Below are 65,415 nucleotides of genomic sequence, written 5' to 3' on the forward strand. Positions count from 1 at the left end.
TTTATTACAATATATATATATATATATATATATATATATATATATATATATATATATATATATATATATATATATATATATATATATATATATATATATATATATATTACAAAAAAAAGCTCCCATTTTTATTTATTTTTTACTACATGGACCAAATTTTTTACTTTACAAAGGAAATAGTTAATCCCATGAAAAGGTTTTAAAAGATTCTATTACAAATGATTTACTAAGACTTATTGATTTTTTCAATAGTTGTTGTTTTTTAGGATATCGAGTCTATTTATTAAACAAAAGTCTTTGGGGTTTTTTAACTTTTTTTTTTTTTAATTTTCAATACTTTGGTTGGTGCTTCTTGTAACAAGAATTGATAAAATATCCGGTTTCCTGACTAACATTAAATATAGTTTTGGAATTTTAGAAAATATCGAAACTCCACTATATTTTAATTTACTCATTATATTAAAAAATATTCAGCTTTAAATTACAAGATAATTACTGTTGCGTGACATTACTCACGTAACTCGGGGAGAGATTGCGACACCCACCCTTTTTAAAATTGCCCATAAAAGTTGGTAAGCAGGTTTAAAAGTACGACTATATTTAGTTTACCTGGACTATCACTTATTTCTTTGTTTGAGTTTTTGTTGTTTGAAATATTAAATTTCCAGTAAACCATTTCTTTTTTTTATTATCTTATTGTTTTGATGGTGTTTTATTTTTGTCTTATGCATAGAACATTTCTGTATTTTTTTTTTTTTTGCAGCAGATTAAACACAAAAAACTATTTTTTGTTAAATCATTTTTAATAAGTATTGGTCTGAAATAATTAAAAAAAGTCTTTAAAATAAACGAGCAGTAGTGGCAATATATATATATATATATATATATATATATATATATATATATATATATATATATATATATATATATATATATACATATATATATATATATATATATATATATATATATATATATATATATATATATATATATATATATATATATACATATATATATATATATATATATATATATATATATATATATATATATATATATATATATATATATATATATATATATATATATATATTGTATACATATATATATAGAAACACTTATACATTGCTTCTAAGTTTTTACATGAGATAAGTTTTTTAAGTTTAATAAATTTTGTTATCAATAATTTTAAATTCAAACTTTGATTTGTTACCACTGATTTTGTATTTCTTGAAAATATTCAAGACTTTCATAAGCATTTTTTTTAAATAAGAATGTGTTAAAGTACTGAATATTTATAAAAAACAAAACCTATGCTCATTTAGTATGAAATCGAAATAGTTGCTTATTATGGAATATAATATATTTATTAATAAGAAATTTAATTAAATTTATATGTGCTTCATTCATCCTGTTCTGCATTCTGCTTCCAACTGTTAGAGTTGTGATTTCCAACAGTTACATTTGGTGCTTCCAACTGTTACATTTGCTACTTCCAACTGTTAAGTTTGCTACTTTCAACAATAGTATTAGGTCCAGACCTTTTTCTTATTGAAAAACTTTACAAGTTTTGTTTCTTTTGTTTTCTTTAAAAATTTTCATTCGCAATTTCATATATTTAAAGTGTTATTTTTAAAGTTTGCACAAATAACCTTTCAGATGTATCTGTAATTATTACAATTAATGACAATTAATTAACACCATTGATTGATTTGGGTAGACATCTTTATAAACAAACAAAAAATACTGTACAAATGCTGTAAGACAATAAAACATTTTCAGTTATTCCTGATTTAATTAAATTCTACCATAATAATGTTCAATTAGGTGTTTTACAAACTTTTGTAGTAATATCATGTGTGTATGTATATATATATATATATATATATATATATATATATATATATATATATATATATATATATATATATATATATATTTATATATATATATATATATATATAATTGTGATATCTTTAATAGTATGTGTAATATACTATTAAAGATATCACAATTATATATATATACTTTGGGGTTTTTTAATTTTTTTTTTTTTTAATTTTCAATACTTTGGTTGGTGCTTCTTGTAACAAGAATTGATAAAATATCCGGTTTCCTGACTAACATTAAATATAGTTTTGGAATTTTAGAAAATATCGAAACTCCACTATATTTTAATTTACTCATTATATTAAAAAATATTCAGCTTTAAATTACAAGATAATTACTGTTGCGTGACATTACTCACGTAACTCGGGGAGAGATTGCGACACCCACCCTTTTTAAAATTGCCCATAAAAGTTGGTAAGCAGGTTTAAAAGTACGACTATATTTAGTTTACCTGGACTATCACTTATTTCTTTGTTTGAGTTTTTGTTGTTTGAAATATTAAATTTCCAGTAAACCATTTCTTTTTTTTATTATCTTATTGTTTTGATGGTGTTTTATTTTTGTCTTATGCATAGAACATTTCTGTATTTTTTTTTTTTTTGCAGCAGATTAAACACAAAAAACTATTTTTTGTTAAATCATTTTTAATAAGTATTGGTCTGAAATTTCTTTTAACTGTAGAAACACTTTGACTAATACCATGCAAAATGTTTTGATATTACCTTTTCCAAAACAAACATTTTTTTGTTGATGCACTTTGTATATATTTTCGGTAACCCATTTGTTTACTTTGTTAGGTTTGTTTATGCTTATTTTAGTAACCCATTTAATTTGTTAGACTTATTCAAATGACGATCAGTTATCGTGTGCATTTCTTCAAAAATTTTTATTTTCTTGAATTCTGTCAACTACTTTCTCACTACTTTGTTATTCTCACTACCCAGTTAAATAGTAAACTTTTTCCTTATTGCGTATCAATTCATTCAAACTTACTTTTATTTACCAAACAAATGTTATTTCAGTTTTAATTGAATAGTTAACTATATTATTCTTATGTCTAATAATAATTTTTGGAGGTATCATTTCTAATTAAACGCTACAACACTCATGTTGTAGCGTTTAATTAAATATGAAGATTCGCATATAAAAGTTCTTCGCAAATATAAGCTTTGCAATTACTTTTTATTGAAAACACTGGGATAAATAAAGAATTACATTTATCCCAGTGTTTGCAAGTTCTTGCGGCGCCCTTATGTCATTTCATATTTGTGCATATTTACATTTACAAGTCTTATGAAGATCTTGTTTTTATGGCTGTTTGTACATCTAAAATTCGCTCTTAATCAACCCTCAGATGGTAGCATGTATTTTCTGATTAAAAGCAGTTTTATCTCTATTGCTTTCTTTAAAGATTAAAAAGTGTATGATTAAAATTTTGGACTACAAATCGCATCCCATTAGGTATACAGTAGGTTGGGGTAAAAAAATCTTGTTATGTGAAACTGATTTTTAATACAATTATATCTGGCAAACAAACCTTCAACAAATAAAACGTAGGTACCAAGTATAAGTGCCCTACTTTATTCAACCAAACATTTAAAAACTAGTTTCATTAAAATTTAATATACTATATAAATAATATGTAAGAAATGAAAATGCAGTTAATTTGCTCTTTATTTAGTTAATTGCAAAATATTTTTTTGTATTAAACGAAGGAATTATTGTTCTTAACATTATACTCGCCTCTTGTTTCTGATCAATACCATTATAGTAACCATCAACACAACGTTCAATACTCTGTGTGTGGTTTGGGTTAACTTTAATTGTAAAAGGTCCAACCATAACTGGTTGTTAAATGTGATATATATGTGGTAGTTCCGTGATTCGAACAATGTTTCTGTTAATTAGATAGTCCCAGTCATTTTATTAGCATCTCAGCCAACCTCTAATACTTAAAATTGTTTAATTATGGTTTGTCTTTGAGAGTTGGTTTCTTAAATAGCACACTTATTTTTGTCGAGGTCAACCGTCAGCATATTTTGAAACCCTATACAAACTCAGAATAGGCAGAAATATGCGCAATCTGATTCGCTGATTTTGAAAGAGAGGCTTTTGCGCATATGTTTAAATCAAAACTAATGTCAAAAAACGTATTGAATAATAAAAGTGAATTTGAGTAATTTCATAAAAAACCAAATAATAATAGCAAAAAAAATTATGATTTTTCTATCCAATTTTGTGCAATATAGTACAAATACTTATACAAACCCTCACAACTCAAACATCCGTGATTTTCAGAATTTTTTCTTAAAAATAAAGATTTAAAAAAATTAGTTTGTTTTTATAATTCTAAGATATAAAAAACACAACCATTGTAACAAACTATAAACCAGATGGTGAAACTTGACTATGCTGTGATTCTCATACGATAGATTTTTTTAAACAGTTTTCAAATTTACCTACTAATATCAATAGACTATTATTAACTTGGTATAATTTTTTTTCAAATTAAGTTCCCATTTATCCAATCATTTAAGAAGAAAAGTATTTTGAAAAAATAGCCTAATTTCTTTTTAGAACTTTACACTTATTACTCCCATATATAAATTATATACAACACTAAAAAAGTTTAAGAATATTGCTTATTGGTTGTTATAGCTAGCCCAGATAATTTGCAACACTCTTAAATTAAAAGCAATTGTAAGCAAGAGCAAATTTAGATATCCTTTGGTAATGTATAGTAATAAAAGATCACAAAGCATTGTAGCATAATAAGCTATTAGAAAAAATTTATAACCTGATGCCCACAAGTGTGTTTTGATATAATAAAATGATTACCAAAAGCAATAAATCTCAACTTAACACACCTTTATGAAAAACTAAGTGTAAAAAGGTAGAAACAAGAAAGATTGCAAACACGCAAGTTCATGTTGTTGTTTATTTCAATTTCAAAACTCAATACATGTTTGTTGATAAATAGCTTTTAACCTGAATAAAATACTCGTTATTGTATTCTATAATTAATATAAAATGTGTATCCTTTAATAGCAACTGATGGTAAATAATATTAAATCAAGCAGCAAACTTTGATAAATTTTATATATTTATAATGCTAATAATTTATTTTACATTATATACTCCAGAAGAAAAAGAAAATATGTCTGCTCTAAAAAAATTAGAAAAAAAATCTTATATAAAATGTACTTCATATTTACAAATTTATTCATAGTTTTATTATGTAATTTTTAATATAACCAATAAAAGCAAGTGTTCCTTTTTTTCTGTGAAATTTTTTAAATTTCTCTTGTTTATTAATATAAAAACAGAGATGCGTTATGTTTTATTTTGATGTAATATTAATAATTTTTTTGAAAACTCGCTTCTTCAAATGTAAAAGCTAATTTTGATAAAGTTATTATTATTACAAAAATTGCCATAATTCAACTTTATTTAGTTAAATTTTTTGACTTTAATACTCAGTAAAGTTTTAATGTTCAGTGAAAAAACAAATATCACTTTTTTTGTTAAATTTTCCAATAGATTATTATCCAATTTATTATTCAAATTATTTCCATTAGATTAATATCCAATTTTCATCCTATATAATATATATAAAGAAAAATATTGATGTAGGCCTTATCAGCCTTCTCAAAATTTAGGTTGAACAGTAACTTCTTCAGGGTTCGTAGATTTATATAGAACATGTAAGCTAGTTTTGCAATTAGTACAAACCTTTTTTTTTTTTAAACTTTAATTTTCAACTCTTTATAATAAACATGTAAATCAGTTTATAAATAAAGTTCTTCACCAGTAGTCACGTAAAACTGCATAAAAACTTTGTATGCTAAAGTGCTTCACTAGTAGTCTCGTACAACATACTTATATAAACTTTGTATTTGAGAATGCTTTAAGGCCAAGGGCATATTTTAAGAGAAACACATTTGTAGATTTTTTCAAATTTACTTTAACACTTTTTTTTTTTTTTTTTCGTTTCTTAAAATTAACAATAGATAAAATCTTCGTCACTAAGAGAAACTTTATTGAAATTTTTACGAGTGAAAATTCTCTTGTACAAATAGATTTTGATACATTTTAAATACTCTGAAGAGTACTAAAATAAAATGAATTTCCTGTGTTAATAGTAACACATGACTTGTATTGATAAACTTAGTATATCATTACTTTGAAATTTATTTCAAAAATCTGTTTGTTTTGATTTTAATTAAATTTTTCAACAAAATCGCACTTGCCTCTCTTTCAAAATCAGCGAATCAGATTGCTCATTTTTCTGCCTATTCTGAGCCTGTATAGGGTTTCAAAATATGCCAACCGTCATCGATAAAACATTTACAAGATGAAAAAAGTTCACATCTAGTTTAATTTAGGGTTTAATAACATCGGCAACCAATTAAGGTAAATATTTCAACCAGTCTAAGAACAAAAACGCATGTTTTGGTCCATTAGAGCAGAGTAAGCTCGGACGCATTTTGAATTCGATTCGAAAAAATTCGACTGAAAAATTTGAATTCGGAATTTGGGGTCAAATTCGCATTAAAATTTTTTTAAATTTGAGATCTGAATTTGAATTCGATTTTTAATTTCGAACTCTGATTAATTGGATCAAAATTTGAAAACGTTTGAAATTCAAATTTGAGTTTCGAATTTGATCAAATTTGGAATTAAATTTATAATTAAGCCAAATGACACTTTTTTAAGCAGTTATAAAATAGTTCCAAGCACTGCAACAAAATTAAGCTTTATAATAAAATTCTAAAACATTACAATTAAATTTTTGCGCGCTAAACTATGCTTTTACTTTTTGGTGTTAAAAAATTGAACATTTTCAAACGAATCAAATAATAGAATGTAATAATTAAAAAATCGGAATTTAATGAAAAAATTGCGTGAATTCAAAGCGCATTCAAAACAATTTCTTTTGCGCGTAAATAATGTCCAAGGGAATTGTAATGTTTTAATCATTATTACATCTCCAAATAGCAAATCGTATAATTTAATGAAAAAATTGCATGAATTCAAAGCGCATTCAAAACAATTTCTTTTGCGCGTAAATAATGTCCAAGGGAATTGTAATGTTTCAATCATTATTACATCTCCAAATAGCAAATCGTATACAAATGTCCATAGGGAACTGTATATCGTCAGTGAAACTGCAAAACCTCGTAATTGACGTTTTGAAAAATGTTCAGGAGAGAGTTAAAACTAAATAGATTAAAAAGTTTATTCTTACATATAATAATCTTTTGCTATTAATTGTTATATCGTGTCTCTAACTGATATCAAATATTTTGAAAAAAATATAATCACTAGGGGTTGGGGTAAAGCAGTTACGTGTTTTTGTAATTCATGTATTGACAGCTTTTGGTAGATACAAGGTTTTTCCACTAAAAGGTAACTAAGTTGTATAGACTATATTTTGCACGTTTCATTAATTTAATTTCCTCAGCCTGCTAAATAATTTAGTGTTGGGGCTCTAATTTTATTTAAATGATACTTGTTCTGATACTAGTTGTAAGAAACCTAAATATTCAATTAAAAATTTAATATTCCATGTGACATTTTACGATAACAAAAACATTTATGACTGTTGACACAATAATTATCAATCTCATCAAAAAACATCTCGCTCAAATTTCTCATCAAAAAATATCTCGACAATAATTATCAATCTCATCAAAAAATATTCTAATACAGTTGATCAATCTTCATTAATAAAAGTAATCTCAACTAATATTATAAGTCGTAATACTCAATTAATCATGCGGAAGATTGTCATAAAACTCCCAACAATATGAGGGCAGAACTTGTTTGAGTTCCTGGAGATGATTAAATTTCATCTTTGAAAGTTTACGTGGCTGTGAGTAAAGTCTAGTTGGAAGGAAAGGACCACGTGCTGGTCTCTTAGGCAGTGATTGCTATTCATCTGAATACAATAACTTGTATTTCATAATTCCTTCTGGTGTGTACATAATACACCTAATGTCTGTTACTACTGGATCACCAGTTTTAAACCCGGGTCTAATTGATTTATAGTACGAAACCGGTGCGTAGGATTTAAAGAAGTCGTGGGTTAGATATTTCACCGAGTATGGATTTTTAACGCACGCTTCGCGACATGCGCCAACATAGTCAGTCAGCAAATAAATTTCTTTATTCCTCAAACGGTGTTCGATTGTACTACGAACTGAATCTACTTCCATTTGGGTGTGACCTTTTTCCAAGTAGTGCTGTTCTATCGTGACCTTATGTTCAATTGCTAGGGCTAATAAGGCATTCGAGACAACTGCGTTTCGGTTTTGATAACAGCAACCATCGCTGTACAGAATCAACCTTGTACATGTAGGGTTTGAGTTGATAAAGGCTGTCACATGGTCCGATATCATACTCGCGGACACGTCTCCGTCTAAACCTCCTTCGCTTACATTCCATAAGTAGCATGTGACGTTACCATTAGCCTCATTGTAAATTGTAAAATTATGAACGCATAATTTTGTTTTGTAGTTGAATGCATTGGCTTTAAGAAATGGAGCCATTTTGACAGCTTGGACGTCCATAGTGAACAATGCGATCTTATCTGGATGTGCAATGGAGTCAGCTTTATCTGCGGCTTTTTGACTTCGACCTTCTTCTTTACGTTGCTGATGAACATTGTATACTTCATCTGAAATACGACCTAATTTATGTGACGTGCATGTGTCACATTGATCTTTTTTGGGACGGTAAATTGCTAAGTTAAGAGCTTCAAATTCAGCCGCTACAATTGTTCTCGAGTGTGGCTTCAGTTGGGGAGAATTTGCTTTAAATGACTGTTCGTATAAACGATACAACCATCGCGGACATTATTGGTCGTTCAAGATAGAGTTTATTATTCGTAGCTCTACAGTAGTTAGATGAAATAGTGGGAAGATTTTTCAAAAAAGTCAGTAGAAATGTTTTTCTCTCATTATCAGCTGGAGTATTACAACGATTTCTCTTTGTTAAAGAGAAATCGTTGTAATACTCCACGAACCTACCACTCGCGCATTCCTAATGTGGCAAGAAACATCTTTTTGCAAACTTGAAATCGTCTATTGTCTTTTTTTAAAAAATACTTGAGAGTTGAATTACGGCGCGTTGTCTCGGGTGTCTTTCGCTTTGGCTCAATCGATTCTACGAGAGTCACAATATACGTTTGCCTCATTCCCCAGTCCATTTTACCCCAAAAATGTGAAAAAAATTTTCCTCGATCTCCCTCATCCAAGCTTTGACAAAAACGATTCTTTGCTTTTTCATAGCGACTAGATTGACACGCAGGACCTATACTGCGTGGTGCTTTTACTTTTGATTGTACAAAATTACCATTACGGTTTTTTTTTCAGACCTCTGTACTCTTCTCCTTTCATTCGCTTTAGAGCATTACGTTTTCTTTCCCAGTTATTTGGTTCAGCTTGCCCTCGTTTGTATCTTGTTTTCTTTGTTGTTGACTGTTGTATATCAAAGTTTGGGGGATGTTCTTGATCATTTGAACTCACATGAACTGATGAACGGGTCACGCGATTATTCGAAGAAGTGCCGGGTTGAGGAGACCTGTGACTGGTTGCCGATATTTGTGAATCAACACATACGCGGGCAGCACCAGAAGAGAGCGGTGAATTTTCTACATCTGATTCATCATTGTCGGAGGATTCTGAGGACTCGTGTTTATCGGAATAGTTTGAATCAGAATCTTGAAGATCGCTGGAATCACTAGATTCATTTTCTGCACCGGTATCATTTACCGTAACAATTTCAGAATTGGACAAGTGTTGTGTTAAGAGCTCACTATGATCCTGGTTTTCGGTTGAGCCAAAAACTTCATCAATTGACTCAAAGTTGATTAAATCAGACATGTTAGCTGTGTCTATATCCCCAAATGTCAAATTCATTAACGACGAATTTAGAGTAATGTTGTCGTTGACAGCATCCATATCATAATCTACACTAGCACTTGTTTCACGACCCACACAAGAGTCTAATGTTGGATCCTTTTTATTTCCAGAGTCAGTTTCACTGACGGCTGGTGTCGGTTAATGGACTTTTTTCGAATTCGCCAACAAAATCATTTTGTAACCACGTGAATGCTCCTATAATAACAATACATAAAAGACTACAAGAAAATAAATTTACAGTATCGAAATATTTACACTAACATCAAGTGATTATCAGATTTTTTTCAATAATAAATTAGATATAATATGATTTTACTTTTAAGCATGTCTTTTTACAAAATAATAGTAAACAAATAAAAAAAAATATAGAGCTTACAATTAATTATATTTTTTAGAAAATTATATTTTACTATCTAACTAACTCCATTAATCTTATTAATTTCATCGAGCCATGTGGCGATTCTAAATTTGTGGTTTAACTGCAAAATCAAGTATCAGCAATATATAGAAGTGCAAAATCACGTATCAGCGCTGCACATTATAACTCGTCATAATCACTCTAATTATTCAGAAATATCTAATTATTAAATAATTTAAATTATACTCACTTGTTAGTACGTTTCTTGTAGTCGTTTAAAAATAAAAATTTGTCACGATTTACGTTGATAAAGGAAATTATCTTTGAACGATTTTTCGCACACTACTATAACCACCAAAAGTACTGTCAGAAATACTTTGATATTGATGATACGTGGTTTTGCTTTCACATTTTGGGCTAATGTAATTACGTGGTTATGTCACGTGATAAATTCTGTGTAATTCTTTGGTTGGACTGTTAAGAACTTTTGCAGTTACATGGATACCACTTTATAGAAACGTTTTAAATAATAAAATATAAAAGCCCAAAAGTTGCTGTTACGAGGTTTTGCAGTTTCACTGACGATATGTAGCAATCATTACAATATAAATAAAAATGCTTATAATTTTACTTCTTCTTGAAAAAACTAGTTCATTTTTAAACCAAAATTAAGCTTAAATCAATTCAACATGGTTAAAAAAACTTACCAATTGTGGTCTTTAAAAAGTCCAACCTCTTAACGAAAAGGACAAAAGTAATCTCAAGGTAACTTGTCAGATTAAAGTGCCCGCAGGAACAGGACCAATTTGTGGAAAGGTTCTGTCTACACCTAACCCAAATACAAGCTTCCTGAGAACTCATATTAGATCTTTACATCCGGAACAGGCCAGAGCAGTTATTACATTTGAGGTAGCATGGAATCAAAAAAGGTTGGATGATACTAAGAAGCTTAATAAGTTATACAACCAAGTTGAGAAGAAAACTTTTAACAAGTCAGACCGATCTGACCTTTCAGATTCAACTCTCTCTGATTCCGGAATTGATGTTGATGCTTCACAAAGTAAGATAAAATTTTATTTTGACTAAATTCGATTTTAAAGTAAAATAGCAATTTTTATCAAATTTTATAATTTAAAATGAAATTATTTTGATTTTTCATTGTTAATATAAATCGTTATCAAATTTAATTATTTAATATACCCATTTTGTATCATTTAATTAGGTCTCGTTCACCCCAAAATAGGCAAACCAGAAAGAAACTTTTTCTGAAGTCTCCATTTCGTGGTACGTGGTTCGTGGTTTCATTTGGCACAACCACACCAACATACTTTCAGAGGGTTGTCAAACACAATGTGAGGTCACCTATCCAGCTGAAATTTGATTTGGCTGTGATGAAGTATTTAACAGGCAGTCATCTTGCCTTCAACCATGTTAATGAGACAGCATTTCAAAACTTGTTAAATACTTGGATCCAAAGTTCCATGTGAAGTCCGCCAGAACTATGGTTAGAGCAAAACTTCCTCTTGGTTGAACCGATTAGTCAAGGAGGCAGTGACAAACAAGATTGTAACAGATCTAAAAGACAATACCGTTGGAGTGGCTTTCACAACTGATTTGTGGTCATCAAAGTAAGTCATTTGAAAAAAATTATTTATCTATTAAAAACAGAATTTTGTTAAATTTTTACCGGGGAGGGAATAACATCGGATGGCCAGGGTTGAATTTACACTAAGATGTCCTAGGTTAAATCAATTTTTGGCGCCTTAAAAAAGGTTTTGCAAAATGTTTTCGTCAAAATCAAAAAGTAAATTAAATTTATTAATTTTCAGGAATTTTATGGGCTCCATAGAATCTAAATTTTTGCAATATTCTTCTTCATTATATTGTTTTTGTTCGTCCGACGTGAATTTTAACATTTTTTTAACTTAAATTAATTATTTACTCTTTAATTTATTTAGAAATGTTTCAATTTACTAAATATATAATAGCAATGAAAATGATTTTATATAAATATATAATAGAAATGATTTTGCACATAAAACGATAAATGACAACTTTTGGCCGCGGTCTAGTCATACTATAGGTAAATACCGGCCTTTTGATTAACATAGAATGATCTGTTAGTAATAAAATTTGATATAAAAGAAAATTTATCTTCTTGTTTAGAAACTTTGATCCATTCCTTGGTTTGAGACTTCACTATATCTCAAAGAACTGGACCCTAGAGAAGCTTCTGGTGTATTGTGGAAGTGCAGAGGGTAGACATACAGCTCAAAACATTGCTGAACTTCTTGACAAAACAATTAGTGAGATTGTAGGCCTTCCATAAAATGTCCACAAGGCCTGCACAAATGATAATGCAGCTAATTTAAGAGCAGCCATCCCAAAACTAATAAAGGAAATTCAGGAAGGCCTTGGGTGTGTTGACCATATACTTAACCTTGTGGTGACTGAGCGTCTCAACATGACCGAAGTGAAGAGTGCTGTTGATGCATTCAGGAAACTGTCATCTAGAACTCACAAAAGCAGCATTGATCAACAGAGGATCAGCAAAGAGTGTGTCAGGATAAACAATCAATGTTAGGATGATTCAAACATTGAAACTGGTAATTAATTTCTTTAAACTTTTCAATTTTCAATTGAAAAAGTTTTCAATTTTAAGTTTGGATTATACATTCATTATATGTATATATTTTATATTATACGAAGCTATTTCTAAAAAAGTCTATAAAAAAAAGCTCCGCTATAAAGGTTTTAGTCCCAAAATGTGCGGGGCTCGGAGCTTTATACCCCTAGCCCCTCTATCCCCCATAATCCATCGTTAATATTATTGTATATTGTATAGTATAAGACAATTAATTTCACGGTTTGAATGAAGTTGCGTTTGGTATAACCTAGTTTAAATAGTTTTAAACCAAATTTTTAACAATATTTCTTTTAGTTGAATTTGCCAAGATCATTGTTGAAACCCGCTGGAATTCCAGCTTGATGATGATGCTATCCATTTTAAAGTTAAGACCAGCTCTTGAGAGGATCAGAGAGGATTTTAGCAAGACAACTGATCCCAAGTTGAGAGAAAAAATCCCTACATCAGAGAAATTAGAACAGGTGAATGAGATTTTCTTCCGAATTATTAAAATTTGTTATTCCCAATAATTCCGAATATTTCTTAAATTAGTTTTCTTTTTTCAGTTTTTCTAAAATTATTTAGTTATTGAATATCAGGTCCTACTTCACGGGGTAAGGAAGACTTTCTGGCCCAGGTTTGCATTAAAAGGGAACAAAATGTTTATCCTTTTAATTCGGGCCTGGTTCGTATAAATTAGTTGAACAATAATTATCAATAATTGCAATAATTTTATTCAGATTGTTGCCATCATTGGTCCACTCACCAAGATCGAAGAGATGTCTTTATCATTTTCTTCTGACAAAAAACCAACCATCCTCTATGCGGTATCAAAAATTTTTAATATCGATGCTTATCTAAATTCTCAACTCAATAAACCAACAATCAACGAGGAGACCAAAGTATTCTGCAAAACCTTACAGTCAAAGTTGCAAAAGAGATTTCCGGTTTGTGGGACCAAAGACAAGCTCTATGCTAATGGAGCCATACTCCACCCATTTTACAAAGGACTTACACTTGCCAAAAATAAAAGTCCAAATTACAGGAAAATGATTGAGCTGATGATCAAGGAGAATGAAGTTGAGCTAGTACATGACTTGAATCACGGATTTTTTGAGGAAGTTGATGAAGAAGACTACAGCATTGAAGCTAAGATTAGGTAATTGAAATTCAAATTTTAAATTCGAATAATTTTAGGTTTAAAAAAAGAAATTATATATATATTTTTTTACTATAGTCATTATTGTTTTTAGGGCTAAAATGAGATCTTCTCAGTCTAGCCTGCCCATTCGGTTACTTTTTGAGGCAGCCATTAGCCCCACGCAGTTGGAAATGAACAGGTAACTTAACAGATCCTCCTCCAGCCGGTGTCGATGTACTACAATGGTGGAGAACAGACATCATTCGGAGAAAGACATCATTCGGAGTATCCTTTTATTGCCAAGAATGCCAGAAAATACTTTTGTATTTAGGTAAAAAAAACTATTTGGAGATATTTTTTTTATAAAACTTTGTTTTGAAATAGCTTTTTAGTAGGGACTCGCCAATTTCCAAAATTTGTAAAACCAAATTTTTGAACCTTCATCACTCAAATTTAAATTTGAATTTTAGTCGTTTGAAGTTTTTCCCAGTCTACTTTAACTTAATTTGTTTAAAAATCTGACACAATGTTAAATTCATTTTACTTTTCAGACATCGTCTGCTAGCTCCGAACGAGTGTTCTCATCAGGAGGTGCAGTTGTGACCTACAGAAGGACAAAGCTTGATATCAAAAATGTCCACATGCTAGTTTACCGTAAGGAAAACTTGCCAAAGGTAAGGATCTCCGCAAATTTTTTTGATGATGAAGCAGAGGAGAATGCTGAAGAGGAACTTCTTCAGGAAGAAACAAGTGAAGTCTTGGTTTAAGGTTCAGCCAAAATTCATTTTGTTAAGGAAGGGGGTAAAAGAAATAAAAGAAAGTTAGATGTCAGTCTTCAATCCAAGACTGGGTCTTCTTCAACCAGCTAAACTACAATATTTTCAAGCATAAGAGCTGAAACCTCTTCAAACAACAGAGATGAAAATTCACCAACTAATAGCATGCAATGCATTGAAAGTGATTGATTTATCTAAAAATGTAGAAAATGTTCCTATTTGTTCCTTTTGTCAAATGTATATGTAAAAATATTGTTAAAAATCAGGAATAACGTCCAGTGATCCCATATAAATATTATTTCTCACTCATTATTTCATAAATGCTTGAACTCAAAAATTTGTTGTTTAAAGAGATAGTTGCGATAGAATGACGACCGATAATAAATAGTGGAGAAATGCCCTTAAATTATATTTGCGCTTGTAAATATATTAAACATATAAAAGAAATTTTTGCAGTCTACGAAACCTATTCTACATCCACCCCCGTTCAGTATTTCAATTTTAAAGGAAGTTTAACACTTATTTCAGTCTTTGAAAATTCTTTCGGCGCACTTATGCCATTTCACACTTATGCCAATTTGTCTGTTTTCGCAATTGACTCCCACTTAAGCCAGTGTTTCCAAATTCCTTTGCACATTCCAGTGTTTGCAAGTGTTTTGCCCTTACTTAGATTCGCAGGTATAGAATTTGCACTTATTCAGTCGCCTCTCAGTTAGCTCTCCCCTACCCCCACCTTTGATGAGTCATAAAGCCCATAAAGGTAGTTTACCTAAAAAAAAAAAATTGGAGGATTTCAATATTAAATTTGAAAAAATAAAATTTGAACTTGACAAAATTTGAGTAATTTGAATTTGAATTTCGAATTTGACTAAAAATCGAATTTGACAAATTTTGACCATTTCGAATTTGAGAATTCAAATTCGAAAATTCGAAATTGGGACAAGTTCGAATGAATTCGACCGAGTTTAGAGCAGATTGATATAAACTTAATAACTAACAAATTTAGTCTGGTTTAATTATGGATACGTAAAGTCTGCAAAATCTATTAGCGAAAGTTAACCACCTGCGACTCATAGGTCCTGGTTTTATCTTAGCTAGATCTTCGGTTACATTTCTTACTCATATTGCATATCGGTTACATTTCTTACTCATAGGGCTAAATAATATAATTTAGCGACCGTGGCGCATTGGTTAGAGCGCTTGCTTAATAGGCAGAAGATCCAGGTTCGAAACGAGCTGTGGATAAATTTTCGCGTCACGGTAAGGAAGGAGGCGTGAGCTGGTTAAATGTACTTCCGCAGTGCTCTGTGACAAGACCGTTAGGACTTTTGGGGCACCTAAAATAAAAATTAAAAAAAAAAATAATAATAATAATATTGCACCTAAACTGTTAACCTTCACAATGATCAAGATGTGCTTTTTTTAATGATGTAGCTAAATCTTTTCAGGGTATCTAAGAAGGGGAGGGGCAAAAGAAGTATAAGTGCCCTGGGTACCAAAATATTAGGAGGCTCAGAAGACGATAAAAACTTATTAAAGCGCTACCATATATTGAAATTTTTTTTAAAGTTAACGAGAATATTGCCGTAAAATCATTTTACGGCAATATTATCATAAAATGCATTTTGGAAAAAATACGGCTTATACAACATAAACCAAAATATACGACTATACAGCATAAATCAAAGAGATATAATCAATGATATATTATATAACTAGATGTTTAACTTCGATCCGAAAAGTGAAGCCGCTTTTTGGCCCTTTTTACAAATGGCGGATTAAATTTGTAAACAAATATTTTTAACTTTTCTTTTCTTAAATGAAATAAATATATTTATTTCATTTAAGAAAATCTTTACAACCTGTTTAAACCTTATTTTTGCTTGCTTTTTAAGCTCTAGCTTTATTACATTCTTTAAGAATGTTCTTTTGGCCAAGCACTGATAAAATCCCTCCAGACTTTTGTTTTGTGTCGGAGTATTTTTGTTGGATTTAAAAACAAATCGCTATATTCTAAATATAGAGGTATAAAATACCTTTTTGTAACTTCGGCAAAAATATTACCAATTCTTATCTAGACATTTATTAATTCAATTCTAATCTAGAAATTTATTATTAGTCATTCAAAAGCACAACATAAAAAAATAACAATAAACTAACTTTAAGTATTGTTTACGCACTTTTTAAACTTCTATGTTTTATTTGCAATACTGCTTATGATGTTTTAAAATAATATCATTAAATAATTTTTGTTAAAAGTGGAATGTGGTTGGTTAACTTTAAATTATGATAACTATGCTGTGTTTAATAAAAAATTATGTTACAACTAAGACTGTTTCTTGAGAAATGACGTATTTTAAATTCATTCTACATCCAGCTATTATATCTCTTTGCATAAACTAAGTGGGATTTTTAGACATTTTCTTTGGAAGTTAAAATATTAAAAAACCCGCCTATTTAAAACATTCTCTTCTCGTCATATGATAGATTTTTAGCCAATTCATTTTTAACTAATAACATCATGTGATCCGAAAGGCGTTCTTGTCCCGTAGCGGCCTAACAATAGTTATTGATTAATTTTAACTTTTTGAAGCAACAATACATATTCTTATTTGCATACATTTTAAATTTAAATTTTTTTAAAAATCTAGCATGCTCAAGAAGCGTCTACTTGAGACTATACCCTGGGCGTCACGAAAGCTCAAGGGGCTCTGATCCGTTTTATCTATAATACGATGAAATTTACAACAGTCAATTTTTCACAAATTTGAACGGCTTTACCAATTCGACCGTAAACGAACTTTTGACGGACGTTGGACCATCAAGTTGTTTAAACATATGTCTTAATGGAAATTTATGAGTGTGCAGAAGTTAAATAAACTATTAAGCAGAAGTGCTTTATCTAACTTCTGTATTAATCCTCCTATATAACCTTTATTTAAATTGGTACTATCACAACAAATAACTTGAATATCAGAAGATGCATTCATTTTGTTTATTTCTGATAAAATTCAAGATGTAATAAATATTAATTTTCAAATTCTGCTACTAATTTGTCCGCCTCACCCAGCCGTAAACTTGCGTATAACTGAACTTGTTGTCGTATTGTTAATCATTCTCAGTTCCGTAATCACAAGATGATTTTATGTATTTGTCTGATCTGCCTGCTTTTGTTATGTCAACTTTTCTCTGCTTTTTAGCAACTCCTCTATTAATTAAAGGAAGTTTTTTTTAATCCAATTCACTTTTAATGCAAGAACTTTTCTGAGATCTATTTTTAACATCAACTTTCCTGACGCATTTTTTACGTATAGTTTTTTTTTGTCATATAAGAACTTTTATTCTTTTTGCGGAACTTTATTTTCTCCTGGGTATTTACAATCAGTAAATACCCAGGAGAAAATAAAGTTACAAAGTTATGTTTATCTTGAACAATATATGTATTGAAAAATAATAGCACACTTATTTTTAATAAAAATACACTAAATAGATATTTTAACATAGCAAAGTTTAAAAAAAAATGTATATAAATATGTACTAAAAGAATACTATGATATGTCAAAGGTGAAAAAGTATGGAACAAAGTTATAAAAGTTCCAAGCACTTTAAAATTAGGCGTATGGTTTTGCTTAAAGATAGAGTGCGTATATATGGCAGCTTCTGTCTTGCTTCGTTTTTTTGGGTAAGTCTCTATTTACAACAAATCTTGCTCCGATAATGTTGCATTGTGCGAGAACACTATTGTCACTGACAGAGAAGCTGTAGTTTGCGTACTATGACGAGAGTTTTAAAAAATGTTGTATCCAACCACGACTGCACTATGTGAGTAAGTGAATGTTGGTTTTACTTAAAACCTTATAAATCGTGTCCAACTCCAATGTTTTTTTTTTTTTTAGTTTGCATTTATTTGCATTTATTGTCGTAGTTAATAAATTACTTTCACAAACACAAACAAGGTTTCTGAAAGAAGATCGTACTGATCTTATCATCAGAACCTTTTACAAGCATGTGTATATAAACAACATCAAAACATAATCAACAAAATAAAACGTAATTAACAATAAAAGTTATAAAGAAAATATAAAATTACAATTAAAAAAACCTGACTACATCATCCATTAAGATAATTAAATACTTTAGTTTATATTTGAAATAGGGAAAAGTGAAATGCATGTCGAAATTGGACAAAACAATTTTATTTCAAAGATAGGGTGCACAATATGCTATACAAAACTGATTAAACTTGGTTCGACAAAAAGGCTCATGTATAAAATTTTTGTTTCTAAGTGTATATTTATTTATTGGTTTCAAACAATAGAAATCTTTAAAAACGGGTAAAGATATGTCATTTTTCCACATATACATAAAGCACAAAACATTAAAAACATTAAGCTCATAAATATTGAGAACTTTCATTTCAATAAAAAGTGGTTTGGAATGAGTATAACATGAGTATATACAACTCCAATGTTCACAGATGCTGCATATTTGTAAGATAATAACCTCACCAAATAACCTCACTCCAGCTAATTTTATTTATAAGTTTGAAAAAAGTATAAATAAAAAGTATTTCCTATGAAATATCAATCAAATTGCTTTAAAAGCAGTTCGAGGACCTAAGATATAGAATTATTTTCAAAAAAAAATGTTAAAAAAGATCTGGTAAACTTATTCAAAAAAATACATTTTTAATTCTGAATAATAATAACTCCGATGAGTTTTTTCTAAGTAGTCTAAGTACTAAGTAGTTATAAGTACTTTTAATTCTTTAAAGGAAGTAATTGTACACTTATTCTTTTAGTTATTTATGTATTAAATTATATATTTTAAATCTTTAAGTATTTAAATTGGAAATTTTAGGGGAAAGATAGGGGGGGGGGAGCGAAAGGGGCAGTTTGTCCTGGGTGGCGATATCCGAGGGGCGCCAAATGATAAGAAGGTTCCAAAAAAAAAAAAATAAGGTTCTTCATCTATAATATAGGGAAATTTTGATAAATAAGGATGCCAATCAGGGTTGTTGTCCTAGGCGGCGTAACAGCTCTCGGCGGCCCTGATTGCATCACCCATATCTTTTTTGAGTCCCGGTCTGTTTTTTAAATTGTTTTTTGCTTCGTTTTTTACGTGAAACTCTAATGTAACTTATTTTATTAAACAGCATAATATATACTATTAAAAAAAATTTACCTACACGGTAAAATAGTGATTGGATACTCTCGATCAAAGGATTGCGTTATCAATTGTAAATCGTGACTTTTTTGTATAAATCTTTACTAGTACTAATTTGAATATATACTCATCATAAAAGGTTATTTCTTTATGGTTGTTAAGGTGCTCTAAGAATTCTTTACGGTCTTATCACAGAGCACAGCGGAAAAGCATTAAACTAGAAAGTTTACGCCTCCTTGCTTGCCAAAATCGGGATTGGATCTCGGACGTCTTGGTTTTGAACCAGAACTCAAATCACTGTGCCACGGCTGCTTTTAATATTTATGTCATTAACTAATTTACTTTTGACTTATTTTTCAAATTTTTTTTTTTTTTTTTTTTTTTACATCTTCGCTTCCAACCAGGCTGCAAGCAACCACTATAAGAGTTGGAAGTTACTGGAAGAGAAAAGACAAAGTTTATAGAAAAAGATAACGATTGACAGATGACTTTGAAGATTGCAAATTATTATATGAATCAGAAAAGCAAGATGAAAGAAGCGAATTCCAAAGAACTGATGTTCGACAAAAAAAACTAGACGAATAAGAGTTTGTGGAGCACTTAAGAATAGACACAGAAAAAGGATGAAAATTAATTGAATGACAAGTAACATGAGAATGAATTTTAGTACATAAGAGATGCTAGCTCTTAAGAGCAGTACCTGTTATAATATTTGTAGAAAAGATTAAGAGAAGCAACATTATGACGATGTGATAATGGTTGGAGATTGGCTGCAAGAGCAGATCCAACTATATTCATAATGCCTTTTTAAACCATATCTAAAAGAGAAAGGGCATCATTGGAAGATCTGCCTTAGATATGGCAACAGTATTCCATACAAGGAAGGATTTGAGATTTACAGAGATAAAAAAAATAGAATCCGGAAAAAGATGCAACCTTAGCAGATGTTAATTTTGCAACAGATTTGATAAAAGGTTTCCAAGAAAGATCGGAATTAAGAGTTAATCCTAAAAGATGAAGGGTAGATGACTCATTGAGTACATTACCGTTCATAAATATAGAAAGATCTAAATTATTGTGATAATGATTGGCTGAAAAAAATTGAGTTTTATCTGAATTAAAGTTCACCAGCCCCATGCTATAGCAGAAGTGAGATCCTTTTCAAGCTCAAATGCCCCCTCCAAGCAATCAGAGAGTGTTGGCTTCTTATAAAGGCAAGAATAAATGGTAGTGTCATCAGCGAACAATGCCACCTTAAATGTAAGAACATCTGAAAGATAGTTAATGTAAATTAAAAACAGTATAGAGCCAAACTTTATCAAAAGCTTTAGAAATGTCAAGAGCGATAGCTTTAACATCTCCACCTCCATCTAATGTACGATAAACCCTATCAGTTATTACTGTTAGCAAATCAGCTGTGAAACGAAAAGATCGAAATCCAAATTGATGATTAGAAAGTAAGTTATTTGATTCAAGATGAGAGATTAAGTTTTTCTAAATTAAAGATTCAAAAACTTATGATAGATAGAAGACTAATAGAAAGAAGACTAATGGGTAGTTAGACGAGTCAGATCGCTCTTCAGAGTTTTTGAAAATAGGGATAACAGATGCGGCTTTCCAGCATGCTGGAAAACAAGACTGTGATAAATACTTGTTAAATAGTTTTGAAAGTATGGATGACAGCTCCGGAGAATACTTCTGCAAGACTACAACAGCTATGTTATGGACCATGAGCTTTAGAAGAGTCTAAGCAGGAAATCACTTTTGATACAAAAGCTAGAGTGATACGAATAACAAGCAATGGATCAACCTGTTTGGCGGCTATGTCAGGTAGAACATACAAGAGAGGTGGATTAACAGATTTGCCCTTATTATTGATACTGTCACGAGAGCCTAATTTTTATTATGAAATATGCAATTTTGTGACCTGAGAATAGCAAGCTTTGGCGTTAGACAAAACCTTTTTAAAATTGTTGTAATAAACAAATGTCTGTTTTCTGGAGAATTGTTTTGCTGGTAGATATGAAAGTAGCGGTTTCGATTGGAAATTACACCAGCACAATGTGAGGAAAACCATGGAGAAAAGTAAGGCTTGACCTGGAATCGTCGAGAGGGAATAAAAAATTCCATACCAGCCTGAATCCACAAAGTTATGTAAGAAGCACATTTTTCGGCAGGAAGACGAAAGATTTCTACCCAAGGGCCATCACGAAAGGGCCATCAAGAAAATCGCGGATAGAGTCCCAGTCATTTTTAAGGTAGTTGTAAGAGGTATGATGATAGGGGGATTCTGATGGTGAAGAAGAATGAGATAGTAGTTTTAGAGAGATCAAACCGTAATCAGAAGCACCTAAGGGTGAATGTGAAGAAACTGAACACTGACTAGGATCAGAAACAAGACATAAGTCGAGTAGAGAAAGTAAATGGTTCAGGTTGTCTGGAAAGCGAGTTGGCAAGTTGACTATTTGAGTTAGAGATTAAGAAAGGCAAAAGTTGAGGGACTTAACGCCAACAGAGTCACTGACACTAGAATCAAGCCATTCAGAATGATGGGCATTAAAGTCACCAACAACAACAATATTGGCTGATGGATAAAGAGAGAGGGCTCGATCAATTTGATCAGAAATAACATAGAAAAGAGTGCAGTCTTGAGATGAAGGAGAGCAATATAGAACAAAGAGAAAGGCGATAGAGAAAAAGTGGTGCAAAACGAAAGCACATAAAAGAATAGTTGGTGGATTCAAACCTAGTTTCCTGACAAATGAGTGAAACCTTACGAATGTAAATGCCCAGGCCAAGCATGTGACTATTGGAGTCTTTACAAATTAAAGGAAGATAACCATCAACATTAGTATCACAGGACGACACAGCTGAACTCAAATTAGTCTCACAAAGAGCATGTAGGTCTGGTGAACTTTGCAAAGATAAGACTCAATAGAAGAAAAGTTATTTTGAAGGCCAAAAATATTAATGAATGATAGGTTTAGAGAATTTAGTGATGATGATGGTTTTTTGTGTTTTATAGTTTTAGGTACTTTAGTAATTTTTGAATTTGTTAAAGAACTTGAATAAAAGTATAGATAGTACTCAGTACACTATTTATTAGCCCAAGCAATTACCTCATTACTATTAATAAACCCTAAGCCGTAACAAACGGCTTCAATTGTGGTTTCGACTATGCACACCAAAAGTACGAACAGGGACACCATCCATGCGCAACATGGCACTGTTAATACTTTGATATTTTTGAGCCGTTGATGGAATCAGCCTTTCTGAGAGCTACCACAGAGTTCGGGAAACCTGACTACCAGCCGGCCTCAGAACCATAAAACTAAGTTTTAGAGCTGTACCCTCATTAGGAGATAATAGAATGAGTTGCCTAATCATAAAAACAGAGACACGGGCAGAACCCATGCATTGAGTCAAGAAGATCAAGCATTCACCATCCTAAACTGGAAACAATGTATTAAAAATACTTCTATGCCAGCCTAATAGATGAAGAAGGGGTGCGAGGCTGGTCAACAGATAGAATCTATTTACCCCTTATAATTATTATTATTACTTACTTGTCTTTTTCTTTGTTATTATTTTAAAATTTAAAAAATGAGTCAAAAAACAATTTGTTTAAAAGTTGCGTAATAGTTATTGTATTTACATCTTTGTAAAGATTTTGTGTCATGTATCAAAAGTTGGTGTAATGTGTGACTCAAAATTTGGCATATAGTTAAATATAACAAGATGTTGTTGAGAAGCAATAATCATTAATCTTAGAAATCGATAAAAGTACTCTTAATCTTTAAACGAGCTCCAATTTTAAATTAAATAATTTCCTTATGGAAGAATTTCGTGTTATTTAAAATGTTGTTTATTAGTAAAAAATCAAACTCTATTTCTAGAAAAGAAACTTTAAGGAGTTTTTCCATTGATATATACATATTAATATAAGAGTGTAATAATACATAAAAATACAAGTGTTAAGGCGCTATCCCCCCTTAAAATTTCAATATTTTCAACAAAAAAAAATCGTTTTTAACTACTTTTACCTGTGTATGATTATAAATTTTTTTTTAAAGTATCAAATTAACCTATAACTATCTTAATTTGTCTATTTAAATAAACTGCCTTAACGTGATATCCCTAGCAACGCCATATCAACGCACTTGTTTAACTGTATACATCCTACATTTTGCCTTTATTCAACCCTAATGTGTGTTATAACTGTTATGTACAAGCTTGAACAGCTTCTTTATGAATTTTTCTAGAATTTTTGTAAAGGCTGCTACATCAAGTACGACAGTTTAAATCAGTTATAGTGTTTTTTTATCAGCTTAGTTTTATTAGTGAAAATGGGAAAAGATTGTCGAGTGAAGCAACGTACACAAACTCACCGTAAAAGGAAAGGATTTATTGGAAATCTTAATAAATCTGTGATCATTGATAGTGTTTCTGATAATGTTAGTATTGAGTTGCCAACAATTAATTTAAATGCTGCTAACAGCACTTGTGTTTTGGAACAAAATAATGAAAACTCACTTAATTTGTCAGCTTCGTCTCGAAAAGTTGTAGACTTAGAAGATACACCTGTTTTGAAACCTTGTATATCTGGTTATCGTATCATTGATGTTGCTGTTTTGGTTTCTGTTTTTAGTTCTTTTCTGTGTCCAGAATGTGGTAGTCCCACACTCTCATTAGGTGAGAGATATAATAAACGACATGGTTTATCTTCCTTGTTATATCTTAAGTGTCAAAAAAAAGATTGCAACTATTTTCTTCAGTTCTACACCTCTATCAATGATAATAATAAAAAAGGATTTGGTATTAATAAGCGAATAATTTATTGCATGCGACTATTGGGCCATGGATATGCAGGCATAAAAAAGTTTTGCACTTTTATGAATTTACCTAAGCTTATGACCAAAAACAACTTTCAAAAACTACTGAAAATAATTGCAACAGCTGTTAAAACTGTAGCAGAACAAACAATGATAAATGCTGCTAATCTTGCGATGGTACATGGCACAAACGAGGATATTCATCGCTGAATGGAGTCTTTTCTGTTATCTCTACTGTTAGTGGCAAAGTGTTAGATGTTGAAGTCATGTCTAGATATTGTAAAGGTTGTAGTATTAATCAAGACCTTCAAAAGTCTAATCCAAATGCTTATGCACAATGGAGAAATTCCTATGTTTGTCAGTATAATTACCAAGGTTCTGCTGATGGTATGGAGCCAGAAGGAGCAAAACGTGTTTTTCAGCATTCTATTGATAATCGCCAGTTAAGATATATTCAATATTTAGGTGATGGCGACAGTAAAAGTTACATGAATGTTAAAAATACATACCCTGATATAGAAGTTGAAAAGCTGGAATGCGTTGGACATTATCAAAAGAGAGTTAGAACACGGCTGCGGAATTTAAAGAAAAGAAAAAAAGGCCTTGGTGGTAAAGGGCGTCTTACAGATGCCACAATCGATCGCTTACAAAATTTTGTTGGAGTTGCAATCAGACAAAATGTAGGTAACCTAAAGGAAATGAAGGCAGGAGTGTTAGCATCGCTATTTCATGTGGCTTCATCGAAAAAAAATAGTTTACATTTTCCACACTGCCCTACTGGTTCAGACAGCTGGTGCAAATACAATGCTAATAAAATAAATAAAACAACAACATATAAGCCAGGACCGGGTTTACCAATGGACGTTATTATGAAAGTGAGATATATATTTGAAGAGTTAAGTAAAGACAGTGAGTTACAAAAATGTTTGCACGGCAAAACACAAAATGCTAATGAATCGTTTAATAAGGATGATTTGGGATCGTATACCAAAACAAACATTTATCTCGCTTACCCAATTAGAAATTGGTGTATATGATGCTGTTGCTTACTTTAATATTGGAGCAATAGCATCATTTGATATTTTTAAAGAACTGAACATGGAACCAGGCTTTCATATGATTGCAGGATGCAAAGTATTAAATAATGAAAGAAAAAGAAATGCTGAATATCGAATAAACCCTGATAATAAGTCAAGACGGCAATTTCTACGTGCCAAAAAGTTGGAAAAAAATGACAAAATAATTGAAAAAGATGGTGACTTGTATGTTCCTGGTGGATTTTGATAATTTGTATTATTTTTTTTACCTATTTTATGAATAAAATATTACTGTATTTAATGTTTTTACTTTAATCGAGTTTTTCTCAGAATAGCAATTTGTGGACGCCGGCCAATATATTTGGAGAACGGTATGATATTTTTTAATGAAATTTTCATGAAGTTTTGTCCATATTATACTCTATGATATGAATGGATTTTATTTAAATTTAAAAAAAAAAGTTTTGGGTCAATAAAATGATAAAAAATTTGACCTTAAACTTCGGTCGTCCTGTTGTGGTGATGAAAAAAAGTTATGAAAAATCTGTTCCACTCATATCATAGACCTGCCTTATAACAACACTATGGTATGGAAAGGTGGAAATGACTCAATTTCTTTGTATTTTGGCCGGCGTAAAGTCATTTTTTGGTCATTTTATGGGTATTTTGTGGTTACCATGGCAACAATATGGATTTTCAAAAAAAAAGTTGGTCCATTATTCTTAATTTAATATAAGCATGTTACCAATAATCATTTTTTGTAAAAATGCTTAGATTTAAAATCAGAGGGGGGTACCCCCTTAATATATATTTTTGGCAAACTTTATTTATAAGTACTAAGAATGTTTTTATTGCTTCTAAATACTTCCTCCCCCTTACCCTTCTTCCTTTCCCCTCAAAAAAAAAAAAAGAAAAAGAAAAAAGAAAAGATATTCATTGTCCCTTTCCATTTTGTAAAAATGTTGATTTTTTTTTAAATTATTGGGACCACCCAGCGGGCACAAGACGTAACGTTAAACGTTTTAAACGTTTGAAAAACGTGTTAATACGTTTTGTTACGTGTTTTAGACGTCTAAAACACGTCTTGTTTCCGCTAGGCAGTTACCTAAGAAAATAACTACGCAATAATTATATAAAAATCTTTGACCAACCTTGTACACAGATTCCAAAATAAATTCACACTTCCATGAATATATCCTTATTTTACAACACAAAACAATAATATACAAAAAATACAAAAGCATAAATGTCAAGTAAAGTTGCTAATGTAACATCCTCTACATATGATAAACTTTAGTTGAATCAAGTTTACTGATTTTACGATCGATACATTTTCATGGGAAAATTGGAGAAAAATTTTCAATGGAAAAATACAAAGTTTGCTTATTTACCCATTTCTGTAATCTACGCATTGTTGAAGTAAAGCATACGCATGATCTAATTGAGATAAACCTTTAACCAAAACACTCCTGAAATACACATATATAATAAACATATAGTATAATGGTTAACCAAAACACTCCTGAAATACACATATATAAGAAACATATAATGGCTGATATTCTTATAAAAAATTTAACTAAAATTTTTTTGCAAACATTAAAAAAAGCACCTTGTACTAGATTCTTTGCAAAATTTAAGAAGGTCTTCAGGCGTCAAAGAACATTTTTTTTTCATAACCTGTAAAAGATGTTTTACTTTTGTGTTCAAATAAAATACAAAAAGATTATTAGGCAGGGGAAAAACTGATAATGATAAAAAAATACCTTTATCATAAAGTTGCTTAAGGATTGCTGTAGATTGGAAATAACTGTATCAGAAGTTGTGCAATCAGTATTCACCAACAAAATGCTAAAAAAAAAAAAACCAAACATTGTAAATTTGACAATCACTTGAATGTAAAAGATTGTGATATGTAATGTAAAAAATTCAAATTAAATAATGAATTAATTCAAAAAATACAAAATGATTTAGAAAATACTTTGTAATTTTATTTAGCAAAAAATCATAAAATTTAAAAAAATAACTTTTTCTAAAACTAATTTATTAAAAAAAAAAAAAATTAATACATAGTGTTTTTCTCTCAAATAAAACATAGATTAAATCAATTTGAGAGAAAAAAAGTTTGAGAAAAAAAAATACAGCAAATAAATAGAGCATCCATTTATAGACTAAAGTTTGTATACAGCGAAATGTTTTAAAGCATTATTAAGAACGTAATATTAATATTAATGACATAATTATGATTCGAATTATCGAATTTTGTAAAAAAAGGACTGCGTCAATTGATTTTTAAAAAATCCGTTTTTTTAAATCATTTTTACTTTAGTATGCACTCTACAAAGTGTTAAAAATAAGTCTCAAAAAAGGACTGTATTGTAGTTTATTTTCAATTAAGCGTTAAAAAAGACTTACTTTCAATTAAGTGTTAAAAAAGGAATATATTGTTATGAATATATTGTAAAAATGTATTGTTATGAATATATTGTTATGAATATATTGTAAAAATGGAATATATTGTTAACGATAAAAATAACATTCCAAAAAATTATTGTATTATTATGATTGCAATTAATCTCATCAATAGAACTTCATGTAATATGGAACTATTTGTAAACAGCCTTCAAATATAAAACCTTTGTTTCAGAAATGCTTTTATCGATCGTAAAAATAATCTACAATTTAAAGTCATTATTTTTAATTTATTTTAACAGAATTATTTTATATTTATTATTTTAATTTTTAATGATTGATTGATATATAGGTCTGTGGTATGAATATAAAACATGTCTTAGGCATATTTTTACCAGTAAAAATATATTTGAATGTGCTAACTTTTAACAGTTCAAGTTTTTTGCACGTAACGCTGATTGCGTAATAAATAGCAAAATTTTTAATTTGATAAAAAAAAAAAAATCAACGTGGAAACATTTCGTAAAAAACAAGTTATTTTTTACGAAATATAAACATTTTTTGGTTAAAAATGTAGAATGCAAATTTCATTATAATAAATAAAATAACAAAAAATAACAATACAATTTTTAATTGATATTTGATATATAATTTTAATTAAAAATTGTATTGATAATATATTTATATATTTTGTAATGTTATTGTTAACGGGAGTTCTTTTTATAATTGACCATGCTAAATTGAGTGTTTACAGTTTTTCTTCTGTATTCCATAGATATTTTGTTTAGAGCATTTATCAAAAAAAAAAATTATTTGGAAAATATTTTTTTTTTTTGTTGATAAATGCTTGTTGTGAACCCATCTAATATTACACCCGCTCTATGTTGAATGTATTTGCCTGATTTAAAAGCAAAACAAAATACAGAATATATATATATATATAACAGAACAAATATGAATAACAAAACTCTCTATTTATAGACACAAAATATAGAACAAGAGCAAAATGATGCAGATAATGCTACATTCCAGTGTACAAAATTAATCGAAAAAATTATTAAAAGTAAAAAGAAGAACACAATAACCAGATTGACATTTTTGTATTAACCAAAATTTTATTTTGTTTCAACTAAAATTGTTCAAAAGGCAACAACAGCATAAAAAATTATTTATCATTGTGTGTCATCAGAATATGACAAAACGGAACTAGTAAAAAAAAAAGTACTCAAATTTTTCTTGTGCCAGAAGAACAGTTTATTGCCTTTTATACCTTTTTTTTTTTAATTTTTTGCTAAAATAAAAGCATTTACACAAAAGTTTTCTAAATTCTTCCACATTTTCACTACATCTGCTTTTATGCAATTCTCTTTTTGTGCTTTATCAAGTGCTAAAGTTTCTAGGTGAGAAAGCAGATCTTTTACAAATTACTTTATGAATTTTTAAACTTATTGACAATATAAAATAATCTCTTCCCCTACTAAAACTTCTGATTAAAAAGTTATACCAAAGCATGTGATATTTGATAAAGTAAATAAAACTTAATGATAACAAAAATAAGTACTTATGAATTGCCATAACAAGACGTAATAAGCATGGAGTGAGAGTGTTTAAACATTCAAGAGCTTCTTTTTGTGAAGGTTTTGGTTCATTTGAATCTAGTTCTTTTAAATATGGACTCGGATAATCTAGACTGTAGAAGATCAATGCACTAAAGATAAAAAAAATTTTAAGATATATATATTTAAAAAAATCATATACATATTGCATAAATAAGCAGGTTGTAATTGTGTACCTAAATCTTTTAACTGTTAACCAAATAGTCTCAAATATTTGCATTACTGTAAGATTTGACGAGAAAAGCAGTTCTTTGCACCTTACAGACCCTTCTTTACACTTGACTGCTAAAAGACCCTAAAAACCAGAACATATATAAAAATATGTATATATATATACATATATATATACACACATATATATACATACATACATATACATATATATATACACACATATATATACATACATATATATACATAAATATATATACATATATATATATATATATATATATATATATATATATATATATATATATATATATATATATATATATATATATATATATATATATATATATATACATATATACATATATACATATATACATATATACATATATACATATATATATATATATATATACACATATATATATATACACATATATATATATACACATATATATATATACACATATATATATATATACATACATACATATACAGCGGTGGCCAAAAATTAAAGACCACTCTTTTTTTTTTCAAAACTTATTTTTAACCTTAGTATAATTTTATTTTGGAATAAGGTATCAAAAAAAGAAAACATTTTTAGAAAGAATTTTTATTGTATTTTATATTTATTATAAAAGAATTTATAATTTTTTTACAAAATAATGTTAAAAAATTAAAAAACTGACTAGTAAAAAATATAAATGGGAAGAAAAATTGGACAAAATTTTAAGACCAGTTTCAAAAATATTTCAAAAAGCAATAAAAAAATAATTTAGAAATGTGTTGTTCCTCCATTTGTTTTCAAGCACTCTTGTACTTGTTCTGGCATTGAATTCATTAAAGTTTTGATTACTTCATCAGGCACATTTTTCAAATGATGAGAGATAGAAGATTTCAAATCTTCCAAATTGTAAAGTTGTTCTTTACCAAGCTTGTGATCAAGCCACGACCATAAATTGTCTATTGAATTCAAGTCTGGACTATTGGCAGGCCATGGAAGCACTTGAATTTTATTAGAATTGAACCAATCGCTAACAACATGCGCTTTATGACACGGCGCATTATCTTGCTGGAAAATAAATCCATCTTGCTACTGCCATAAATCAATGCTTGGAATAAGCGAGTTTTCCAAAATTTCGATGTACCTTTCTTTGTTGAGTCTACCATCGAATAAATGAAAAACGCCAACTCCACAGGCACTCATACAGGCCCAAATGCCTATTGAACCACTGCCTTGTTTTGTTTGTTTCAAAATGCACGATTCATCGAACCGTTCGCTTGGAAGTCTACGCAACATTACGCAACCTTTTCTGTTGTCTACCTCAACGTTCATTTCATCACTAAAGACCACACGGCTCCACTGATCTGTTGACCAATTTTTATGTAGTTTGCACCACTCTTTCCTGGCAAATTTTTGTTTTTTATTTAAGCGTGGTTTTTTTGCAGCAGCACGCCATAAATAATTTAAATTGTGGAGGTCCCTTCGCACAGTTCTAGGGCTTGCTTTCAGACCATTTGACAGTGTCCATTTCGTAGACAAGTCTGTAGATGATGCTTGTCTGTTTTCTTTCATTAATCTCACTAACGAGCGAACATCACGGTCATTTAAAATTTTATTGCGTCCAGTCCTATGACGATCATTAATTGACCGGGTCTCTTTGTATCGTTGATGTTGATTATGTTGATTATGTTAATGCAAGAGTGAGACCTTCCGAGCTTTTCTGCTCTTTGTCTGATGCTATAGCCTTCTTCTTTTAATACAAGAGCCGCGTATCTGTCTTTTTCTTCGATCTTTGCACGCATTTTTGCAATATTTTTATATCCTTATTGCAATTCAAAAAATAAATGTTTATTTGATACCGAAACTCAGGTTTCAACATTTTATTTTATAGCCAACGTAATAAGCAATTAAGACAGTTAAAAAAAATAATGGATTATTATTTTTAGTAAGTGCAAATTAAAGATTTGAAAGTGGTCATTAAATTTTGTCCAATTTATTTAAAGAAGATTTATAAGTACTCATCAGTTTTTTAATGAGTTAAACGCTATTTAATTAGATTAAAAAAATTATACCACTTTAATCCTTATGTTTTAATTAACAAGATATTAAAAAAAAAAAATTTAATATGTCAATTAGAATCTTCTTAATTTTAATTTAAAGATTAAGAAACCAACTAAAAAATGAGTGGTCTTTAATTTTTGGCCACCGCTGTATATATATACATATATATATATATATACATATATATATATACATACATATATATATATTATATATATATACGCATATATATACATACATACATATATATACATACATACATATGTATATATATATATATATATATATATATATATATATATATATATATATATATATATATATATACATATATATACATATATATATATATATACATATATATATATATATACATATATATATATACATACATATATATATATATATATATATATATATATATATATATATATATATATATATATATATATATATATATATATATATATATTAGTGATGAACCTATGAAAAAGGCCGATTGTAGCTAATAATAGAGTTTAATGTATGTATATAAAAATAATATATTAGGTAATTAATTTCCATATTAGGTATGTAATTTGCATATATAAGTTGCGTCTATGCACCAGTAGTGGTTTGGCCAATTAGCTAATGTCTATGCCTCAACAAATGCTAATTAATCTGTATAAATCTGTATAACAATCGACCAATTGATCAGCCATTTATCAGTCAATAGTTAAGCTGATTAATTGGCATTGGCCAATAATTTTTCAAATTAATAATTTTTAAAAAATTGACTGAAAAAATGACTAGAAAAAAAAAAAAGGTCCTTAAAACTATTTCAGGGCCCTTTGATCCAGCACTGCCCCCCAATATAATTTTTGTTCCTACGGGCCTGTATATACATATATTAAACCTTATTAGCCACCATCAACCATTTTCATTGGTACATCACAAACACACACACACACACACACACACACACACACACACACACACACACACACACACACACACACATATATATATTATACGTATTATGTATATTGTGTGTGTGTGTGTGTGTATATAAATATATATATATATATATATATATATATATATATATATATATATATATATATATATATATATATATATATATATATATATATATATATATATATATATATATATATATATATATATACACACAATATACATAATACATATAATATACAATATACATAATACATATAATATACAATATACATAATACATAAGATAACCATTTTACAACAGTTGACATTTAAAATATTTTTGACAAAATAATACTTCAAAGTTTTGACAAAATAATACTACAAAGCATTTTTGACAAAATAATACTTCTTTCATATTTCCATCAGAAATTTCACCCAAACTCTGGATTTCACCATTATGAAAAGGAGAATAAAGTGGTGTGACAGGGTATTCATGTTTGATAATATCATTATATTTCCCAAAAAGCACATGTACAGCAGATAAAGCATTTATGAGCATTTCATCATAACTGAGTAAAAAAAAAAAAACTATAAGAAAACAATATAGCAGGAAACACACACAAAACTTATTATATTACTTTTAGCATTGTTTAGAATTTATAATGATAATGACAATTCATAATGATATGTATATAATTTTTAAGTTTATCTATGAGTTTACTTTAGCCTATGCAAAAATATTATATTAAATATACTTCAGCATTAAAGCTTGAAGATAAATACAAATAGTATATGCAAATAGTGCTTTAAATCAAATGTTTTTATTATTGTTTTACAGCTAAAAAGAAAAAAAAAACTTAATTTAGTTGACCCATCTTGAAGGAAGAGGGTTGTGGTGAAAACTATACCACTATTTAGCTATACACTACTGCATTATTATACTTTTTAAATAAACACACATACTATATTTCTTTATCTTATATGTATTTGAATAAATAACCTAAACATATTTAAATTATCCAAAAGATAATCCAAATAAAAAAAGAAAAATGTCATACTCAGAATGATTTAATAATTCCTCAAATATAAGTAGGCTTTCATTTAGGAGAACTTTTATGGATTCTAAATCCTGAGCTTTTCCTGAAACAAAACAAAAATTAACTTAAATATTGACACAAAAAGAAAACCTTCAGACACATTCACATATATGAACACAGTAGTGTACAATGAAGCTGAACACAGTAGTGTACAATGAAGCGTTACAACCAATAAGCTTGTAAGGAAAACTATTGAGGAAAAAAAATTTAAAAATTATAATACTAACTAAATTAAGAAGATTTAGAAAATAATAATAAACATTAATAAAAAAGATTATCAAGTTTTATATATAAAACACACACATGTGTGTGTGTGAATGCAGCTACACTGACTAAGGGTTTGGGGCAGCAACTTTTTTTTATTATTGTTTGTTTACTATTTTTTAATTAATTGCCAGAAGGATGACTGAAAGTAATCACTTAAGAAGGATGACTGAAAGTAATCACTTAAGAAGGATGACTGAAAGTAATCACTTAAGAAGGATGACTGAAAGTAATCACTTAGCTAATGTTGGTCACCAACTTTTATAAAACTTTTTGCATTCATTTTTTAGATAGTTTAGTTATTTTTCCACATGTAATAATGGTAAACTACAAAAAGTTTTCACTAACCAAAAAAACTATTGTGAACTAATAAAAACATTGACTAATGTAATTAGTGTTCTTTTTTACATGATATTTTCAAATAATTGTTTATTGACTTTTATTTATCATAGGATTAAAATTTTTTTTGTGCACAATTGCCACAAGTAATTTGTTTACAGTGTAATCAACTAAATCTTTTATGGAAACTAGTATTTAGTTTGTAAAAAATGCAAAATTATTTATTATGAACAAAAGCCTAATAAAATCTAAAGTATTTCATTTATTTTCAAGCTTATTTCTAAATTATTTTCAAGTTGTATTTCATTTCTTATAGTTTCTGTATATGACATTTCTACTTTCAAATTAGAATTTTGACACCAATTATAAAACAAAAAATTCATTATTATTGGAATAACAGAAACTAAACTGAAAAATGATTTACCACCACCAAAAATTCCAACTTATCTTAATGGTTATAACATACTCTAAATTAAATTTCCATTAGAGGGGCTTTATTTCACACATTTGATAAACTAATATATAAATTAAGAAACAATATGTAAAAACCCCACAATTTAGATCCAGTGTTTGCGGAAATGATTTTTCTTAAAATATTGAATATCATAGTAAGCTAAGGAGTTACCAATTTTTTTGTGGTTTTTGACCAATTTGGGTCAAAAACCACAAAAAAATTGGCAAGCTAGAGCTAACTCTAGTAAGAACCTATCTGCAACAATTGCCACAAGGCTACTTGTCCTGCATTATAGCATGCCCATACATACAGGAGTGGGTAGCCAACAAGCAAAAATCATCAACCTACCAGCTCCTACACCAAATCTAAAATATTATCTCTAGCAATACACCCGATAACAAACCTCTGATATATGTAACTGGTAATTTAAACAGTGCCAACACTAAAAATTTAACCAACGCACATAGTCTTCACCAATTGAATAACCAACCAACTAGACAAAATCATGTTTTAGATAATAATAACTATGAACACTCCAAATACAGTATACAAATGCATAAATCTTCCAATGCTTGGGAAGTCAGATCACAATATAGTCCACGCTTTGCCATCAAATTCATTCTATTGCAAGTCTAAACCAGCACCATATTAGCAACATATGGGTCCAGTAACATTGCAGAAACTGCAGAAGCTCTGAGACAAACAAATTGGAAAAAAATGATCCCAAGTCCATTATTAAACTTTTCCCAAGACAATGGACAGATAGCATTTGACTTATTCTACTAACACTTGACTTATTCAACCAATGTTTGACTTATTCTACCAACACATTATTCAGATAAAAAATTATCACCAACCACTAAAAACAACAAAAATTGTCAATGATAAACCATGGATGACAGCTGATATTAGGAAACTAATCCGAATGTGACAAAAACAGTACCACAGTAGCGATCTTGAGAAATGGAAAACAACATGCAAAATTATAAACTCAAAAATATGGTCCCACAAAAAAAAATTCTTTAGTGGCCTCACTAACAGAACCAGCACCTGGTGGAACAAAATAAATAAAATCAAAAAAGCTTCAAAAACCCAATCCATTGATACAGATTTAGAAAAGCAATTAAACAAAGGTTTTTACAGTGTCTGGAATGGTTCAAAGCAACCGGATATATCTCGCTCTATAACTAAATCAAACCACCAAAATGTACCCTTACTTTTACTACAGACATCATTTCAAATCTTTTAAAAAACTTAAAGCAAGGATCACCTGAACCCAACCAGATCTTCCTAAAACTACTTAAATGCATTTGTCTTGAAATCTCTGATATTCTAAGTCTTCTGTTTAACCAGTGTTTGTTTCACTCATTAACGCCTTATCAATGGAAACTTGCAAACATAATACCTATTGCCAAATTACAAACCCAAGAAACTGGTCAGACTTCAGTCTGATCTCTCTCACATCCCATCTCTGCAAGACATTAGAAAGAGTTGTCGCCAAATATAAATTTGGCGGTGGATAATAATATCCACCGCCAAATTTATGTATGGTGGATAATAATATCCACCATACTCACACCATTTTAGAAAACAACAAACAATATGGATTCCTACCAGGTAAAAGCACCATGGATGCAATCAGATGTGTCATAGAAGACTGGAAACTTGCTAAAGACAAAAAGAAAAATTTAATTGCAATATTCCTTGACTTTGCTAAAGCCTTTGACATAGTTGATCACCAGCTTCTTCTTACCAAATTATCAATATACCTCCCTAAATGTACCTACAGACCAGATATCAGCAAATTTATACTGATGACATAGCAACAGAATGGCGACCTGTGGAAGCTGGAGTCATCCAAGGCAGTGCACACGGAACTGTTCTCTTTATACTCTTCACACTTGATATAAACGATATATTTGACTGCAATACTGAACTATACAAATTTGCTGATGACATCCTTGCATACATTGTTGGAGACCTAGCCCACTCAACCCTACCACAAGAAATTTGGGACAAAGTTAACAACTCGTGCATCAAAAACAAAATGTTATTAAACATAACAAAATCATGAGCATACCTAGTCACAAACCTGACACATGCCCACGATTAATTGTTTCCAAAACTCCCAATCTCTCAAATATGTAACATCATATAAATACCTAGGATTGGATTTAAATATAAAAACAAACACCAACCAACAATGGCAGCGCACCAAGCCCAAATTTTGCCTCAGATTAGTACCTAATTAGAAGTCTAAAAAAAGTAGGCTTTCATAGCGAAATACTAGTAACAATATACCGAAACATTAACTTAGTCAATTGATCTATAGTGCACTGTTACTGTGTACAAGCAGTATAAAAAAAAAGCACGAAATACAGCAAATACATCTAAAAACGCTAAAATCTATAAGCATTAGTCTAGAAATTGTGAGAACAAAATATAACATCAAAAACACTGATACATACATTGACAATATATGTATAAAAATCCTAAAACAAATTCTACGAAACCCAAATCATGTGCTACATGTAAAGACAAAAAATAATTCTAAAATAACAAGAAGACAAAATATGAACTTCGGATTCAAGATAGCCACTGCAAATACGACAAACAAAAATAGTTTTACCCAATGAACATTGCGTCCTATAAGAGATGGGAAGCATAACTTGTACACTAGTTAATCAAAGCAACTACAAACTTAACTACCATAATATGTGTGTGTGTATATATATATGTGTATATATATATATATATATATATATATATATATATATATATATATATATATATATATATATATATATATATATATATATATATATATATATATATATATATATATATATATATGTATGTATGTATGTAAAAATTCTGTAATTTCTAAATTTTTAGACTATTGAATTTAAATAAAGATCTATATAATAAAAAAAGCTGTGAATTCACCACTAAATATTGATATTTATGAATCAATTCACATTTATATTATTTTTCAAAAGCTTCCTGCTATAAAGAATAAATCTTTTCAATGGAAATTAGGGCTGGGATTATATAAAAGCAAACTTAACTTGATCTCGGTTTAAATGTCATTGCTTCAAATAACACTCTTTAAACTTTATCTATAAATATTTAAATGTCACTGCTTCAAATTATATTCTTATTGTTAAATTTGATGAAAGTATTTAATCAATGAAAGATGATTTTTTAAATTTTTTATTTTGTTAAGGATGATTTATTTGGTTAAGTTGGGAACGGTTTAGTTGTTTGTATTTTATTTGTATGTTGTATTTTTAATTAAATAATATAAGCAAGTAATATAAGATATGCAAATAACAAACTAAAAAAGAACTAGAAACTCCATAAGCAATTAAGAAAACATAAACATTTTAAATTTAAAAATACTACATAATAAACCTTCTAAAGTTTGAAACATTTCCTTAAGATTAGTTACGCTTTTTTCTAATGATCGTTTGAGTATCATACCAAAAACAGCAATCCAATGTCTACAAAACCAAAAAACCAGGTTTAAAATCCTAATCAAATTAAAAATACACTGCAAAATTTATGTTACCTTTCCAAAAGTATAAATAAGTCATTTAATGTCCAAGGAGGCTGAATTTTGACAATTTTCAACCTAATAAAACCAAAATTCATAAAAATCATAATTCTATTGACTAAATGACAAAATAATGTATGAATGATAGAAAATACAATCAATACCTTAACAAGAATCTAAATACTGCAAATAACAAGCCACAAATGGTGCTTTGTTTTAAAAACTAAACACTAGTTAAATCTAATGAAAAAAAGTGATAAATGAATCTATTTACCACAAATCGTCACCATATGCTGCTTTCATTTCAGTTTCAACAACTCTTGCAAGTGCTTCACGTAAAATGCACTGAAGTTCACATGATATTTCATCGGCCTTGAAATTAATTACAAAATATAAAAATATAATCAAGCAAAAAAAAAAAAAAAGTAATTCTGTTAAAAAAAAATAGTTAAGATTTAAAATTGTGCAAAATTTTTACCTTAGATATATAGTACAAATTTAATTATTTAAAAAATTGTGTGAATTAAAAATAAAAATATTTATTTAACAATTAAAGAGGTAAAATTACCTGTTTTTTTTTTCTGGTCACTATTTCTTGTATTTTACGTTGTTCATAAAACTCTGAAACAATATGTTGATTTTTTTTGAAGAAAATGAAAGACAAAATATCTCAAAATATAAATTAGAAATCAGCATTTAATATTAGAGGATTGTTTTTTGTATTTAAAAAAGTAAATAAAAAACACCTTTATAATTCTCTTTTTTTACAACTATTGTACCGAATAAACTTCTAAGACCAGGCATTATGCTCTATTAAAAAAGACTATTATTATTATTATTTTTATTACTATTACTATTATCTAAAAATACCTTAACAGAATATTTTATCAGTTATAATCCAAGTCATTGATAATCAGGTCTTATATATAAATTGAATGTTAAAATAAAACTAATAAAAATGATTGTTTTCAAAAGTTATTAGGAATTTTTGTCTTAAGTTGGCTTGTTTTGCTTAGTTTCGCTTTAAGTTGTAGTAAAAACTAGTAAAAAGTAAAAAACTATTTCATACTGATTCCAGTTTGATTTGATTCAAAAATACTTATACCTGCTGGGAAAATGATTTGATGCCCATTGTCATTGCCTTGTTACACAAGTTTCTGTCATTAGAAAGCATAACTGTATGACTTTGATTAGCTGGAAAAAAAGTTGAGCTTAATTTATTTCAATTTTTATATATAAATTTGTATTTTAAATTACAAATCCAATATAAAATAAATATATTTTTATATACATACAAATCTTTTATAACTATTTAAATTTCCATTTTAAAAAATTACTCATTAGAATGTGGCAAATATACACTTGCGTCTCAGAGACATTCTGTAACTGCTCTTGTGAAGAAAGCTTATCATCTGTATTTTGGCTGCAAAATTGGTGACCAAGACAAGGAATGGGCGCCTCACGTTTATCCATCAGTACCTGTTGCAGGCCTTGTTAAGAAGCGTTACGCAGCTCGCATTTTGCTTGTGAAAAGGCGATTTGCCTACGCGTTCAGCAGTTTTGCGCTACGCAAAAATTTATATCTTTTAGAATATTTAAATTATCTTTTAATTGTCGTTAACATGACGTAACGTAACGTTTATTCAGAAAAAATAAAGTAGTAAGTAAAAGCATTTAACTGCAATTGTAAACTAATAGATTTTTTGTTAAAGAGTTTGTTTCATAATTTTTTGTTGTTGTTGTTAAAAATTAGTTAAAAAAAGTAAAGTGTTTTTAAGTTTTATCTTAAGGAATTAAATATATAAATTCCTTTTTAAATATAAAAACAAACAAACATTATTTTACGTTTCATGAAAAAAATATTTTTTTTTAAAATAAAATTCAGTTCATATTTAAAAAAAAATAATAAAAATGATTTTTTAAATAAGAACTTAGATTTTATTTGTAACTTTTGTTGTAGTGAGAAAAAAACAAACTGTTTGAATGATTTTTAACGCGTTAATAAAATAACTTTAATTACAAGATTTCGCTGCGTAGCGTTTTCGCTAGGCCTGCTGTTGGCTACGCGGTACAGATGAAAGAAACATATGAGAATATGGAACTGTTGCTCAAGCACTTCAAGTATAGCAGTTACAACTGGAATATCTGTGGAGATCTGAAAGTTGTTGCTCTGTTACTGGGACTGCAGCTTACAACTGGAATATCTGTGGAGATCTGAAAGTCGTTGCTCTGTTACTAAGACTGCAGCTTGGAATATCTGTGGAGATATTCCAGTTGTAACTGCTATACTTGATGTGTCGAGCCAGCAAAGATATGTTTGCCTCCTCTACACATAAAACTTGGATTCATGAATGATTTTGTGAAAGCACTGAACAAGGAAGGTGAAGATTTTCGCTATTTAAGACAGATGTTTCCAAGAATAAGTGATGTGAAGATCAAAGAAGGCATTTTTGTTAGTCCCCAGATCAGACATGTTGTGACAAGCGGTTTGAAGAGCTGTTAGTTGGCCAGGAAAAAAATGCCTGGAAAGCCTTTAAAGAAGTTGTTGACAATTTCCTGGGCAATTACAGAGCGCCAAACTACGTTGAAGTCGTAGACAAACTTATCCGCGCATACCAGAAAATGAAGTGCAACATGTCACTCAAGGTTCATTTCCTTCACTCGCACTTGGACTTCTTCCCCATGAATCTCGGTGCTGTCAGTGACAAACACGGTGAGCGGTTTTACCAGGACATTGCTACAATGGAGAAACGATACCAGGACAACTGGAATCCGTCAATGCTTGCTGACTACTGTTGGACACTGCAACGTGATGCCCCAGAAGTTGAATACAAAAGAAAATCAGGAGCAAAACATTTTTAATTCTGTTGAACTAATGGCTCATGCGGAAAATAAACGTGATTAAATAGGTAAACATATAAATGTTTATTTCTTAGAGTTCTTACGTGATGCAGTAAAACAAAAACTATATTTGTGCATGCCCTATAGGTACCTGTCACAATCAACTAAAACTTTTCAGGAAGCAAGATTTTTTTAAAAATTTGTTGTGCAGTGTAATTAGAATATAACAGGAAGTTAAAATTAAATTTATGGAACTTTTTTTTTGGAATGTATTAATCTACTTCATAAAAACATTATGTTCTAAAAACATTTGAACTGTGGATATTAACGTTTTGTTATAAAAAATATTTTAACACAATGTGTTAATAGAAAAATAACTTTATTAAAAATACTTTTTAGGGCCACTTATTCATCCCATTATCTTTTTAAGTAATCATTGGCTTCCAAAAGCCCTAAAAATCATAGATTACTTGAATATTAAGTTTAAAAAAAAATTTAAAAAAAGGAATAAAAGCATCACCTCTATTCAAATAGTATCAGATAAGATAAGGAATTATTTATAACAAAACATTTTTTTTTTACTTTTACTAAACACCTTGTTTCTTTAAAGCAAGAGCACAGTGAATGATACTGTCATCATTGGTCAATTCAGTAAAACCTTCAATGGCCAAACCAGCCTAAGAATAATGTTGTTAAATTAAATTAATATAAACTAATGTTGTTAGGACTAGATAAATTAATATAAATTAATGTTGATGGGATTATAATTTTCAGTTAAAAATGGTCTACATCTATTATTAAATAAAAAATGTTCTATATGATATATTATTCTCAAAAACTAAAAGCATACCTCTATAACAGATTCACCTTTCACGCGAGGGTGTTCTCCTTCGAAACATTTGTTTAAAAAATTAATTGCTTGCCTTGCCAATATATTTAGCTTTGTTTTTTGTACCTAAAGAGTTTGCTAAAACATTAAAATCCATAAATTTTATATCAAAAACTAAATATAATCATAAAGCTCAAAAACCCAGATGTTATGATTGGTATATAAAAACATCTAGTGAGACTGAAAAGGTTATGCAATGTTTTTATTACTACTAAAATATAGGTTTAAAAATATTAGTTATCAGTATACAAGATTGTTCGTACAAACCTCAGCATCAGCATTTTCTTCTGTGTGAGTTCTGTTAACAGCATCCTGTTTAAAAACATTTAGCAATAAAAAATTTGTAAACAACCTTGACTTAAATAAATATATTAAATCATACCAGGACTTTATCTAACAGTAAATTCCAAATTTAACTAAAACATTTTACATATGTAGCATACTGCAATAATAATACCTATAAAAATATACTTTTATGATACTTTTAATAAAATATTATAATGATACCTTAAGTGAGTCTAATTCTTGTAGTACCATCCATGGAATGATTAAAATTGGAGTTCCAACACCTTTTAAAATAAAATTGGAAAATAAAATAAACCCAAAGAATTAACAACAGCTTTTGATTTTCAGTGATAAAAATATTTTTTTTAAAGAAACTAAATGGATATATTGATATTGTATTTGCTGATAGACAAACATAAACAAAATTAAACAAAAACAAATTGGAATTCACTTCCCTCCCTAAATAAAATTTCCTAAATGCATTTTGACTTGCAACTGATATTTATCATATAATAACACATATTTATGTGTACAGCAGGAGTGAATGAGTTTAAAAATAGTGGAAAAAGCCACCTGCCTTAATGGTTTATGTGCAGGTCATCACCATTTGAACAGACTTTTTCAAAATTTTATAAATGACATAAAAAATGAAAAATGGAAATATTCAATCAGATAGAGAAATAATTTTTAACTGTTATATATATATATATATATATATATATATATATATATATATATATATATATATATATATATATATATATATATATATATATATATATATATATATATATATATATGTATATGTATATGTATATGTATATGTATATGTATATGTATATGTATATGTATATGTATATGTATATGTATATGTATATGTATATGTATATGTATATATATATATATATATATATATATATATATATATATATATATATATATATATATATCAGGGATGCGGAGTCCCAAAAAGCTCTCCGGATTTGAAAGTCACAAAAAGATTACTTTATCCTAGTTTTTGGTATCCAGGGGCTCTAAAAATATAAATAAGTTTATGGACTACTAATAGGAAAAAAGGTAAGACTTTTAGGTTAGAGGAACAATCATTTTTTGAGCCCGGAGTCCTTAAGTATAATGGTGGCAAGGACTCCGGGACTCCAGGACTCCGGGCTTAAAAACAATAAGTTTTAAGTCTTTAAATCTCATGAATTTTTTTCTTGTCACAGATCATAAGTCAACAAACATGTTTAGAGCTTCTGGACACTACAGACTTGGAAAAAGTAGAGATATAAAGCCGGAGTCCTTTTGGGACTCTGCATCCCTGATATATATATATATATATATATATATATATATATATATATATATATATATATATATATATTTAAACAACTTTAAAAAGTATTCTACACAATAGAGTGCTCAATGTTCTTAAAAGAGCAGAGCAATTATATATTAGTAGAAAATCACTTAACAAAATTTTTTTCCATTTAACACTGTGTTTCATCAACATTTCTGATGAATCTTTGTTGATGAAACACAGTGTTAAATGGAAAAAATTTTTGTTAAGCGATTTTCTACTAATATATATATATATATATATATATATATATATATATATATATATATATATATATATATATATATATATATATATATATATATATATATATATATGTATGTATGTATATGTATATATATATACACACACATACATATATATGAGTTGTTTTAAATCATATATATACATATATAAAATATTTATAAAAAATATGATTTCTTTTTTCACCTCCTTTTGTGTGTATATACATATACAAACATACATAAAACATTTTTTTTTTTTTTTTAAATAAGCTAATTTAGATGCCTATATTGAATTTATTTATTGAAGTTTATTGAATATTTATATTTATTGCTTATTTATATCTATTGAAGCCTATATTGAATTTAATTATTGAAGTTATTGAATAAATTTTTTTGAAGAATTGCAAAGAAAATAATGAAAATCATTGTTACGAAAAACATTTTACATACAGTTTCAGCTATTATTTATTTTTTAACTGCGTTTTTCGCAAAATATGTAAAAAAGCATCTTTAGGCGTTTTAAAAGTTATATAATACATTTGATATAATTTAATACAAGAACACAATTAGGGGGTGCAAAACATCAATCAACCAAAATTTTAAGTGTTTTAAAAAGGACCCTCAAATATTTATGTTTATAAATTTAAAAAAATAATATTTAAATATTGTTATCAAGAATAAATGTATAAAATTTTATAGATAATATTTAATAGATGAATTTCAAAGTGACGTAGCGCGTTTACATTTTTTCAGACGCGAAGGACACTGGCAGGATAGAAAGAAAACACGCAAGAGAAAATGTGAAGTGAATCTGAATACTTTTCAACGTTAGAAGAAAAGAATAAAGATGCATATAAAAAAAAATTAACTTTGTCAAGTGGAATGTTACTTCCCGACCCTTACGTACTTGTAAATTGGAAGAATGACGTTTCAATGATGCCCGATATTACATGGGGTGACATGTACAATTATCTTATTAACTCGCCAAGTAACTTTACACACGATTCAATGAAAGCCTATAAATCATTGGAATCGTACAACTTTTACATTTGTGGGCATGTTCAGGATGTATACTATAATTTAATTGAAGAAAAGAATCAATTTTGTTTCATTAAATCTGAGGTATCGTTGCATATTACAAAGTCTACAGTGAAACTGACAAAAAAAAATGTTTGAAAAGTTAAAACCATAAAATTCATTTTGAGTGAAATGTAATATGATTATTTATCTTTTTTTTATTTAATCAACGTTTAATTTGTCTTAGGTGCTTCCAAGTCAAAGACAAGGAAAGAAGCAGAAATGTTACAATGTGTGGGTAGCAATAAATAAAGTTAATGGCTGGATTTTAACAGCAAATTGCAAATGCATGGCAGGGTGAGTGCATTAGTTAAATAATTTAATTCTAATTTTTCTCAAAACAAGTGTTTTAAGAAGTTGAATCGATCATATATTTTTTTAAATTATAGGTTGGGCTCTGTGTGTAGTCACATCGGTGCTTTGTTATTTAAGCTTGTTGCATGTGCACAGCTTGGTATAAATAAAATATCTTGCACAAGCAAATTGTGCAGTTGGAAAAAATCGCGTAAATCAGCAACGCCAGCTACACTTAAAAAAATCAATTTTTCCCGACCAAAGAAGTATGAAACTCTTCCAAATATTAGTGACAATGAAAACTCACAGGATGAAAGACCTTACAGCTTTAAGGATCCTATACCAACTTCAGATAGTAAAAAAAAAAAGTTGTTAGAACTCAAAAAATTGTATAAGAATGCTGCTATTCTTCAGTCTGTAGACATTAAAAATGAAAGCAAAGAATATTGTAGTGATACAGATACTGCAGAAGAGGATGACAGTTACAATGAATATAATTTGCCGGAACCACTTACTTCACTATATTTGCCTGCAGCAATTAATTTTGAATATTCCACCTTAACAAAATATTGCGCAGAATCATACGAGGAGTACAAAATCACTCAGAGTTTTAACATGTACAGCAATTTACTTCAAGTTACAAAGATTCAGAGCGCTAGCAGAATCTGGAAGTTGCACAGGGCAGGTAGAATAACCGCATCGTTATCGAAAATTGCTTATAACATAAACGCTGATAAATACCCTAAGTCGTTTATAAACACAGTGATGCAATACAGTGCAGAAATCATTACAAAACCTACGAGTTATGGTAAAAAAATGGAGAGTAAAGCCATAAATTCTTACAAGCAACTAGTCGCGAAAACGCATACAAATATAGTTGTTACAGAAACTGGATTGCATGTTCTTCACAAAAATCCATGCCTTGGTGCTTCACCTGATAGTATGGTGTGTTGTGATTGTCATGGTTCAGGGGTAGTGGAAATTAAGTGCCCATATAAATATAGAAAAGGGTTAGAAAATTGGAAAACTGATACGGATTTTCCTGTAAATTTTGACAATACAGTAAAGAAAACACACCGGTATTACTTTCAAGTGCAGCAAGAAATGTATGTTACTAATACTACATACTGCCATTTTTACATTTGGACCGAAGGTAAAAATGAAAACGATACAATGTTAATTAATGTTCCAATTGATAAGGTTTTTTGTGAAAAACTGGAAACAAAGTTGACAACAATATTTTTAAAATTCTTACTACCTGAAATAGTGTCTAGAAAAAATGATCCAAATAACCTTTTGACCGATCAAACATACTGCATTTGCAAACGCCCAATTTTTACCCCAATGATTGGATGCGAGGGAAAAAACTGCAAAATAGGATGGTTTCATTACAGTTGTATTGAAATAAAAAATGCCCCTAAAGGTAAATGGTTCTGCAAGGAATGCATACAAATAAACTGAAGGATATATTATATTTATAAAAATCAACTTGAGTTATTGGGATAATGCTCTGAAGAATTCGAAATTTTCTTAACCGTCCAATTACCCTTTCAACATGAATTCTTACATGTGCAATTTGACGTGATTCATCGACTTCAGCAGAAGACATTTGCTTTTTTCCTTTGGTGAATTTTGGTAATTTTAAAATCCCTCCCTGTGTAGCAAATTCTTCAACAAGGGTAAATCCTCTATCAGCAAGTACACAATCTCCATGGGTTATTTTTTCTAAAAATTCGGATTTAATTGTAATTTCTTTATCTGACACTCTGCCACCCCATCCAGGTAATAAAAAACTTACAGCACCTGATGGAGTTATACCAATGAGATATTTAATAGTGTTGTTGTTTTTATAATTTGACCAAGTTTGGGCTCGAGCATGAAGACTAAAAGGTCTTTCAATAAATATTTCCATACAATCAATTATTGCAACACAATTATAAAACTTTTTGCGAAAACTTGTTGGCAAATTTCTTCTCAAAACATGCTTTTCTGGCCAAACAATTAAAAACTTTACATTTTCAGCAATAATTGGAAGATAAGTTCTATATATTCTAGTAACTGTTGACTCAGAAAACCCAAATCTAAAGCTCAAGTCTTTATTTAAAAATCCAAGTTTGATTTTCACTAATATTAACAATAAATGGTCTTCCATTGGTATATTTGTTTTGTTCATTGGTTTTACAAAATCATTAAATAATGATAAATACCACAAAAATAAATTTGCATTTGGCAAACCAGTATAAAAAGATAAAAATGAATTATCATCTTTTAGTTTTTCAAATGAAATATACTGAGAAACATATACTGATGTTATGGCTTTGTTTAAGGTAATCTTTAATTCAACATAGTTTTTACTCAAAGTTTTGACTTTGGAATGTAGCTCAGCAACAAAATTAACATCATCAGTCTGAGATTCTAAAAAAATAAACATGTAACCATTTATTTCATCAAAGAACGCAAGTAACTTCTTAAAATTAAATTACAACTTATTTACCTTGATTTAATTTGAAAGGGTCAACAGATGTTACTGCATCCATGTTAACTGACATCTGTTCATTTTCAGCTCTTGTTTGAGATAAATTGTCTTCAGTATTTTTTTTTTGTTCTTTTACAGCTTCTTTCAAATCTTTCAATACTTTGATGTTTTTTTGAAAAAGATTGCTGTCTGTATAAAAAAACAGATGGAACATAATCAGGACTATTAGGATTGTCCGATTTTTTTCCTAAATAGAGAAAATAAAAATGCAAACTTCTTTTGTTTTATCAAAATAAAAGAAGTTATGTTAAATTAAATACAAACATTGTTTGAAACAAAGATAATAATAACATTATAAAAACTTCTAGTTATCAAAAAAATTAATTAATTACCTGAAATAAAATGTTTACTACATAATCTTGCATTGTCAATCATACTTGTTGACCAGTTTTCACGTTTTAAAGCTTGCAACCACAAAACTCTTCTGTTATTTGATTCTTCTGTATTTCCAAAAGGAATTCGGTAAAAACTCAAGCTTTTATCGCCTTTTATCCTTTTATTCATACACCCTACAGCACAACAACTGTCAGGCATTATATTTTAGGAGTTTTTAAAAAACTTTAATCTTATCAAGTTACAATGCAGATTATTTACATAAATATTTGTTTAATAAACGTTCACTGTTTGCAAATCGGTTTTTGAATTCCTGCCACCTAGTGCGCATGCGACGGAAATGTAAACATTGAAATTCATCTATAGAAGCTTTAATGATTTAAATATATGTTTGCATATATACATGTCTGTGTGCGTGTCTACACACACACACACACACACACACACACACACACACACACACACACACACACACACACACGCAAACACATTTTTGTCATTTTTAAAATTAACAACAAACTCAGAATAGTTATATTTCAAATAAAGTTAAAATAATAACAATAAAGTTAAATTAAACTCTTTTATGGTCTGTGGTCCAGATAACATTCCTGTCATAGTCTTAAAAAATTGTTCTCCAGAACAATTTTTTAAGACTATGACAGGAATGTTATCTTTAATTCTCTCTAAATTATTTAATAAGTGCTTGACTAAGTCTTGTTTTCCTGCTTGCTGAAAAATGGCAACTGTTGTTCCAATTTTTAAAAACTGAAGAACATTCTGAGCCCTTCAATTATTATCCAATCAGTCTTCTTTCTATTATTAGCAAGGTCTTTGAGTCTTTGATTAACAAATTTCTTACATCCCATTTTGAGTCAAATAACTTTTGTCAGACAATCAATACAGTTTTCAATCCTCTGGCTCTACGGCTGACTTGCTAACTGCTGTGACTGAAAGATTTTATCGTGCATTAGATGGAGGTGGTGAGGGTTGGGCTATTGCTCTTGACATAACTAAAGCATTCGACAAAGTTTGGCATGCTGGTCTTCTCCACAAGCTTGCTTCATATGGTGTATCTGGGAAAGTTTTTAAGATAAATCTTTTCTTTTTAACCGCTTTATTAAAGTCATCCTTGAAGGTCGAAACACTCTTCTTCATTTTCAGTAACTTCTGGGGTATCTCAAGGTTCTACCTTGGTCCTATTTTGTGTTATACATTAACAATCTTCCCAACAATCTTACATCTAAAGTAGCTCTTTTTACTGATGACTCAACTTTATACTCCTGTCTTAACAAAAAGTCTTCTTTTTTCGATTGTTTAGAACAGGCAGCCAACCTTGAACTTGATCTCACTTCTGTAATAGATTAGGACTTGTAGTTACTTGTAAGTTTTAACTCCAACAAAACTCAGTTATTATGGTTGCTTGCAGCCTTGTTTGGGGTGAATCAAAATAAAATAAAATAAAAAGTTTAATAGAAAAAAAATGCGTTTTATATTTTATAAATGCAGATATCATATATTTTATATAATGCCCGCATTTATTATTAAAAATAATAATTTATAAAACAGACATCTTTGAATATACAAGATTAACAAAGTCCTTGTATAAAACAAGTTTTTAGCACTTTTGATGAGCTCCTTAAATTTTTAGAACAACTTCTACAACTCATTCATTGGAGTGAGACTCATAACAGTGGAGTATTATTTTATGGCACTACCCTACCGCTATCACACTACTATGCTTTCCTTATGGCTTCTCTCAGATCTGACTGCATGGTAGGGATCTGTTTATAAACTTCTGGTCTTAATTTTACCCAACAACTTTTAATGTTTAAATCTGGTCAACTGGCTGACCACAAGGGAAAACGTATCTTTACCCTAATATATTTTGGGGTATGCTAAGCCAACAATATCTTCAGATACAATATCATGTATGTATATATGTATGTATGTATGTATGCAGGCCCGGCGCCAGACATTTTACAGGTGGGTGAAAAAAATATTTTGGCATCTTAATAAAATAAACTTTCAATTTTGTAATGTGTTTTAATGCATATTTTTAAAAGAAGGTTATAAATAGTTTATCTTGAAAATATTACTTTCAAAAACAATACTTCTCAACAATATCAAATATTGGTTAGCAGAAAAATGCACATGCATGATCAGGGCCGCCCAGAGTTTTTATGACACCCGAAGCATAGTAGCAATTAGACATCTCTATAAGCATGCATATTTTTAAAATAAAAACATGTACAATTATACAAGTTAATGACTGTGTTTTTTTTATTTAAAGTAATGTTAAGTTACATCCATATTTTAACTTACATCCATATCTAATCTGAATTAAGTAACACAGATTCTTTGAAATAAATATCGAAAACCCTTTCTTTGCATTTTTACAAGCAAAAATTGTTATTATTATTATGTCATCTTACAATAGAGTTGTATCCAATACCTTTTCAATATTAATGTCTAATAGATGTTCTTAAATCTTTTGTTATAGTGGCCCTACAATCGTTTTTTTAATTCAATTTTAGTTTACTTAAAGGTCGTTCACCTGCGGCGACAGGTATTGCCTTAAAAAATAGGATTAGAATGTGTATATATTGGAAAATAAGCTATAAACCCTTTGAGTATATTTGGTTGAGAAAACCCAAAGTGTTTCCAGAAGTGAAAAATGAAGACTGCTTCAAACTATTAAGATGCAAAATATCTTCCATAATGTTGTCTTCTATTTCAAACATTTTTTTAAATTTTTACCAGTTCTTGATCTTTTAAGCAGATGAATGAGAATCTTAACAAAACAGTTTTTACAATCCCAAATTAAATTGAAAGTTAAATAGAATGACAAAGCTCAACGTTAAAGATATTCACTTCAAGCCTATGTTTGGAGAACTCATGAAAAAAAAAATGCATATTTATGTTCATTGCGATTTTTTAATCATCATTCGCTTTGTAAAATTCTGTTTCATCGCCAAGGCGAGAAATCAGAGCATTAGAGCAGCAGTAATTTCCTGAGGCCATTTTGCAATTAGTTTTATAGCAGCAATCTGAGTGGAACGCCTGGTATCCAAAAGCTTGTAAATCAAGATGTTCCATCTAGCGGGACTGCAGCTGAAAACTAAAAGATCTTAGGTTTTTATTTATTTATTATAACAATTAATGAAACTTATACATAAAAAGTTTAATAATGATGAAGGAAACCAACACCAGGCTTTCATATGACAAATGACATTGCCGCAGCCAAAGTAGCGTCATAAAAATACTTTTAAAAAGTTTACTGAAGATACATCAATTACATCATGCGATAATTTATTCCAATGGTTTGCAACACGGTTTTTAAAAAAGTGCTGACTTTCTGAGTAAACTTTGATTATTTGGGGTTTTAGACAGTTTGATGAGAAAGCGTAAATGCACCAACACTTTTTAACTTGGTTTTAAACAATATTCTAATTTCTTCAACAGCGGTTCTTTGTTGAAAACTATAATATAACCATCAGGTTTATTAAAAAAAAAAAAAAGGTTTATAAAGTGTTTTTTTAAAACATTTTTTTACTTTTTTGTAATTGAAATCTCTCTTTTTGTTTGTCTTTCGTCTTCTGGGAATGGCAAAAGGAGCATGTATGCCATTTTGCTGCATCTTTGCCATTCCCTCTCGGAGGCCCTGTTCATCATTTGTTCTTAATTGAAACATTTTAAAATTGTACACTAATATACACTAAACAAATTTTAGAAAATTTAGAAAAAGTTTTTTTTAGTTGTTATAAATTTTATTATAAATTATTATATACTTATTCTTACATAAAATAAGTATATCAATTTTTATATAATTTTTATAAATTTATATATTTTTATATTCTCAAGAAAAAAATTATTCAATCATGTGTATGTATTTATGTGTGTATGTGTATATGTATGTATGTATGCATGCATGTATGTATGCATGCATGTATGCATGTATGTATGTGTGTATGCATGTATGTATGTATGTATGTATGTATGCATGTATGCATGTATGTATGCATGTATGTATGTATGTATGTATGTATGTATGTATGTATGTATGTATGTATGTATGTATGTATGTATGTATGTATGTATGTATATGTGTGTATGTGTGTTTGTATGTATGTATGTATGTATGTATGTATGTATGTATGTATGTATGTATGTATGTATGTATGTGCATATGTGTATATATATGCATGTGTGTATGTATGTAATGTGTGTATATAAACTTATGATAATAAAATACCTGGAAATGGAAAATCTTTTAGTTCTGAAACAAACTTTAAATGTGCAAGTAAAATGTTGGTGTCAACAACTATGTACAAGGGTTCCTGGAAAAAAAATACATCTTTAATAAAAAATAATTTAAGATTATATTGTAAATTTATAAGTATATATTGTTTCACTAAATACCATAAATAACCTTTATAAAGGTGATAAACTTTTAAAAACATATTTTTTTATTTGTAAATAATTATAAATTTTAATATAAAAAAAATGATTGACAAAATAATTAGCTTTATTTTTTTAATGCTTTTTGAATTCATCTCAATGTTGTAACTTTATCAACTTTATATAAATGTCTTCAAATGTATGTTGTTTTATAGAAGGCATAAGTTATAAAACATAAATTCTGTCAATGCTGTAAATTTGATTTCAATTATCTTTCCCCCAAATTAATGAGGGCTGAACAGGCATGAAAGATAAACAGATTATAACTGACCACACACAAAAAATATATTTCAAACTTCTTATCGTATTTATTAAATATTACATTTATTTTTTTAATCACGATTAAAAAAATAAATATAATAAATTACAGTGATAATACAATATCAAGCATGGCCAGGAAGACGTGCGATTTCAAGTCTTTATATGACCACGCAAATAATACTTGGTTTTGACGATTTTAACCAGTTTTTAACAAATGTGCTGAAAAAATTCTTTTTTAATTACGCTGAAAATAAATAACAATACATTTATATTTAATAACTTTTTTTTATTAGCAAAACGCTTTTAAATAAAGTAGCTAATGATTTTAACTAAAGTATCATTGAAAGTTGTATAAAAATATTTATTTATAATTATTTAATTATATAAGATTTTTTTATAAGTAAAATAAAAAAAGTAAAAATTATAAAAACAAAATATTTAAATTTTATAAGTGACGACTTTAAACAGCAACAGCCTCTTTACTAAAATTTAAACCATTAAAGTTAATTTACTCAAAAAGTAGAAAGATTTTGTTGAGAAAAAAAAAATTTTTTCTTTTGCTTATGCTACTGCAAAGAATGGCAAAGAATCTTTTCTATAACTTTTAAATATGTGCACTATTAAACAATCGTTAGATGTAAGTTGTTACTTTATTTAAAAAGTATTTCACATAATATTATATTATAAAAACATTAGTCAAGATAAACGATTCAAAGTTATTTATTCCAAACGTAATTTAAATAATCTTATCATTTATTTTTTATTTTAATTTATTATTTATTTTAGTTACGTTTTAATTTTATTTTTCTTATTTTTGTTTTAGTTAAGTTATTTTTATTTTATTTTTCATTATTTTCTTACAAAGATTTATTTGCTTCTTTTACGATAAGTTTCTTTTAAGTTTCTTCATAGGTAAGTTAAGATAATTTTTTAGTTAATCAAGACTTTACATAAAAATGACTTTTTATTTTATATAAAATTTACATAAACTATCGATTATGTTAAGTTTTTTTTCTTTTTAAAAAAATAATAATAATACTTACATTATAAGTTGGTAACAGAGCACTGCCAAGATCTGTAATCTAACCAAACAGAAATTTTTTTTTTTTATAAAAAAAACTAAAAAAGCAAAAAAAAGCACTATAAAATAGCACAAGAAAGAAAAAACTTTGTAATACCTGAGGTTTTTGAACAACTTTTTCTTCTCTGATACCACGAATCTAAAATATTTTCATTTTATAATTTAAAACTTAGTTTCCGTTGTAAAATTTAGATTTTAATATTCAAGTTCTTATTCATTAATATTCAAGTTCTTAATTATATTAATAATATGTAAGTTATTAAAATGATCATAAATAGCATAATTAAAGCCTCACTAGCATAATTAAAAATTAAAGCCTCGCCTCTTCAAATTTTTTTAACAGTCTAAAAGATATTACCTCTTTCAAAATTTTGTTTTTGTAATCAGAAGCATCATCAATTTCCATTTCATCTTCTAACAGATCTGTTTCTTTACTTAGAAGAAACCCATTTAATGATAAAAGATTCTCTTCTGCTGCTGCTTCCTTGTTTAGCGTTTGTTTAGTATCTTGATTTTCATTACTAACAACATTTTCAGTTAACTGATTAAAAAATATACCATCTTCACATTGCATAGGCTCAAAAGTATCACACTCTGATAGTTTTGTTTCAGTATTACTTAAAATTTGAGTATTATTTGAAAAAGACGTTACTGTAGTAGCAAATATTGATTTATTTTCTTTTGGTTTTACATCAATAAAGTTTATTTTACAATTGTTTTCGAAAAAAGGATTAGCAAAACCCTTTAACTTATCAGGCGAAGAAACTAAGTTAGTATTCTCATTTTTTTCAACGCTTTTATCTAATTTTATTGGCTTCATAACAGATGAACATTTTTCTGCCGCATCTTTAACAAAGGTTTGAGGAATTACCTTTTCATTTAGGTTTTGTATAAGTTCTGGATTTTTTTTATATGCAACATATTTTGATTTTGGGACTATAATACCCAAGTCACCATTACTTTTATGAGCATTTCTAAAAATATTTTTTATAGCTGGAGTGAATTTTTCATTATGAAGTGATGTCTTTTTTATTGGTATTTTTTCTTCTTGAAAGTTCTTTTTACTCCCTGTAGATTTTATATTTTTACTGGTCATTTTATTTATTTTTAAACCAGAACCAACTGATCGTTTACTGCACACTGAACCAGCTCGTGAGGAGCCTAGATCTGATTCTCTTGGATGAGTAGGAGAATCATAAGGCAAAGTATTTGATGAAGTGTAAGAATGATCACTATCAGATGTTTTTCTTTTCAATAAACACTTGTTTTCAGGAGTACATTTGTCTAAAGACAGAGCAAAAGTTATATCAACTGGTTTCATAACTGGTAAATAGTTTTTAACAATGCCCTCTGATTCATGTATTTGTTCAATATTCTTTTTCCAATTTGTAACTTTTGAAATAGCGTGTTTATGGAGTATGTCGCTTTCATTTTTATTCAAGTTTTTATTTCTTAAACCAATACAGCCTTTTTTAATTATGTTTTTCTCTTTTGAAACAGGATTGGAATTTAACAAGCCTCCTCCTAATTTCACCGTAGTATTATTATTTATCACTTGTTTTGATGTGATATTTAATTCTAATTTATTATGATTTGGTTTCTGATTTTGATTAACAAATTTAACCTAAAAAATAATTTTAAATCACATAAAAAACAGTGAAAAAATAATAAATAATAAATTTATTTTAAGTTTCAAAAAGAAATTTAGAGATTTCTTTTATTTATATATATGAAGAATTCAGTTTAAATGAATTAAATATTTCATCAAAACTAAAGAAAAAAAATTTAAATAGTGGTTCTACTAAAATGAGTTTCTACTTTTAAATTTCAATTATTTTACTATTAATCATTCTACTTGTTATTTAAATTACTCATAAATTATTTTACTTGTTGAAGAGAAAAAACATTCAGTAGATATATAGACCTTTTATATATAAATTGGTTAATATTAAAAAAAGAATTTAAAAAAAAAACACTATTAAACCTAATATCATGGCTAAAACCTTTTAACTAAAAAATTTTCTCCAGTAGTAAACTATTACTATTTACAAAAAAATAGCATAATATATTCTCCAGTTTCAAACTTAATTGTTATTTACTATTTATTATATACATATATATATATACAGGGGCGTGGTGGCTCTAAAAAGCCCATGCGGGATTTTTATTAAAAGGCCAATATATGCGGGATTTTACCATATATGCTTTATTTACATAAATATACGAAAACATACCCATACGAAAAACAAATATATAAATTTGTTTTTCGTAACTGACCTTATTCTAATAAATCATTAATACAAACCAACAAGTTGAGATAATACTTTTTGTAATTAATAATATTGTTTGTAATACTTCAAAATAAAAAATGGTAAAAACACGATGCAGCGATTACGTTTTTGTTTTGATTTTCTCAAAACACAACTTTACCGCAAGCAAATACGATTAGTACTTTATTGTTTAAAGAACATAGCCTAACGCAAAATTAAAAATCAAAGATTTTAATTTTTTTATTACTATATAATGATATATATTTTATTGTACAATAATATAATTTTTTTTTAATTATATATAATTATTTTTCTAAAATAAATATTGAAAATCTTGGAAATTAAGAAATTCTTTTTATTTTATGAGAAAATTCTTTTTAGCTTATGCTTTTGTTTAATTCGGTGTTTTAACTTTTTTTAACATTTTAGGATAAACTCGCATCAGCTAAAATGCCGCTCTAAAAATGGTGCCGTTATTGACATAGTTTAAACATAAAAGTTTTTATAATGTAGTTTCATTTAGCAGTTCATCATCCTTTTTTAAATCTGTCTGAGGACAGGATATTACGGATTGATTTCTTTATTTACATACAATAATATAAACTGTATAAAAGTAAAAAACTTTATTTATTATTAAAGAAGTTTATATCTGTTTCGAAAGGTTACAAAAATGCAAAACATGTGTTCGATCCTTATTTACATAAAACTTAATTTAAAATTTAACACCAAAATATTTTTCTTAAATAAATTAAAACGCAATACAATTACTATATAGTAATTGTATTGCGATTTAATTCATTTACGAAAAATGTTTTGGTGTTAACTTTTAAATTAAGTTAATTTAAGTCCAACAATAATAATAGCTATTATTAATGTTGGGTCTGCGGACTTTCTTAAATTTTTGTCAACATTACGATCGTTAAAAACCGTTTATAGGTTCATTATTTTTCTTATGAAAAAAATATCATAATACGTTTTAAAACATCTACTTTGTTTTCAGAGCAATATTATTATTATGCAAAATACTAATATAATTGCGCTCAAAGTTGAAATCAAGTTTGAAATCAAGTGATAATTAAAATTTATTTTGTGCTAACATAAATATTCAAATGATTGTGGAATTTCTTTAAAATGTAGAAAAAATTAAAATTTGCCAAAAGGCCCATATTTAGATGAAAAAGTGAAAAGCCCATGCAGGAATCCCGCTTAGCCACTGGGGCCACCACGCCTCTGTATATATATATATATATATATATATATATATATATATATATATATATATATATATATATATATATATATATATATATATATATATATATATATATATATATATATATATATATATATATATAGAGATAGATAGATAGATCTATAGTTTGTTGTCTTTGGGAAGAGCAGAAGGAAAAAAGTGATTCTTACGCCAACACATACGTCACTTTTAATTACTTTTGACTTTCGTCCAACATTTGCATGTTGTCAGAAATTAAAAACCATTATTTAATTACAAATTAATCATTTTTTAAAAAAGCCGCAAAAATGCAAATTTAATTGACCAGAATGTTTTTTAAAACATTCTGAATGTTTTTAACAATATAAACAATGTTTTTATTTTTTTATTAAAATGTTTTTATTTTTATTTTTTTTACTGTAAATCATGCACGGAGTGCTGCTACATCGACTATCTTATAGCCTGACTCGCTAGGGAGTGCTGCTACATCAACTGACAAATAGCCTGACTTGCAAGGGAGTGCTGCTATATCGACTGACAAATAGCCTGACTCGCAACGGAGTGCTGCTACATCTACTATCTTTTAGCCTGACTCGCAAGGGAGTGCTGCTACATTGACTGAGGCTTTGGTTGGGGCAGGCAGTCTATCAATTAATAAAAAAAAAAATCCGGTCTTGCATTTTAACTTTTACTTTTTGTCAACAAAATATGGAAGAAAACTTTCAGACAACATATAAGTGTATATATATATGTATATATATATATATATATACATACATACATACATACATAAATAAATATATATATATATATATTTATATATATATATATATATATATATATATTTATATATATATATATATAACATTTGTATAACAGTTTTTATTTATATTTTTATACTTTTTTTAAATAATAAGTCTAATGATGTTTTAAAAACAACCAAGTAAATAAGACCATTAAAATTTTGAATAAACATTTAAAATATTTTTATTGATAACGATATGTTACTTTTGTATTTTATTATTATTTTAGATAGTTGCATTTAACTAAGAACATTTTTTATCGTTCAATTGTAATTTGTTTTTAGTTTTTTTTCCTTCAATCATTTCATTTATAATTTCTAAAAATTTTGCTGCCATTTGTGTAATCAATACAACTAATAATTATTTAATTAAATTTAAAATTATGGTTTGTAATCAATACAACTAATAATTTTTTAATTAAATTTAAAATTATGGTTTTCAGTCAATTTGGAATTGTCATTAGATCGAAGAATTTTTTATTTGACAAAAAATAAATATTCTTTGAAAAAAATGTATTTTATAGTAAACTTTTGTTCACAAAATCATGTTTTACGCAACATCAGTGATTCATACAGTTGTATTTCATAAAACGATGGTCTTCTTAGTATGAAGAATTCAGTTTAAATGAATTGTTTAAATATTTCATCAAAACTAAAGAAAAAAAATTTAAATAGTGGTTCTACTAAAATGAGTTTTTACTTTTAAATTTCAATTATTTTACTATTAATTATTCTACTTGTTACTTAAATTACTCATAAATTATTTTACTTGTTGAAGAGAAAAAACATTCAGTAGATATATAGACCTTTTATATATAAATTGGTTAATATTAAAAAAAGAATTTAAAAAAAAAACACTATTAAACCTAATATCATGGCTAAAACCTTTTAACTAAAAAATTTTATCCAGTAGCAAACTATTACTATTTACAAAAAAATAGCATAATATATTCTCCAGTTTCAAACTTGATTGTTATTTACTAAAAATACCTAAATATTTTTTCAAACCTCATTACCATTTTAGAAAAATACCTTAATAATTTCTCCAATTCCAAACTTGATTGTTATTTACAAAAAATAAACTCAAAATAATGATCACACAAACTTCATAACTAAATTTTGAATGTCTTTTAAAGATTTTATTCAGTTTAAAAATAAAGGTTAGCCTTTAAAAATAGGTAACAAATTACTATAAGTATTTTCCAACATTTCTAACATTTTTTAAAACTTATATTGCATAAAAATTGAAACCACTAAAAATTATAACAATCAATCATAAAACATTAATTATAGCATGTATCTACAAACCAACCAACTCAACAAGAGATGTTTTAATTGAGTTACATAAATTAATAAAAAGAGCCTGTAATCTTGTCAACAAAAATCGAAAATGTATTCTGGTGATTATAGGCAATTGTAACCATCTTGACATTATTTTGGACTAATGAAAGCAGCAGATTAAAGGGTCTGGTGAACCCTGACTTGCTCAACTCATTTAAATACTTGATTTCAATTAATTTGAGTTTTTCAGCGCATTTTTTAAACACGCAAATTATCAACATATGCAAAAAACGTTGGCCAAGTTGTCGAAAAATATTGTATACTAATATTTTTTGACAACTTGGCCACCAAATAAAATATTGTATATTTCTAAATAAATTCAATCTGAATACAAATTTAAAACAAAATTACCTAAAATATTCTAGAATTTGATTTTATAAAACACAATCCCTTTAAGGTTTTAAAGATAATAATTCAATAATAATAATTGTATTATTATCTATGAAAAATTAAATGGATAGTGTTTTTAAATTACACAATATAAATTATGATAAAAATTAATTTAAACCAGTAAACCTCATTATTATTTTTAGATGGATGCTCCCATACTGATTCATTTGTTTGATTATTAAAGTAATAATGTTTATTAAACTTTCTTGAAAATGATTTTATCCATCCAGGTGGTAAAGGTTCTTCTTCATCAAGTTCTTCTTCAGCCATGTTCTTTCTTAGCCATCCACTGTTTTTATTTTTATATTTTTAAATCTACTTGAATATATATGCATGTATATATATGTGTGTGTGTGTGTGTATATTATATATATTATGAATATGCTATATATATACATATATATATTATATATAATATATTTATATTTTATATATACATATAATATATATATATATATAATACATATAATATACATATTATATATATATATATATATATATATATATATATATATATATATATATATATATATATATATATACTATATATATATAAATACTTTATATATTATATACACACATATATATACATATATATATATATATATATATAAATATATTTTATATATATATACATATATATATATATATATATATATATATATATATATATATATATATATATATATATATATATATATATATATATATAATTTATTAGTGTTGTGTCAGGTACCTGGTTCAGACCCAGTAATTAAGCTGCATATCATGGGACTCGATATAAACTTGTTCCGGCACATCTCTAATATACACATATATATATATATATATATACATATATATATATATATGTATATATATACATATATATATATATATATATATATATACACATACACACACACTATATATTATAAATATACTATATATATACACTATATATTATAAATATATTATATATAACATATATATATATATTTATATATACATAATGCATATATATATATATATTATATTTATATATACATAGTATACACATATATATATATATATATATATTATAAATATGTTATATTTATGTAGATATATTTATATATATTTATATTCATATATTCATATATATATATATATATATATATATATATATATATATATATATATATATATATATATATATATATATATATATATATATATATATATATATATATATATATATATATATATATATATATATATATATATATACATATATATTAACGAAGAAAAAACAACTTTTTCTATGGTACTTTAAGTTTCATGCCTATACGGCAATCATCAGCCATTGAATACCAATGTATTCAATGGCTGATGATTGCCGTATAGGCATGAAACTTAAAGTACCATAGAAAAAGTTGTTTTTTCTTCGTTAATATATATATATATCGCTCTATTTGAAGTATCTTTTTAATATTGAGCACTCTTTTACGACTATGAGTTTTGTTTTATTATTATAATACAAAACAGCCTCAAATATCAATATATATATATATATATATATATATATATATATATATATATATATATATATATATATATATATATATATATATATATATATAATGGTTCTTTAAACCTCCCTCTAGATTAAAAAAAAAGGTAACTCATTGTATTTCATGTACTGGGGTTATCTTTTGAGGATAATTTAAGCTCAACTTAAGCTTTGTTTTGCCCAATATTTAGTACATGTTTAAGTCCAATACTTATATTAATACTAAACTTTTACTAAATATTGAATAATATACTTATAATAAGTATATTATTCAATATTTAGTAAAAATTCAATATTTTGTACATGTTTAAATATTTTCTATTCTACAGGTCCCTAATATTATATATAGAGAGAGTTTTTCAAAAAGAGTCAACCTGGTACCCAATTGGAGCAAATTTTTAATAAAAATTTGATAATAATATATTAATTTCATGTAGGCATTAAATTTTCTGATTTTATTACATAAAAACTACGGTTTTTTTAAACGTGAACGTAATATGATATATTTTTTGCAATATCAAATAGAAAATGGACTTGCATTTACTAAATGCAAAATGCAACTAACACTAAATGCAAAAGCATGTACTAAATATTGAACAATTGAGCTTAAATTAAACTTATTAAAATCATTCACAAGGGATTGTAAAGTTACTTTATATAGTAAAGGTATTAAATATACAGTTTGTGGTAAAAAACAGCTCATAGCTTGTCTATGGTTTTTAAAAATAAAGGTTAGATTACAAGATAATGCATTAATTTAATTAAGGAATCTAATTGAATTTAATGTTTTTTTAAAAAACCACAAAAACACAAATTAAAAGACAGAATGTTTTTAAAAACATTCTGAATGCTTTTAAAAACATTTTGAATGTTTTTTAAAATATTCTGAATGTTTTTAAGAACATTCTGAATGTTTTTATTTTATTTTTTAAAAATAAAAACATTCTGAATGTTTTTGTTTTTTTTTAATTTGTTTTCTTTTACTGTAAAACATGCACAAAGCGTTGCTACATTGACTATCTTATAGCCTGCTGTTACAAGGAAGTGCCGCTACATCAATTTTTTTTGGGAATTTATTTTCAATTTTGTGTTGTTTTTTACTATAAGAACATTGTTATTTCTTTAGGACATAACTGTTGTTTAAAGTCAGTACTGAGGGTTGTATATATATATATATATATATATATATATATATATATATATATATATATATATATATATATATATATATATATATATATATAATATTGCATACTTTGATAAGCAGTCTGATGTCATACTGAAATAGATGGCTGCAATGTCACTGGTAATGTAGGGCTCAAAGTGTTTAGATAAGCAGTGTGATAACATCAACATCAAACCATTAAAAAACAAATTTGTAATATAATTTTGCTTTAACAAATATAAAATTATTTCCAGACATAATACAAAATAATTGTTGGCAGAATTATTATTTTAATCTTACCAAGTCATTTTCTAAGAAAAAAAACTTCCTAAATTAGTACTTAGTCATAGCACCTTTTGCAGCAAGAACTGATTTGATTCTTTTAGGCATACTATTAACAAGCTTTTTTAATAACAATCGTACTCAGCTATTCTATGCCTCTTTAAACCAATTGAAAAGAAAAGCATTACATGTTCTTTTTTTAATTTTATTTTTAAGTATTATTATTTGTTTATGTTTTTCGCCTTCCCAAGGCCAAGACTACTATAGTCAAGAAAACAACTTTATTGTGGTTACAACCCCTTTTCAACTATTTATCTAAAAATATAAACCTTGACAAACATGGACGCTGTGCAGAGAAACAAGTTTAGCGCTGTACTACCAGGAACATGGTGGGGTTCGAACTTGTCACTTATAAAGTGAGCACTTTATCATTACACTACTATTACATGGCTTTGCATGATAAACAAGGATCCCATGGTGCTAATATTATTTAATAATGCTATTAACCTTGTGAATTCTTCCCATAGCATGTACAAAAAAAGCATTTCCATAAATTTATTGTCTTTTGATGCTTAACAGTGGCACTGATACACTGAGGATGATACTTTTCATTATTACAACTCCAAACACAAAATTTTTGACTGCATCTTAAGCCAAAAGGAGATTCTGACCAAACAACTTGTCTCCATTGGGTAATTGTTCAATCTTTATGTTCAATGCACCATAGAAACCTATATACAAAGTCGACCTTTGATAGAAAAGGCTTCCTGATACTACAATGACTATCTAACTTTTTCCCCACATGTAAACAATAAATTATAGCTTTTCCTGAGATATTGGTAATACCAGTTTCTACTTTTATCTCATCAGTAAAAATATGGTATTTTTTAAAGGCAGCTTGAACAATGCATCTATCTTCTCTTTTTATAGCTTTTCTCTTTATACCTGATCCTAATCAATAGGCTGATTCTCTTTTGTCCTTATACTTCTTAAAAACTTCAGTAATTGCTTTTTCTACATCTAATCTTGCTTTCAATATCTTAACAAATTATTCCAAATGATCACATCTTAATGAAATAAGCTTAAAACTCATGTTTAATATTATCTTAGATTTAATATGAAAATCAGCTTAATGCAAATTCTACTTGACATTATCTTAAATAATGCTCCTAAATGTCATGTGTCCAATACCCTTTCTAACTTTGATAATACAGATCACCTTGTTATAGCTAGTCAGCATTCTCTATAAATCTCTGTAAATCGACTAGCTTGGTTCCCTGCAAGGTTGCTTACCAGTCAGGTAAAAATGCTAAATTAAGTTGCTTGCAACATATTATTCTATACTCTCTGCTAATGACATCTGCTGACCTCTAAGAACAAATATGCTTGTTAACCATGAACCTTAGATGACACCATTTATTTAAAACCTTATAAAAGAGCATCAAATAATTTTTTTCAACTGACACTACAACAAGTGGAAAGTCCTTGCAGATCAACTCACTAAACTAACTATCAAAGCAAAATTTATAACAAGCGCTTCTCAACTGGAAAAACAGATTTTGGGAAGAAATCAGGCTTGCCAATAAAAGACAAAACACCACCTCTATCTCTGAGACATTAGCAAACAAATTAAACTATAATTTCAGATTGATAAGAAACAACTTAAACTCTCATTCTTCATTAACCAAGTGGTAAATCCACCTATTACCCATATTTTTACCTTAATAACATTGTCAATCAACTCAGCAAAATAATGATAAGATTGTCAAAATCGAATAATCTTTATCTACTTTAACTCAAATCTGCCCTCTTCGAAATTGCCCAATCACTCTGTATTGAACTTAACCGCCTCAGAGAAAACAGTTATCGGCACGACCGATAGAAATCAGCAAACATAGCACTAATTCCTAAAATATCTAACCTGCTCTCACCTAATGACTGCTGTTCAATTGCCATTACATCTGTATTACACAAAGTTTTGAATGCATTATTATTAAATTTATTGTCCATCACACCTAGCACATATGGGTTTTAAACAAACAGTTCAGTTTCCTTCAATTTATCAATTTATAGTGGGCTGGAGTCGTGCTAAAGATAA

The 65,415-nt window shown here is 28.0% G+C and overlaps 2 protein-coding genes across 2 annotated transcripts; both read right to left on the minus strand.

Moving 5' to 3' along the window:
- Positions 1–26,879: 26,879 nt before the first annotated feature.
- LOC101238772 (transcriptional protein SWT1) lies at positions 26,880–60,674 on the minus strand. The gene is made up of 22 exons (XM_065791147.1): positions 60,466–60,674; positions 54,664–55,929; positions 54,403–54,444; positions 54,268–54,306; positions 52,758–52,842; positions 42,904–42,965; positions 42,664–42,708; positions 42,358–42,462; positions 42,103–42,184; positions 39,772–39,860; positions 39,413–39,476; positions 39,235–39,287; positions 38,941–39,038; positions 38,682–38,744; positions 38,525–38,613; positions 34,015–34,096; positions 33,363–33,525; positions 29,959–30,077; positions 29,728–29,874; positions 27,521–27,605; positions 27,367–27,434; positions 26,880–27,223 (listed from the first exon to the last, which is right to left on the minus strand). Exons 1-22 carry the CDS (start codon positions 60,607–60,609, stop codon positions 27,142–27,144), a joined length of 3,072 nt encoding a protein of 1,023 aa, XP_065647219.1. The 5' UTR covers positions 60,610–60,674; the 3' UTR covers positions 26,880–27,141.
- LOC105845544 (uncharacterized) lies at positions 47,121–48,712 on the minus strand. The gene is made up of 4 exons (XM_065790243.1): positions 48,505–48,712; positions 48,131–48,359; positions 47,172–48,051; positions 47,121–47,124 (listed from the first exon to the last, which is right to left on the minus strand). The coding sequence occupies exons 1-4, from the start codon at positions 48,535–48,537 to the stop codon at positions 47,121–47,123; spliced, it is 1,146 nt and encodes a 381-aa protein (XP_065646315.1). The 5' UTR covers positions 48,538–48,712.
- Positions 60,675–65,415: the final 4,741 nt, after the last annotated feature.

This window comes from Hydra vulgaris, chromosome 02 (assembly GCF_038396675.1).
Source record: "Hydra vulgaris chromosome 02, alternate assembly HydraT2T_AEP".
Classification (NCBI taxonomy): Eukaryota; Metazoa; Cnidaria; class Hydrozoa; order Anthoathecata; family Hydridae; genus Hydra; species Hydra vulgaris.

Excerpts from the sequence above, each read along its gene's own strand:
- LOC101238772 (XM_065791147.1), bottom strand. The coding sequence starts at position 60,609 with ATGGCTGAAGAAGAACTTGATGAAGAAGAACCTTTACCACCTGGATGG. Across the intron at positions 52,843-54,267 it reads CTCTGTTACCAACTTATAAT|GAACCCTTGTACATAGTTGT; the intron begins GTAAGTATTATT and ends TTTTTTTTCCAG. Across the intron at positions 27,224-27,366 it reads TGCAAAGAATCTAGTACAAG|GAGTGTTTTGGTTAAAGGTT; the intron begins GTGCTTTTTTTA and ends TGTGTATTTCAG.
- LOC105845544 (XM_065790243.1), bottom strand. The coding sequence starts at position 48,537 with ATGCAAGATTATGTAGTAAACATTTTATTTCAG. Across the intron at positions 48,360-48,504 it reads TAGTAAACATTTTATTTCAG|GAAAAAAATCGGACAATCCT; the intron begins GTAATTAATTAA and ends TTCTCTATTTAG. Across the intron at positions 48,052-48,130 it reads CCCTTTCAAATTAAATCAAG|AATCTCAGACTGATGATGTT; the intron begins GTAAATAAGTTG and ends TTATTTTTTTAG.